Raw genomic sequence first — 60,948 nt, 5'->3', positions numbered from 1 at the left:
GGGAAAAGAAATTTCAAATATTACCCTTTTCCCCCCTATCAGTCCTGTCTGCTGACTCAATAGCAATAGGGTCCAGCTATCACCCCAGCCAGCAGATCCAGATCCCAGTGAGGGACTGGCCTGAGGGTGGGAGGCAGCCCTTCGCTGTCACTTGCAATCTTCTCACATCCAGAGGCATCTTAAGTCCTTTCTGAATATGTTGATACTGCCTGAAATTCACGGAAAGAAACCCAGCCTTGGTTTGTGTCAACAGGATGAGAAAGTGCAAGGCTTCCTGTTGTATGTGTGTGACAGCTCCAGATAAGCACAGACCTCTGGACAGGAAATCCGCCCAAGCTCTGCAGTCTGATTCGCCCCAAGCTGAGGAGCCCTTTTTAGATTGAAGCACCCAGAGAATGAAACAGTCAGTGCTGGCCAGAACATGGGGGACATGCTGGAGAAGAGCTTAGAGGAGCCCGAGAGCTCTGTGGACCATGAGTGTTCCATGAAAATGGGGGAGCTGGTGGAAGTGTCCAGCGGTGACAAGGTGAAGTTTGACGATACGGGTCTCTCCCTCCTGCTCCAGAATGGGCTGGAGAACCTGAGGCTTGAGAATTCCCTGACAGATGTCATCCTCTGTGTGGAGAGCAGGGAGTTCTCCTGTCACCGAGTGGTCCTTGCCGCAGCAAGCAATTATTTCAGGTAAGTCAGGGAAGAAACAAAGCCAACCAGAAGCCTGCTTCTTAGGCTTGAACTCAAGGAGTGTAAACTGGGGGCAAAACTCTGAAAATTTGCACTGAGTCTGTAATTCCTGGTACCTTTCAGTTTCTTTTTGAAGTTGGAGACTTAAATAAGGCAGTTTCAAGTTGTGGATTTGCTGGAGTTGCTGATACCAGAACTCAGCAAGTCTGCTGGAAGCATACAAAGAAATGGAGAATGGTTCGCAGACAAGTGCATGAGAAAATGGTCTTTTAACTCAGTACCTGTGGTCCCTTGTAGCTTCCCTTTGGGATTCAGGAAAAGAGCAATATTCATCCAGATCACAGGGTATTTTTATTGAGATAGGAGTGGGTTTGTGGAACTTGATAATTTTTCCCATTACCATTCTGTGGTAAAAACACATATTGCATAAAACAGTTGAAGAGGAGTAAGAGCTTCCCTGGGGTTACTGAAAATCAATTGCAATGGGGAATATTTCCTTGAAGGCAATTTTCCATACCAACCACACCCTCTGCTCCTGAATTGCTCATTCTTTCAGTACTAGAATAGATAGACTACTGGCCAGCAAGTACAAATTTTAAACATACAGAGGAACTTGGTATCAGTTTTAACACAGATTTTCCATTATCATTTAGACAAATTTGCATGGATGGGATTTTTTCTTCTTTTTTTAATGCCAAAGTAGTCAGATGACTGCACAGATACAGAGGAAACATGAGAAAAAAGAACCTGTGACCACTTGTGACATGAGCAGAAAGCTAATTTTAATGGAGCCCAGTAAGCTTTGCCAGTAGTGCCTGGAAGAACAGTTCTGCTTTTATCATTTCACCATGGAGATGAAGCTGGTGATAGGTATTATTTCTACAGACAGACTGTAGGGATTGCCTATGTGAAGATGCACAACTCAAAGCAGAGATGCCCAATTATTTCTTGCCAGCATTGTATGCAGGAAGGAGAGCAGTTGCCCAAATTAAACTCAGAATTACCATAGTGATTCTTTGAAAAACCACAATTCCCCTCCTGCTATGCAGAAAGGTGCTTCAGTCTGGAGAGACCTCAACTGAACTGTTTAGTCATGTTTGGCAGATGATGAAAACCTGAAGTTCCCACAAGTTTGTTGGGAATCAGTGTGGAGACAGAGGAGACAGCTTGGAGAGAGGGAGTCAGCTTGGCTCTGAGCACCACGGCCGCCTGGCCAGGGAAACACAGGTGGTGCCCAGAACCAGAGAAAGCACAGAGTGCTGAGTGTCCTGAGATGGACACTGGAATGTGTGTGCCAGAAATCATGAGAGACAATGGAGGCTTTGGGAAGGGAAGGAGGACGTATCTGTGAGGAGGGAAATGATTCTGCAGGGAGCTGAGCTTCACTAGTTCTGCTACTCACAAGGTGGCTTGCTTCATCTTGCTATAATTCACTAGAAGCTGCATGGGCCCAAAGAAAGAAGAAATTCTTAAATCCCTCCTATTTCTGTGAGTATTCCCACAGGAGCAAAGCAAAGGGACACTGTGAGTCACAGGCTACGTTCCCTTGCAAGAGTGTGTGATACAACCAACCCCTTACTCAACACTGAGTGCCATAATGCAAATAATTTAAACATAGTCAAACCAAGTTAACTATGTCTTGTTGTCTTGTTCCTCCTTCATCAGGACTTGAGATTAGACAGACTGCTGCTTCTGACTGCATGTCCAGACATAAAAGCATTAAGTCCCCATCTAGCCAGATGAAAGTAACAAAGCAGAAAAACACAAGTTTACCAAGGTGGGACAGTAGTTCTTCACTCCTGCACTGCCCCAGGTAGTGGGAGAATAGAGCTGGGAGAGGCTGAAGCAATGTTTTCCAAAGCATCTGCAAACTCTAGCACAGTTTGAAGTCAGGTTAATTCCAAGCACATGCAGTGTCAGTGGGTGCTATAAAAGTGCTTCACAAATGGCAACCCCTCGTTAATTTCATTGAAGTTTCTCCCTATTATTAATTAACCCATTTTTAGGTACTGAAATTTGGTCCTGACTTCAGCTTTGCATTTCTGAAAGTAAATGTTGGTTCAAAGGCTTAGTTGACAGTTACAGAGGAACAGGAACCAGGGAAACAGACAAAGAAATCAGTAGCCATATCCAAAGGATTTAGAGCCCCAGAGAAAATAATCATACACCTCTCTGGGTAAGTACAGAAAGCAGCAATTGAATCCCCAGGAGAGAAGTTCTGCCTGATCCATCCTGACTGGTGTCAGGATATTCCCCCAGGCAGCACAAGGGGTTGGCCTGAGCTCCACTCCATCAGAGGAGCAGGAAGGCTGCTACAGGAGGCAGCTCTCAGGGATACTGCTGCATGGATACAGCCCTCCCACCTTCTGGAGAGCTTGGGATGTGTGATTTCTGCTGGCTGCAGAATGTCGCCCTACAAGATGAGTAGTGGATGGCAGCCCTAGGGCAGTTTCCCAGCTGAAGAGAGATGGGTGGAAGCACTGTGACAAGATCCCTGTGCAAAGCCTCCAGCAGAAGCCCAAGGCTGGTTCTGAGCAGTGGTGTAATGCTGGGTATTCCTAACTAATATTTCCAACTAATCCAACTAATACCCACTAATCACTCCAGCTCTGTGGGAGGGAAGGGACAGCTCTCACCTCCCTGACAGGGACAATTAAATGTGAGACAGTTTAAGAAAGAAAAGGAATAAGAGCAGACAACACTTGCATGCTGCAGGGGCCTTTCTCCTTCAGATGAAGCATTTGGCAGCCACCAATCTCATGTGGTTGAATTGGCTGAATTGGTTGAATTCACACAAACTTCCCTGCCAGTGCTGAAACCCCATTCCCAGGGAGAAGTGGAGACTGGGGGCTGCTGCTTTCACATGGCCACCTGCTGCATGCCCCAGACTTGTACTTCTGCCAAAAGGGAGATCAGCAAAGGAGAATCTTGGGCTCACTGATGCTGAGGAGCATTTTGTCTTCATGTCCTTCAAATACTTTGATTTCAGTGGCAGCAGAAACTGGACCATGGAGCAGAGCAGTGAACTCAAAACCTCTAATGGGCTGAGATAAGTGAAGGGAAAATGAGAATTTTGGCTGAGTATCTTTTCAGACAAGTAACTTTTCTGCTCAAGGTCAAAAGTGAGGTCTCTTTATCCAGAAGGCAGTTTTATACACTGAGATAACTAATACCAGCTCACTCGAGAGCAAGATTTCACATAATCTGGAATCTGGCTCAACAGATTAGAAGTATGTGAGTCCACATGCAACTGCATTGGTGAAAAACCCATGCAGACCTAAAGTGTAATTAGTGCTAAAGTGCTCTTTACCCTGAATACCAAACTCTTCTTTATTAGTCATGTAAAGTGTTGACAGGAGGACAGTGCAGCCCAGGAAGCAGCCAGAGATCCAAAGTCTTGAGCCATGTTTCCCTCGTAAAAGTGGTGCTGGAATAAAGCTGTCTGATTGACACCTCTGGCTGGAACAGAGATGCAAACAGCTTTTACTGGAGAGCAATGGCATGGCAAATGGCAAATGGATGGAAGACACCAGATGCTCCCTGCTTAAGGACTTTAAGTACCTTGTCTCAGCAGAGAATTCAGTGAAATACACAGGACTAAGCAAACTTCTCAATAAATGCAGTAGCATTGGAAGAAATGCTTAAAACTATGAATTGAAAATGCAGATGAAGATGTGCGGGTTTGTGTTGCAGCTGTCACAATGCATAATGGATTTTAATAGTTCTTAGAGAAATCTCTGATGTCCCAAATGAAATATCTGACTAGTGCCAAAGGTGTGTGTGGTGGTCACATTTCAAATTCAATACTACCCACCAAAGAAGAGGTGGTATCAACAGGCATGAAACCCCTTCACTTGCCAGTTGACAGTAGTTCCAGTTCATGATTATTCAAGTTCTTACCTAGCCAACAGGTATCAACTCTACAGTTCTACCACAGGTTCCCAAAATTTAGCAGAAGAAAATTCAGCCTCTTAATTATTAGAAGAAAATCCCTAGGCCATTCTCTCCTGGCCCATCCCTGATACTAATGAGGGTTCAAAAACATGTTGGCTAGGAGGTGAGGCTCTCAGCCATGTGGATTTGCTCTGGCCCTCAGGGTTCAGCCTGAGCAGCTTGGAAGCAGAGGGCTCTTCACCTTCCCAAGTGCTGTAAAACACCACTGCTAACAAAGTATGGAGAATGCCAGGGGCTTGAAGGTTTGGGCTTAATGAAACAGAAAGAGTCAGAGTCTGTAAGAGTCCAGCAGGTGAGACATCACCACTGCTCTGCAGCATCAGCCCAGACCCTGAGAAGGTCCCAGCTGCCCTTTGCTGCCATGGAGCTCCAGGAGAGTCCAGCTGTGGGGTACCCATCATGTGTGCATGCCTTATCCAGCTCATGAGTAAAGTGGGATGAAAGAAAGAAAAGGATTTTCCTTGTTGCTTTTTGCATAATTTTCCTTGTTACTAATCGCATAAAATATGAAGCAATCTGAGTATTCTGTGTTGAAATCTATATAGCAAATGTTTTCAGAATGTCTCATCCAGGCTGGGATGCAGTAAAGGGTAAATGTTTTTCTTTTCAGGGCCATGTTCTGCAATGATTTAAGAGAGAAATATGAAGAGAAGATCATACTTAAAGGAGTTGATGCAGAAACCATGAATATACTCTTGGACTACACCTACACCAGCAAGATGCTCATCACAAAGCAAAATGTACAGAAAGTCTTGGAAGCTGCCAGCCTCTTTCAGGTACTGATAATTTAACTGCACTGAGCAAATCCTGTTGCTCTGGCAACACCATGTCTCACCCTGGTTAACACACTGCAAACGTCTCTGATTTCATGTGTTCTGGAAGCATTTTGCTTCCTATTACCTTACATTGGCGTAAAGAAGTGGCAATTGCAGCCATGTAATGGAAAGCTGCTGTGCTGGGAAAGTTGTGTTGCTGGGACACTGCTCCCCAAGGTTCAGGTGAAGCCCAAAAAGTCAGTGGGCAGTGGGTGGCACGGCTGGCCAGAGCAGGAAGATAACTGTCTGCCTCTCCACTGCCCTGTGATGGAGGCTCAGCAGCCCAAATTAGCATCCTCCTTTGTAGGCCTGATGATGTAAAGGGGTTTATTCATGACCTGGGACTGTGGGAATTCAGATTTGAGCAGCATTACTCAGCCCTTGGTCCATGGGTGCCCACGTGTGGTGTAAATCACCTGTGAGCTCTACCAAATTGCAGTCCTTGGGACCAAGCTGCACCTTTCTGACACGCTGCAAGCAGCATGACCTGCCAAGTGCCAAGGTATCTGTGTGTGCCCAGGCTTCTCATTCAGAAAGGCAAGAAACCCAACTCCATCATCATTTCATTGTGGTTCATTATGAACTTAAGATTCTTCAATCTTACATGGGAGGTTCTGCTCTGAAATGAACTTGTGGCCTTTGGGGTAACAGAAGCTGGAACTTGCTGTGGGGAGAGAAGGGAAAGTTATAAAGTTTTCCTCAAGGTAAGTCAGAAAAGGTGGTGTGGCTTCAATGTCACCTGGGGCTGAAGTGCAGGAACTTACTGACATCTGCAGCACACCAACACTGCCAACTGGCAGCACTCAAGGGCTACTTCTGGTTCAGTTTTAGGACATTTTTCTGTATTTTTTTTGTTTTCTTCTGAACTTTTTTTTTCATAGGTTTTGTTTTTGTTTTGTTTTCTGAGACCAGCAAAAGCAGGGTGGGTTTTTTCTCCTTTTTCTTCCCCTATTTTTCATTAAAACTAAGAATTAATTTGATCTAATTTGATTATCAAGGCTAGTGCTTTCAGAAAACTATCAAGCATTGTTAGGTACTACCAAACATTTGTAGGATACTCCATCTGGGTAGGAACAACCTCATGCACCTGGGGCTGGAAAGCAGCTCTGGGGACAAAGACCTGGGAGTCCTAGTGGACACCAGGCTCACCATGAGCCAAGAGGGCCAATGCCCTGCTGGGGTGCATGAAGAAGAGGGGGGTCAAGGGAGGTTTATCCACCCCCCCTCATCTGCTCTGCTGAGGCCTCACCTGGAGTCCTGTGTGCAGTTCTGGGCTCCCCAGTTCCAGAGGACAAAGACAGAGACCAGCACAGGGCCACCAAGATGACGAAGGGACTGCAGCATCTGCCCTGTGAGGAAAGGCTGAGAGAGCTGGGGTTGTTCAGCTGGAGAAAAGTAGGCTGATGGGGGATCTTACCAATGTTTATAAATATCTGGAGGGTGGTTGTCAGGAGGATGGGTCTAGATTCTTCTCCAATGGGTAATGGACAGAAACTGGCACATGAGAGATTTAAATGAAATAGAAGGAAATAGTTCTTTGCTCTGAGGGTAACGCAACACTGGAATAGATTACCCAGGGAGGTTGTGGAGTCTCCATCCCTGGATGTATTCCTCTCAAACCAGCTCTAAGGGATCCTGCTCTAGCAGGGGAGTTGGACTAGATGATCCTCAGAGGTCCCTTCCAGTCCCTGACCATTCTGGCATTGTTAGGATAATGATAAAACTGCAAGGTTACCAGGAGCACGAATAGTAATCTACAAAAACTTAGAAAATCAGGAGTGTTCAACTAAAGCAGTGATCCCAAGTCCTACTGCAACCACTTTTGATATTATAAAGATTTACAAGACCTTGAAGCCTCACATTATACACAGGTGAGGTTTTTGGCTGAGAATGTGTTTTGTGTAAAAAAGATTTAGGAACTACTAACATTCTGCTAGCTTGTCACTGCTATTTATGCCAAAGAACAAACAGAAACCACTGAAAGAGTCAAATGTTTCATTTCAATCCAGAAGATTGATTCTGCAATATATTGTAATGTTTTAGTTTGAGAAATTCTTTCCTTTTCAATTAAGAACACATGAAATTACCAAATTCTAAATAGAACTATTTTATCTGACTAGCAATAATCTTTGGCAGTCCCTCATCTCCATCTCTCAGACTTGACAAAGAATCAAAATAGAAACAACTTGCTCAGTTCTAGATATTCCTATATAGATACTCCATCCATTCTATCAAAAATAGAAACTATTTTTGAAAAAGTTTGATATAATTATACCTTCCATTCGTCCCTTCACTAAGTTTTGCTCAAATGAAGGCCAAGCTGATGGCAGGAAGGCCCTGCCTCACTGTGTGAATCAGAGGAAGGGTTTGGAGCAGGGAGCTGCTGAACAGCTCAGCCTCACCCTGAAGCAACCTAGACGATTTTTTTCCACCTAGCACAGAATTGCAACATGAGCTCGGCAGTCACCTCCCCTGTCTGGGCTCCTGGCTGCCCAGCTACTACACTTGCAAGGCTGGTGCCCACCCTGGGTCGAATCCAGCACCCTCTGTACCTACTCAGCCTTTCACCTCTTAGTGGGACTAAGCTGTCAGCTGCCTCTCAGGGCTGGGGCAGAGAACTCTGCTTCCCTCACAGTAACTCAAGAACAGCCTTCAGACCTGCCTGTATCCCTCCTGCCTTCCCTCCCCCCCAAGAAACCTCAGTATTACCCCACTTCCTCAGCACAGCTTAGGTGAGAGGCCACAGCAGGGCTTTGGTGGAAGCCAAGAGATGATGGGAGGAAAGGAAGGTCCTGAGCAGATGTCAGAGGAACAGGATTGTCACGAAGAGCTGGGACAGCCCCTGCTTTAGAACCACCAGCCTGTTGTCCTTCCTGACTCTCAGAGCACCTCTCATCTGCATCTTAACTCACATTTCATGAAAATTAACTTGCCAATTACCTTGAAACCACCCTGTAGCCACTTAGCAGTAAAGAGCCAGGGTGGCTGTGGCAGAACAGTGCTGGTGACACTACAGCCACTGCACTGTGCCAGCTGAGAGCTCCTGGGAGCCCCAGCTTGGAGATGGGCTCCTCTTCATTCATCTCACAGGCTCAGAAAGCTGTCAGCTCCCTGTTGATCTACAAATCCTTGCAGGGCCCCTCAGCACCCAGCTGATCCCTGCCATGGGGCTCTCTGGGGATGCAGGTGGAGTGGGTTCTGCACACAGGACTTGCCCCCAAGCTGTGCTCCATACAGAGGGGCTGGGAATAAGAGCCCTTCCAGGCAGTGTTCCCTTGCTGGGGTTACAGCAGGAGCCAGGGCTGCTGGCATTGCTTACACCAGCTGAATCAAAGCTGGGACAACCAAGGATTTAAAAGGGGAGAATAAATTCTATTACTGAAAGAGAAGTGGAGGCCAAGTAAGCATATGGGATGTCTCTAGCAAGTAAGAACCTGGATTCAAAGGGGTAATAGGAGAAGGACCAAGATATTGATTAACCTGTTCCCAGGGATCATGCCTGGGCTGGCATCAGGAGAGGTACTCACGGAAAGGAAAGAAGATTGAGAGCTCAGTGAGAATAATAAGAGCAGCTGAAGCAGAGGCTCAGAGGAGTGTTTCTCCTGAGCCACCTGATCTCATGAGACTGACTGCAGCATGCTCATCAAGTTTGGGGGATTTGGGGGGGGCAGTTTTGTTTCTAAATGAAGGGAGGGGTGGGGAGAAGGCACAGCATAGAGCCAAGGAGCAGCAGCAGCCAGGGAAAGTCCTGAGTGGTCCTGACTCTCAGGTTAAGCCCTGGGACTTTTTCTCACCCCAACACCTCACAGTTCTGTCTGCCCAAAAACCCAGCTCCCCAGTGTGGTTCCTGCTGCCTGCCTGGCTGTGCAGACAAGTGTGTACAGCCTGGAGGAAACCCTCTGGTGTCTGGAAACTCTCTCAGGAGCATCACTCTTAACAAGCCATGTATAAATAATCAGAGCGCTTTACAGTAGTTGGGCCACAGGCTGGGGAGAGGATTGTTTTGGGGTCTACTCCCAGACTTGTTGGTAACTTGGTGAGAGACCTTAGCAAATCACAGATATTTTTTTTTCCCAACTGTTTAAGGGCTAATCCCCATACTGCCTCAGGTCTGCTACAAAGCTCTTCCAGCTCCTCAGGGAAATGCACTGGTGATGGCAAATTTTATCCCTGTGCTAGCTCAGGGCACAGGCACCATGAGTGTGGCAGGCACTCAGGGGCCACTGAGCTCTGTGTGGTGTCACAGTGTGTTGCTGACACGTATCACATATCCTGAGACTTCACATACCCCTCTGCAGCAGTCAGTTGCATTTCTCTAAACTGGTGACCACATCTAAACGTAAAACAGGAACCAGGTAGTCTGCATGGCTCAGCCCTGGTAAACAGTCTAAATGTGTCAACGTGACACTGCTGGGTCTGGAAGGTTCTACCCTAATTACTGAAACTAATCTACATAATTCAAAAATGTTTTGCTCCCTCTCTGCCCCTAAATTACTGCTGTGCGACTTTCCCCAGAGGGACAGAATGAGTTAAAATTATTTGTTTGCTGAGGCTGGATGGAAAAAGGACTCAAAAAGCATGGATGGAAACACAGCATCAGTTCTGCTCCATCTTTTGTATGCTGCTGTTTGCACTGCTCACTGGCAAGGCCACACCAAATACTGATGTACTGATGCCCTGTCCATATCTGCAATCTCAGAGGAGACAGGAAGCCTGGGATGAAGCACTGCAACATAGCAGTTCTCCTCAAAACTGGTTCCCAGTTCCTAAATAATCACCATCAACCCAGCTCACATCACAGTCCATGGGGAATGCCCTGCAGACATCCATGCTCCAGGATCTGCACATTTGGGACCCTCTGGTGGGGCTGTTGTGCCAAGGAAATGAGAGCAGCTGTCATGCCCTACTGAACGCAAACATGGGAAGTTCTTTGATTAAGCAGACTGTGTGTAAAATGTACACTATTTTTTTTAACTAACGGTGATAACATAGAAAAAAAAAGGTCACTTAAACCTCCAAAGGCCTCCCCCCTAACAGACACTTAGCAGACAACCCTTGCTGAAAGGCAACTCAAAGATCTGGTGTGGGTCAGGCTCTTCCTCCCATGTACCCCAGTACAGGACAGCCCTTACATCTTGGAGGGGCTGCACTTTGGCCCAAAATTCCCAGACCTCAGCCCTCATTTTCCATCACCCTTAGTAAGGCCTCAGACATCATTTTGGGTGGTGGCAGCATAAATACAGGCAGTGGAGCCACCACCTGCTCTCAAAAACCATTCTCCCTTCTAGTTGACCTGAGCTGATGTGCAAGATGAAGCAGGGTGAGCACATCTGGAGCCTGGGGACCTTTTCTGTGCTTTGTAACTCAGTGGTTGCTGGTGCACGGAGGAAGTGGGGTGGCAGAAAATCTTCTACTTTTGTGAAACAAGTAACATTTGTGACTGTCACACAAGAGAGAAAAGGAGCAATATGGATGCAGAGGGAAAATTAACATTATGCTGCAGATTCTGGGAGGTAGCTGTCCTCATATGACTAATTTCTTGTCTCCCTTAACTCTTTGCTGTCCTGAGCATGGCTGGTGGGGACCCATGCCCAGAGCTCTCCTGTGATCCAGTCAGACCAGTAACTGTTCTCTGCTTCCCCATGCATTTTGTGCCCACAGTTCCTTCGCATGGTAGATGCTTGTGCCAGTTTCCTCAGTGAGGCCCTGCAGCCAGAGAACTGTGTTGGCATCCTCAGGCTGGCTGATGCCCACTCCCTGCACAGCCTGAAACTACAGGTGCAGAACTACATTATCCAGAACTTCACCCAGGTCCTGAGCCACGAGGAGTACCTGGAGCTGCCAGCTGACATCCTCTGCAGCACTCTGAAGAGTGATGACCTCTATGTGACAGAGGAAGCCCAGGTGTTTGAAACTGTGATGAGTTGGGTTCGTTACAAGGAGTCAGAAAGATTTCCTCTCCTGCCCTACGTGCTGGAGAATGTCCGACTGCCCCTCTTGGACCCCTGGTATTTTGTAGAGACTGTTGAAGCTGATCAACTCATTAGACAGTGTCCAGATGTCTTTCCTTTGCTCCAGGAAGCCAGAATGTACCATCTGTCAGGCAATGAGGTGAGTGAAAAAGGAAGGTATTTGCTGCTCGTTTAAAATGTCTCATGCTTCTGCTCAGAAGACCCACCTGAAGTCTGCCCATCAGGGAGAAAAAGGGATTTGCACTGAAGTTTGGCTAACAAGTGCTAGATAAAAGTCAAGGTAAGCCTTATCAGTTATCCTGCTCCTTTAAAGAGCTCAGAAGGTTCTGGTAGCTTCTTTTAAAACACAGAGTACAGCTTCCTGCATGTCAGCCCCTGAGCTTGACCATTCACACATACACCTGTGAGGCCAAACAAAGATCCCTGGTAAAAAGGCAAGGGGTGTCTGACACCTCACAGCAGACACCTCACCCTCCCCGCCAATATTTCAAGCCTATAAAAAAAGAGTATTTCTTTTCTCACTCAACTCTTCCACAGTCTGTAATGACTCTTTCAAATCTGAATATGTAACACCTCCATTCATTACCTGTGGGGGAAATCTTTCAGTAAGAGAGAACCTCCCCTGAAGAAGATGGTCTCTTCTCAGAAGAGAGCTCTGCCTCTCTTCCTCATTTGCATCCAGACAGGTTCATCCTGACCTCCAGTTGAGTCCTGTCCTGCCTGCTCAAGGTAGGCTGTGGCAGATCCCCAATTATTCAGCTGCCCATCTCTTTGCAAAGTTAGGTATCAGCCCTGTCTCCCAGCCCAAAATGTGGGGGAGAGGGAAGAGCCACCAGAGGTCAGATTTCACAAGAGGAGCAGAGGTATGTGAGGATGTGAGGAAATGTGTGCTTCCTCAGCCAGAGTCACAGGAAGGCAGGAGGCCCCAGGAGCATGTTGTAGATCCATCTCTGGATGTGTCACTGGCAGGGGGACAGAAGCCAGGTTGTGCTGGTGACTCATGTCAGACAGCAAACAATGACCTGGGGCACTGCCAGGCTGTGGGAACTCCTCAAGGAAGCCTTACCCCACTCAGCAGATAGATCAAGGGACTGTGTCAGGACTGAGCACTCATTATGTTAATCTTCAAAGAGGCAGCCCCGACAGCTGTCCTGCCTGGGGCTAATGCGTGGCAATGGTGACAGACAGGTTAAAAACAGAATTTGGAAAGCTGGCAAGCTCTGGGACAAAGCCTCAAGTTGTGCCAGGGAGGCTTAGACTGAATATTAGAAGAACATCTTCACTGAAAGGGTTATCAAACACTGGAAGAGGCTGCCCAGGGAGGTGGCTGAATCAATATCCCTGCAGGTGTTTAGAAGCTGTGTAGATGTGGTGCTTAGGGACATGGATCAGTACCATAATCAACAGGGTTAATGATCGGACTCAGTGATCTTAAAGGTCTTTTCCAGTCAAACTGATTCTATAATTCTAAGAATTTCACTAACAGTTTGTACAGAAAATACAGGATGTGTCTGTGTGTAAATAATATCTTAATGTAGGTATCATTATACCAATTTATGGAAACATATTAAAAGTAGTTTAGAAAGAGAAGTAAAAATGTAAGCAAGCTGCCTCTTGCCACAGAATTCAGCCTGTGGGTGCACAGACTGCTTCTCTGGGGCACACAGAAGGTAATAACTGCAGTCTGACCCTCACTAGATGTAAGATTGCTATAGAGGAGCAGAAGTTTTCAAGCACCCCCTACATTCTTTTTTCCTGGTGAACAATTACCCAGGAAGTGACCTTTTTTAGTGTCCCTGAGACTAAGACCTGGTCCATAAATTTAACCAACAGACAGTAAATTAGAGCTAAGCAGAGCGGGGTGCTGGCTTTTAGTCTTCTGTTTTGGCTTAAAATTAAGACTTATGAACAAAGAAACTGATTTTAAAAACCCAAAAAAAAACCCCACCACAACACACAGTAGAGAATTGCTGATGCTTTGAGGCTTCAATGTATCTCTTCAGAACAAAAGATGAGAGCACTTGTTTTCTGTTAGTACTAGCCCTGGTCTTGCTCTCTCCAAGTTCCCCTAGGCATGAAAAAACCTGAAGGCCTCCTACCTTGCTCTCACTCCATCAGGCCAAATAGAACCTGTCCTCACATGTCCTTGTCACTACTGCTCACCTTCATAGCTCTGGGTGCCACCTTGGGAACCTGCAGCAGGATCTGAAAGATCCTATCAAGTTGGCAAAAGCAACTAAGGCCAATGTGGGAGAAATCCTGCTCAGGGAAGGATACAGCAACCTTTACTGAGTGTTTCCAGGATGCTTTCCAGGGTTTGGTTATTGGTGCAGCTGATGAAACCCTGCAGTGATTCAGAATTCAGAAAAAAGGTCACCAGAGCTTCCCATAGCTGTAGGTGCCAGTGTCCTGTGTACTCACTCTGTGCTGCTTCCATTTAGATTATTACAGAAAGAACCAAGCCCAGGATGCACGAGTTCCAATCCGAGGTGTTTATGATCATAGGGGGCTGTACAAAAGATGAGAAGTTTGTGGCAGAAGTGACTTGCCTGGATCCTTTGAGGAGAAGCCGCCTGGAAGTAGCAAAATTACCCAGCACAGAGCAGGAGACGGAGAATGAGAATAAAAAATGGGTGGAGTTTGCATGCATTACACTAAAAAATGAAGTCTACATATCAGGTAAGGAACAAGACATTGGGAGTGGAAAAGGGGAGCCCAGGGTTCTCACAGTTATTGCCAGCTTTTCTCACAAGCATGCTGTGGTAGAATTAAGCACCACAAGTATTCCTAATGCTTTGGCTCTGAACAGGCTGCAGGGAGTTGCTGGATGTATGGGACATTGCCTGGCCCTGGCTAGAATTTTAGGATTCCTCTTCAAAGAATAACAATCCATATGCAATGGATACTTTTGTGTGCACACTCAGTGACTGTGGCCATGGAAGAGCCTCTGAGAGCCGTTCACCGAACATAAAATGAAGAATAATTGCTCCAGCACCTTCTTGCAATAAATCAAGTTGCAGATCCACAAATGTTATCAAAAATCTTCCAGAATCTGACTCATTCTGCGAAGGTCAGTCAAGAACCTGCAGGGAAACTCTCCTTTCAGGAGCACTTGACCAGCCATCAGACAGGACTCTGGAGGTGCCCACTTGCTAATGACAATATTCACCCTGTACGGAGATGCAGCCCAGTGACTCAGTCACACAGCATGGCTTTGGACATTTCATTGGCAGCTCATCATCCCCAGAGCTTCAGGGGGCATATTTAACTTCCCCCACACAAATACAGTTGAGCTTTGTGTAGGGATTTGATCCTGGAGGTACAGAGTTTTTCTCTGACAGTCAAAAAGGTCAAACTCAAGCTCATTTGTCAGTTTAACACCTGGTTTTGATGGCCTATCACCAAAATGTTCGATGGTGTCATTCTGCTTTCCAAAGGAAAAACAAGAGCAAGCTTGTAATCACTGGCAGGTTATAGAGCATGACACAAGCAGTGTCTCCACAGGCAGGACACCTTTTCCCACAAAATCATCCACTGCACTCTATGCTCACTTGAGACAAGAAAAGAAAGAAGGGAGGGCTGAAGTGTGAATACTTTGCTACAGTTCATGGTCCATCACATTTATTCAAGTATCTCCCATTGCATTCTGTCTTTTGGGAATTCACAGATTCTTATTACCTCATTCCAATTTGCAATTTATTAAATCTAGGATTTATATAAGATAAACCTGGGATAAGAATTACATTATTCCTTCCCTAGTTACAAATAAGGTGTTTTTTTTTCCTTTCAGCCCACTCTAGGGAATTTCTTTTTGGTCTGTCAGCAGACCCCTCTGTTAAGGGTCAAAGGAATATCCCTCACAACTCCTCACCTCTCCCCCATTTACTTTTAATCTCTTACCCTTTCCTCTTTTTCAAGGCCACAGGCTTTTGCTTCCTCTTATTCCTGACATCTGGTCCAGTGTTGTCTCAACCTTTCTTTTATGTTCTGTGCAGCCCTACCTCCAGCCCAGGCTGACACCTCCCTGCTCAGGTGAGTCTAACCTGGCCTTCCCCTTGCTGCTCTTCTCACAGGTTCTCTTTCTTCCCTCTCTGCTTCATTTCACATCTTTGTCTGTCTCCCTCCCTCCCTCCATTTCCTTTCTCCTATCTCCTATGCACCATTCCCACCTATATAAAGAGCTGGGTGGATCAAAGTTTTTCTCAGTTTATTTCCAGCTAAACCAAATTATTAATCTTTCATTACCAATTGAACATCTGCCCCCTCCTCTCTGTCATTCTACCTTTTTTCTTTTTTATTTCCTTTTTTCCTTTTTTTCCTCCTGAGACTTGGTTCTTTTTGAACTTCACTTGCACCTTTCCTAACTTGATTCCCTCCCTCCCCCATGCTCATTTCCCTCAGGATCTTGGTACACTTTGGAGTCCTCCCTGCTCTTTTAGCATCTGAACAGTAGGAAAGGCCTTTGCACTAGGTTATGACTACTTTTAGATCACCATTACCCCAAAAAGTTTAAATGCTCTGACTGGATGGGCTGAAACACCACATCTGTGGTGTAACTCCAGATGACAGGAATTATCACACACCATCCTGTTACTTTCATTTTATCATTTTCCTCTAAAATTGAAAAGAACTGGGATGTGGAGAAAGCACAGGAACAAAATCAACCTCCAGTTCTGTCAAAAATCTCTTCCTGCCCCCTAATGTGCAGCAAATTCGCCCTCCCTGTCCAGCTCAGGCTCTGGTTTTGTGCAGGCAAGAACCAAGTGATGAAGAAAAAAGGAGGGGAACACCTGCAGCCTCCCTGCCCCTGGAGCCAGGAATGCTGCATTCAGCCCCTTCAGCTGTAGGGAGAGCAAATAAAATTCAGCACATCCATATGAAAACTACTGAGACAAAAGCATTGCAAACGACTCTTTCTAGCATGCTAATTATCTCCTGTTCAATCTGCTCCTGGGCCCAGCCATGAGCTCCATCAGTTAGCAGTGACCTGGCTGCAGTACAGAATCCCAATGAAGGCAGACACTTTTGCAATGGAATATGAATTCTCTTTTCAGTATATGCACCAGTGAAGCAGATGTTTAATCTGGTTGCAGATGATGGCATAAGCTACTCAGTCTGTAAACGTGGCTTCAGGCTTAACTAGATCCATTTGCACTGCTGTTATACCAAAAATGCCCCACAAACAAAAGGCCTCGTTTAAAACACTGCTCTCCACTTTAGCATGAATAAAGATTGGCTTGCAAGTCAGCTCTGCAATTAATTTGTAGGGTCCAACCCTGATCTATCAGTATGGAACAAATCCAAGTCAGCAGAGAAAGAGACCAGCAGGAGAGGCACAAAAATGAGAGGCTTAATAGTGAAACTTCTGACAGGCCATGCAGGACAGCAGCTGATGGGAATTCAGTGTGGTCTTTTCTAAAACCAGACTGACTGCCTGGCTACTCTACACAAACTGGTAGTTTGTCTGTCTTTGATGGATTTGGCACCATCCTCCACAATCGTATTTAAATCATATTTGTTGTTTCCCAGTATCCTGCAAAGCCCTGCTAGTGCACAAAACTCTCCTGCAAAACCCCACGCTGTGTGGTGTTGGTCATTCTCTCATTATTAAAATGAGAACAGTTGGGGTCTGGTGAAATTTTACTGAATATTTGGGTTGTAGAAAAAGTTGCCTTCACTATTAAGTAAACTAAATACAGAAATGTTGTTCTGGTATAAGAGAAGCAGACCACTGGTGTAGTTGATCAAGAGGACCAATGATTGATTTTCTGCTGTGAGAAAACATTTTAAAATTTAAACATATTGGAGATTTGGAGTAAATACAAGCTATGCTGTTATATTTACATGTCCTGTACCCTGCAGGTGGCAAAGAAACAAAGCATGATGTCTGGAAATACAATGCCTCCATCAACAAATGGATACAAATTGAGTACCTAAATACAGGAAGATGGAGGCATAAAATGGCTGTGCTGGCTGGGAAAGTCTATGTCATTGGGGGCTTTGATGGCACCCAGAGAATCAACAGCATGGAAGCATATGATCCCTTTCATAACTGCTGGTCAGAGGTAAGATTTGCATCACATAAGATTTTACTCATTTGGAACATATGGATCAGAAAATGTTAGGGCTTTGATTCATAAAAATGACCAGGACAGAATGCAGTAATTTAATTATTTCTGTTTGTTTAATTATTTCTGGTTGGTAAAAAACCTTAATTACTTTTTTCTGTAGAAATTTGTATCCTTCAGAAAGAAAAAGCCACACTGCCCATCACTGCCTGTGAGATATCTAATGCCTGTTTTCCCTTTTCTTACCTGGCTTCTAAAGCTAGTACAGCATAAATCAGTAAGAACACAGCACACATGAACCAGAGACAGGCTGAAAACTACTGCTGTGATACATACTGTGTATGTGTGTATCAACCTGTGCATTATTACATACAGGATGGGTTATACACTTAAAGTTGAAAGTACAGGTTTCAAAGTAAACAAGATGGAAAAGAAAGAGTTCTAACTGTAACTCAAGAAGTGAGAGTATTAAGCAGCCAGTAAATCCATGAATAATGCTGTTAGGCCTCAGAATGGCAGATACCAACACAAATTCTGAGATTATACAAAGCCCTGCAGAGGAATCTGACAGTCACAGCTGTGAGTGTAAAGCATTATGAACAATTTTCTTGTGCTTTTTCAGTGTGCATAAAGACATAAAGGAGATGAGGGGCATTTATGTAATTTCCTAGCTTTTGAATTGTTGACAACATAATTTTAATAAGAGCTTCTGAACAAAGCATATTTTTATCAAGGGGTTTACTGTCTTAAGAAACAGCTGAAACCTACCTCTCCCTAGAAATGTCATCTTCTGAACCCAACTGACCATCTCAAAAGGGACACCTGACTTAAAATTCAGCAGGCTCCCACCCTGTATTGTTTTGATCTGAAACCAAAATGGTGACTGAGGCGTTTTTACACTTGCACAGGCTGCTCCCCTGATGGTAAATGTGAGCTCCTTTGCAGCAGCCAGCTACAAGAAGAAACTCTATGTGATTGGGGGAGGACCCAACGGGAAGCTGGCAACAGACAAGACTCAGTGCTATGACCCAGTGACCAACACCTGGAGCCTCAGAGCTGCCATGCCCGTGGAAGCCAAATGCATCAATGCTGCCAGCTTCCGAGAGCACATCTATGTTGTGGGTAGGGGAAACACCAATATTCCTGCTTGTCCAAACACACCAGGGCTTGTTTCTGTGTGAGTTTGTCAGGGTTTAACATTGGCCAAACAATTAAACAGAATAACAGAGTCTGCTAATCCCCCTCCCCTCCCGGCTGAAGAAAGGCGATAGAATAAGGGAGAGAGACTGATGGGTTGGGAACTGAACTACACAGCTTGAATGGAACAGTAATGATAAAAAGGAAAAATGACTCAATCTATACAAATACACAGGAAAATTGATCCCACGTTCCTGCCCCCTCTCCCCCAATAACTCTCACATCACCACCGAGGCTGCAGGGCAGCCCTGGGAAAGTCCAGGCTGGAATCCTGGAGTCAGCAGCAGTTGGGAGCTGGAGGCAGGAACACACAGATTCAGGCTGGGATGGATCAGGAGCAGAGGCAGAGGAAGGGATGGAATCCTCCCAGGATGCTGAAGCAAACAGGGAGAGGAGAAGAAGGGGAAGCAGGAAGGGGTTTGAGCCTGGTGATCCCTCCAATTTCTCCTGAGGATGAGGTGGATGGGATGGAATACTCTGGTTGGTCAGTTTTGGCATCTCTCTTGTCCCTTCCTGCCCACAGGAGGGTTCCAGGTGTGACCTCTTGACTCCTTTTCTCCTTCTGGAGGGCAAACTGTTCCTCAGAGCTGAGCAGTGTCCTTGGTTCTGCTGTAACTATAACCATGGAATGGGATCAGTCCCAGCAGCAGACACTGCCTGAGAAACTTGCTGTTCATTTCAGCAGTGCAGCTGCTTACAAGAGACTGAGCTGAAAGCAAAAGTACAAGACAGAAAATCCCCTTTATCCTGACCCAACCCAGGACATAGTTTTACCCACAAACTCTATGGAGTATAATCCAATGGTAAAATGCATCTTCCTGCTGCCAGGTGGGAATCCAGCACATTCACAAACAGTTGTGAAGAGTCTCCAAGTCAAACTCCCTGTTAGCCTGATAGGTATCTGGGAAAGCTGGAGCTAACCCAGACAGCTTAAAGCCCCCAAAGGGCTTTAACCTTCCTGGTTATGACCATGGTTACATGACCTCATGGTTACATCATGTCCCTCTCCTTCCCAGGGGCATTGCACATTGCCTAATGCACACAGGATTTATGGAAGGATGAGTACTAGGAGCAGCTCATGGGAGCAAAGCCACCCAAAGATCCAGACCTCTTCACTAGACTGTGCTTGGGGTTAATTCAATCAACTGCCAGAACTGGAAGCAGAAGAGTTTAATGGTGGGGAGTTGAATTAATGGAGGGAGGAGGGAGCCTGCAAACATCTCCAGGTGGTGCTGGAAAAAACAAAAGAGGAACATTTGTTTCCAGAAGAGGAGCTCTGAATAGCACCTCACCTCAGTGCTGGCTCAGAAAGTTTCTCACTGGCACTACAATCAATATGGTGCTGAGGGCTGGCATAAGCCAGGGCATCACCAAACAACAAAGAATGTTCTGAAAGATTTATCGTGTGTGTGTGTGTGCACATATACACATATGCATATATTCGTACATATGGATATATATGCTTCTCAGAACAAGGGTTGGCATCATCTTCATACAAGATGACAGGAAGAGATTTATGATTTTATGATTTATGAGCTGGCTGATACAATTCCCAGTAAATACTGACATGATACTCCAGTTACATTCACCCAGCATTTTTAACCAGTAAACCTGTTTCCCTCTCTGAGAAACAAATCTAGTTAAAATGGACAGCAGTCAGCACCCTCCAGCCATCCCTGGGGCTGAAAAAATAAAAGAACATTTGGTTACTGCATCCAAAGTAATCAACTTACCTACTGGTGAGCTACCAACCACAGATGAATCACTGTAGCTGACAACATGCATGTTTTCAGTCTGCTCCAACTGGTAAATAAGACTTGTTTAAGTCACCTCTCAGTGACTTCATCACCCTTGAAGTACTTGAAACCCCTCCCAATACTTATTAGAACTAGAGTAAGTAAATGGTCCCTGTGCCAGGGGGTGGGATCCCAGGAGCTGTTACAACTCATGGTCAGTAAGACAAGACCATGGCTTCCAGGTTTGCTCAGCCCTCCTCTTTACAGCTGATGACAGACCCAGTCCCTGCAAATTTCAAACAAGAACCATTCAGCTGTTGGTAGTTTCAGGGGGGAATCTATTTCCATGGTGTTTTGTAAGTACTGAGGTATCAACCAATTTTAAAAGAAAAAGACCTTGCAAAACTTGAAAATTGTGCAGGAAGTTTCAAGACTGACTGCAGATTTGGGAAACACAGAGAAGGTTATGAGTTCAGTCTGACAAACCCCTAAACAAGGAATGGGCTTCTGAAAACAGCCAGCTTCAGGCAGAGGAAGGTTTAATGGGCAGATGGACACTGGTGTTAGAGGAGCTAGTGAAAAAATCACATACTCATTTCTAATAGTGACAGCTTGTCACAGTGTAGCACTTTGTGACCCAAGCTCTTCAACAAAAGATTGCATTTTTCTAAAGCTGTGTCCTTGACTGGAGCAGCACGTATGAGGAAGGTCTGTTCCTATGGTCACTGTGGGCACACAACAGTTTGTTCTGGCTTTAAACTCCACAGTCTTATGAACAATAAGTGGCCTTCTGTGGATCTGGCTTTCAAAACAATGAAGTATCCTGTGACTTTGTTTTCTCTTAGCTTTGGGACACAAATCATTGCTACGAATGTCAGGAACCAAGCCTTTTTGAAGTGAGTGGTTTAATTCCAGTCCCTTAGAGGAATGGCCAGTGGAAACTGATCCCCATTTCTTCTCCAGGTGGGGCAATGAAAGCTCTGTATTCCTACAGCCCCCGGGAAGACACATGGAGCCTGGTGACTCAGTTCACCCACGAGAGAGCCAGCTGTGGGATTTCTCCCTGCAACAACAAGCTGTTTATCACCGGGGGCCGAGATGAAAAGAACGAAGTCATTGCAACAGTGCTGTGCTGGGACCCCGAAACTCAGAAGCTGACAGAAGAGTGTGTCCTGCCCCGGGGGGTGTCTCATCACGGGAGTGTTACCCTCAGGAAGTCTTACACTCACATCCGCAGGATTGTGCCTGGGGCAGTTTCTGTCTGACCCAGACAGTGGCAGAACCGCCATGAAACCCAACACCTCCTGGCACAGACTGACACGACTGGGTTTTTGAGCTGCAGCTAGCAATGGAAATACCAGCACGGGGGCCTTTGGGGAGTAGCTGTATATATGTTCAGCCCTTGCACTTCCTCTGTACAGCATATCCTTAAATTATCTCAGACAAACAAAGGGATCAGCTGGAGTTTACCCCTGCCAACACAATACCTCCCATCAGGCAAAGAAACGGGATGTGTGAGGTGGAGGTTGGAAATTAACTTCTCAGATATATCTGCTCTGAAACGTGCTTGAACTGGCTCAGCACAGTCCTGACGTTTGTTCAGCTATTTATTGTGTTAAACTGGATTTGAAGCACCTATTAGTAAAAGAAAGATGACGGCTTTTGGAATGAAAGATCTGTAACTTTGGTGAGACACAACAGTTTCCTCCAAAGCTCTGCTTTTTTCCAGTGGTTGGCACATTAAGTTAAAACTGTTTGGTGCTTGTTTGTTTGCTTGCTTGAAAACAGTTTGCTAGTTTTTCAGTGCTCTGAGACAAAAAAAATCCATCTCAGTTTGCAAACCTCGATGTCATTCCCAGGAAAGAGACTGCACAGGCTGCAAATCTAAATTAACGCTCATCTGGTTCCACTGAACATTTTTGAAGCTGTTTTCTAATAAAGCAGACCAAAACCTAGTTTCCCTTTTGTTCTGTTCCGGGATGGTTTTCTGTTGTGCCTGAAAGGCTTTTTCCCCGCTGCTGCTGTCCAGAGGGATTCCGGTGGTGGTGGCAGCCCTGGCTCCATCCCCACTGGGGGGCAGCGCTCTCCCAGGCTTCTCCTCACGGCTTTGCCTTTCCTGGAACGCGAAGGAACACAGAGAGTCTGCTGGAGAGAGAAAAACACTTCCAGGTCCTGTTTCCAGCCTGATTCTTGGACGATCACATGCGCAACCAGAAGGGGCAAATGTTCAACAGGCCGGGAGGGCCCGAGTCTCATGTCCCAGCCTCATCTGGGGCAGTTGTAGAGAAAGCAAAATAAACACTGAGAGGTCATCCCTGGGGCGCTCTGGGACACTCTTGGCTAAAGGCTGGGAACATATTCCCGTCCCTCCTCCCCTCCCTAATTGCTGGAGAGAGCCAACTCACTATTAAATCAAGCCAGAAAACACTGCAAAACAAATCTGTCCAAGCACAGAGAAGTAACTCCCTCCAGCCTCTCTCCCTCTGTGTAATGTCTCCTTTTGCCTTATACAGTATTAAAACTAATATTTCTCATGTTGGTCTGAGAAAAATAACTAGGGTTTTGAATTTCAGCACACTGGTGCCAGGCTGCTCAGTGGTCTGGCCATACTGGTGAGACTGGTCTGGCCATGCAGGCTGAGCAGGGCAGGCACAGGCTGGGGGACAGAGAAGTCCCCATGTGTCCTTCCCTGAGAAAGGTTGAGAGGATTCCTGTCTCTTCTGCAGATAACCTGAAACTGAGTTGAAACTCACTTTTATACTTCCAGCCACCCCTCCCCCCCAGTTTCTCATTCTAGTCCTCCCATTTTTTAACTTTAATTTGCCTTCTTGCTCCTTGACACTCCTGTCATTCTGCAGGGTGCAGCACCTCTCACATTTCCCTGCTGGCTCTACTTGCTCTATTTGGCAGAGGGCATGAAGAAATGCCCCCTAAAAAGAGTATTTAATTTCTTTCTAACTTCTTTCATGAAGAACTGTTATCAGTTTTCACTTGGCTAGCAGTACTGGATGTGTACAGGGAGAGAGAAGGTGGATAAATGGGGTGGTCTGCCTTTCACCACAAGGAGCTGCACTTCTCTATCTTTATCAGTTGCCAAAACTACTGATAGTGGCTACTGAGGCTGACCAGTTCTTCCTACTGACAATCATCCTAAAAACCAGGATCCCAGGGAGCCAGCAGCTGATTTCCTCCCTGTGATGTCAGTAACAAAACTTTTTTTTTTTTTTTCTTCTCTTGAGAAAACAACATACCAATAATGGCCTGAGTTAGAAAGACCTCGTTCAAATAAACTTCCAACTACAAATTTTTATCTTCACACAGCAGAGACAGAAAACAGGCTTCTTGTTTCTCCTGGGGCAGTTCTCCAGCCACACCTGCAGACCCTGGGGAAGCACCAGCCAGACCATCTCCCACTGGCAAAACACAAGATGGCAGAACCACAACTTGGCTCTTTTCCCTTTCCTAACTCATAGTAATCTCTTAACAAATCTGACATTTTAACAGGAGTTTACAAAGTGTTGTTTTCCTGTGCCTCCCTTCTCTTTGTATCTTTCAGAGCCATGGATTCCTGCTGCAATCAGAAGGGCTGCCTGCACATTGATAGACAAAACCATTCAGGATCAGTAGTTTTAAGACAATGCCAAAAATCATGAGGCTTGTGAAAAAATGGCAAAACCTAGCAGTGCTGTTGCCTTAGTTACCAACAGAAGGTGGGGAGTGTGACAGGAGACAACAGACATCAACTTCCTAGAAAAGCTGTGATTTCCTTTTCCTGTTCATGGGTTCTCTCCTCTGCCATACATACCCAGCTCCTACAGGGAATGGCCACAAGTCCAAAGGCCAGACCGTATCTCAGTGTACAGAAAACCAGCTGCTAGAGAGGCAAAGAGCAGGCAAGTCCCTGTGGGATCTGCCTCGGGGCAGCTGGTGCTGTCCCCAGCCCTGGGACACAGCCCCAGGTACTCAGGGCTGCCCTGAGTGCACCCCAGTGAATGCCAGTTTCCTTCTGACCTATTGCTATATTAAACTTCCCTTAGAAAATGAGACAGACAACTGATGGAGCAGGAGTAGACACTCCACTATTAATTACTAAAACTGCAGGAGGTTAATTAGGTTTACTGAATAATTATTCAAATCATTGCAAATGAACTAAACCCTAAAGCCAAAGCTGTGTGCTTGTTTACCTGCCTGGAGATTTCTCAGTATCTCATGACACTGAAACTTATCTCATTTGCAGCAGAGATTTAAATATTTCTCCAGTGGTGTATGCACAGCCCCAGCTCCTGGAATGAGGTCTGACTCCCTGCAGTCTGCAAGCTACAGACAGCAGTCAACTGCACTGGAAATCCAACTGAGCCAGGAAGAGATCAGTGTAAGCAAAGTGACCATGTTGGCATAAGAGGGGAAAAACTGACCAGGAATCTACTTAGGCTATAAATAAGGATACTTTCAGCGATTCATGTTATTACAATTTATTGAAGGATTACTTCCCCCAGCTGCCAAATCACATGTTAAAGTCAAGTGTTCTCCTTTACACTTTAATTTAAAATGCTGGGCAGGCACCCTGACATCCAAGAAGCTCACTTCTGTGACCTTGGAGAGGCTGCTAGCTGGGTTCCAGTAAACAGTCTCGGTTTGATTCTCCAGAGTTTCTCTGGAGACATCCTTACAAAGTTACCAATCACTAAAGCCATGAGATTCTGGCAAGTAAAGAAGTCTAACAATCTTTAAGACAAAGCTCAAGGCATTTATGGAAAGAAGTTTAGGAACCTAGTGCTTGTGACTCCTTTGGTACTATTCAAATAGACTGGGGAAATCCCCAAAGGCAAATAATTCAGGTGTGTGGTGTGTTTCTTCTACACATGCTGTAACTTACTGATTTTGTACCAAACAGTACAGTAATATTACAGGGTAAGAAGATGTCTACAAGCAGCCACTTAAGAAAATCCTACCTAGTATTACATCACCTTAAAGTGGATTAATAAAAAAGATCAACTCGCAATGCAGATGACCTGTTCAATTTAACTAATTTCAGTTCAACTAAAACCTTTTCTAGACAAACATCCATTTTAGGGAACAATTTCAAGGCCATCAATAAGATTATTTTATTCACCTTTCTTCAGTCATTTCCCCAAAGCAGTGCTTTGCTTGCTTAGTCCATATCATACAGATTTCATACACCCATAAGCTGGCTGTGATCACCAATTCACTTCCTCCTTCTTTATGTTACAAAACTTCCAGTTTCCTCTAAATATATCCAGGGAATGTGTGTGTAAGGAGAAGTTACAGAATCTTATTCAGTCTAAGTCTGTCCTGGCAATTAACTTCTGAACTGACAGAGGGCAGCAGGCAGATGAAGTTCTGTTGAGCTGCAGCTACGCAAAGTCACCTAGAGCTGAGTATCAAACTACCTTGCTTTATACTATTTACACAGTTATCTTTACTCCTTGGCATGAAAGTAATAACGCTTAAAAGAATCTTGCATGGACAAAAATAAACTGTAAGTTATCAGCACATTTTCTAACAGGAACTGGCACCAAGGTTTGTCCCAGAGTACAAGCAGCCTGAGGAGTCAGACTGTATGTTCAAGGGCTTTAGGAGAAAGCCCCTGATGTAGGACACAGACATTGCCCTCATCCTTACCCACACCATGGAAGAACCCCGTTATACCCTGCAACTGAAATATTTATACAAATGTAGCTCCTGTGAGAAAAATAAAAGCAGCCATTATAAAAAAGCCCTTAGGTGCTACTTGCTTTATTTATTTATTTATTTAAGAGTATTGAGAAGAAATGCAGGTGTTGGGGTTTTTTTTCCTGGCAAACAAAGCAGTTACTCAGGAATTTAATGCTCCTGTAGGTCAAAGCAGGGGAAGAACAGAATGGTAAAAGTAAATACACAATAATGCAGCTTATTCAACTGCAACAACTTTAACAATGTTTTTTTACAAGAATCATGCCTTGGCAGCAAAGCCTCCAAGATATCCCTGCTCAATCCCATCTCTAGATGGGAATTTGTTACCCCCTCTCAATTGTGCAGGCTCAGCTGTTTGCAGAATACACAATAAAGCCCATCACTGGGATAATCTCAGTTCAAATGAAAACATCAACCACTTCCCTCTGGAGGGTTATTTTTTAACCTGCAGTTGTATCAGCAAACAGGAGAGAGCAGATGCTGCAATACAGAGGAGCAAGCAGTTGGTGCATGAGGAGAGAAAAAGATAAGCAATAACTTCTCAAACACATTTCACTGCCAAAACCCATCTCACACAACCAGACACCAGTCTCGTCCTGGCTCACACAGTGGAATTCCTCAGATGAGTGTGAAAAGCTACATTCAGCACTTTCTGTTCATTGCTTTAAGCAAACAAAGCATAGAAAGACTGCACACAAGGAAAATAATTCACAGAGCAAAACCAAGGGCCATTTTCTAATGCTTTTTTATAAAGTCCAATGTATTTCTGGATGAAAAGTAACAAATTCTAAAAATACTATCTTTAGAAACACAAAAGCTCTTTTCTCATGTACAAGGAATGGCACTGCAATTTACATTTTTCAGACTGATGTTTATATTTAAAGGTATTTTGGTTTCTTTAAAGATCAGAAATATGTTGCACTCATCTGCTACAGGTAGGTGGAAAACTCCAAAGGCTCTCACAAGGTATCATTTTCTTCCTCCTGAGTATATCAGCAGGCTCTGCAGCATCTCCTGACCTTCCTAGGGCTTTGGGGGCAGGTTCCCAACACCAGCTGCGATATGGTGCAGCTCTGTTGCTAAGAAGATCTGTGTGAGGCAGGACTGGGACTGAGACGCAGCCTTTGTGCTTGGTCCCCATGCCCTGCACTGCCATCCCCTGCTCCTGGTGTGTTTTATCTCCCCTGGAGCAGCCCACCCAGCTCTGGTACTTCCTGACAGAGCCAGCTGCTGGGCTGCCCAACAGACACTGATCAAAGGTGACTTTTCATCAGACAGAGATTTTATAAAAATCCAGTGTTTTGCAGATGTCAGACAGAACCTGTAAGGCAGCTGCACAGCTGGCTCGCTACACCTGATGAAGAACAGCATTTCACTGACTGACAGCAGCTTCCTCAGGCACCTTCCAGTCTTTGCTTCAAGGAATGTGACAACCCTGCAAGAATACAACGTGAATGAAAGAAACAGCTGTTATGTTCACAGCATCTTTAGTTAAGGGCACTCTCTGCTGCAGGCAACATTGTCAACAGACCTGTGGTTACCCTCCTTTTGCTTTTTTCATTTTCCAGAGAAGCATCTGCCACAGGTGGGGCAAAAACGATCTTGATTCAACACCTTCTCCAAAAGACACTGCTCTCCCAAATTGAAACAGAGTTCAGGACTTCATCCAGGGTGGCATTTGCTGTATTCCCAGCTATGATGTGATGAAAGATCTGTGGCCTTCTGGCACCAAGGACACAGAGAAATCAACCCATGTCTTCTGTGATGGTTGATCACTGCTTCTCCAGAAGCAGAGTGCTTTCCATCAGGCTTGTATGCTAACAAGGTGAGGACAACTCCTCAGCTGTGGCTGGGACCCTGTGTTGGCTCAGGATGGGGATGGAGCAGGTGACCCTGGGCAAAGATGCTTCCTTCTGACAATGGATTTGAGAGATTCTGAAATCTCTCTGTATCGAAGCCCATACAGAAAAGGGAACAAAACTTTAGGCAGAATCATCAGGACATTGCAGACTGTCAGGGAGACCCAGATTCCTGTTCTCAGTCTGATGACAAAATTAACGCACAAGAATGATTCTATGAAAAGGGTCAAGAGTGGTAAGAAGTAAAAAAACAACACAGTGTTGTGCATTATGAATGTTACACTGGCTCTGGAGCAGAAGCTCTCCCATATGCCTGACTGTTTGGTTTTGAAATACAGAATAGCATAGCAACAAAATATTAGAGACAGGCAGAGAAAAATAACTGTGGTAGAAAGCCAGAAACAGAGCTTGAGAGCATCAGTCCCATTCAGAGTTAATATCAGGATTACTGGAACTGAGCATGTTTCCAGGACACAGGGCACAAAGCTGTGAGTGCTGGATAGCACCAAGAAGAAAATCCCAGGGAAAGCCCCAGAACACATCCATAGCATTAAAATAATTTTTTTAGTTCGTGAAGGAGGTAAAATAACAAGGTAACGCAAAGGACACAAAATAGCTATGTATGTGTCCAGGACTATTGCAGCAGCTGTGAACAGCCCTCCACAGTAAGCCACTGTCAGCAAAAATAATAGGAAGACACAAGCTTCCTTTGGGAGATGTACCTGAGCTTCAAAGAGAGCAGCTGACAGGGTGTAGGACAGAAGGTAGATCAGATCAGAGAGCAGAGCATTTCCCAGCAGCATGTACCTCGTTTCCTGACGGATGCTAAACCTAGAGAAGATCACAGACAGGATAGTAGGAATGATGAGGACACCTGTCACAAGGCTGACAACTGGAGGGATTAAAAACATCTTCGTGTGTGAGCCTGATGGGTTAAGAGCCCATTCCTCCAGGAAATAGTACAAAGAAGCGTCATCCAAATTTGAGGAAGTGTTGAACTCTTCCTTCCTGTGGTGGTAGGCACTTGCATTTGCTCTCTTTGCTGGAGTACAGGCAGAGAAGTCCATTTCCTTAGGAATCCAAGATGACTATATGACTTGGAGAAAGCAAGATCTTCTATACTGGGCACTTAGAAAGGCAAATGTAGCAGAGGAAGCCCGTGGTGGGAAGGTAATTGCTGCAGCCAGTTCTCCCAGCTCCTCTCAAAGACAAAGTTGAAACTCTGAAGTTAATGCTGTGGCACCAAAAGATGTTTTTCCTTCCAGTGAAGATTTTCTTTCCTTTCTGCAAAATCTAAAGCTCAGAAAAGAGAATGATTCTTCACATGCTTTAAAACAAGTCTAATTCTCTCAGCTAGCTCTTTGATCAGGAATGAAAACATTGATCATTTTCAGTAATTTGAGTTTGCTCTCATCACACTATCACTCCAACAGAGCAGATGAAATATTACCTTGATTGAACAGATCTGTAATGGCATAGAACAACATTCCATGGGTACTGATGTAGCAGAGTCATAAAAGCTATGGGGTGATGTTTTATGTCACTTTTACCCAACAACAGTCAGTTTGAAGTGATCAATAAAAATGGCTCTCAATCCTTTTGTAAAATTGTATGGCAATGGCTCTAGTGAATGACATCTGATTTATAGATGATAAATATGTTTGCTTCAGTGAGCGTATTCAGACTATTTACAGATTATAAGCTTCCCCCTGGCTGAATACTGGCTAATAATGCTTGTTTTAATCAAAAAGGTTGTGTTGATGCAGTTGGTCACCATTTTGTGTGCTGCAAAGCATGGTTTTATTTCATGCCCTACACCTCCTCCAGTTGCTTACACCTTTGTACAACACACAGGGCACTGCACTGCTGCTGTGACATCGTGTGACTTTGGGGTTTACACAGGGCATAAGAAGCAAAGACAAGAGGTCTGTAGAATATGCAGCTCAGCAACTCCCTGCTCCAGTAGCTTTCGTCACCAGTGGTGCAAGGGCAAAAATCTCCAACCCTGGAGATTTTTAATGATGAACAAAGGATTACTCTTAGTACATGAAAAAGATTGTGTGCACAAGCCAAATGTCTAATAAAATAGTTAAAATTAAGTAATTGATGAAATCTGATGGCTGCTCAGCTGTTTCGAAGTTACATTATTCATTTAGGTGTCAAAAAATAAAAATATCTAAGTTCAGACAACCCTCCATGTTCATCAACATGATCAAATTTCAACTACTGTATCAGTGTGATCTTCCTTCTCTCTAGTAAGGAGGATTCTGCTACTGAGCCTCCAAGAGCAGTGGGAACACAGCTCCATGGTGCTCCTGTATTCAGTATTTCCCCAGCACTGCCAGCACACAGCAGTACTGCAGGTTCCATCTGTGGGAGACAGTGCAGAGTCTCACTTCATGCTGGCTCAGGACATGCCAAGTAACAGAGCAGACAGCTTATGAAATCTTGTGTGCATTTCACTTCCTTCCACTCTGGTAGCTGGCAGCCATGGAGCTGTATGTTCAGACAGTCTGACAGCCTGCACCATGTGGAGCAAAGGAACAGGAAGAAAAATCAGTGATAATTTTAAGCACAGCATTTCAGTAGCTATGATGCCTGGGTAGGCAAAACAGAAGGTAATTATTTCTGCTCACACAATCCTGCATCCACTGGAAAGTGTGGGGAACAATATCCAGGTGATCATACATTTGGCTTCAGGATCATGCCCTGCATCCATCCATCAGTCACAACACAGCTCATACCTGAAGCAGACAATAGCACTCAAAACCCCAAATTGTTGATTTATACTGTTAATGCAAAATGGAATGAAGCAATGAAAACTCACAGCTATCATTTCAGAGCTCATGGCATTCCAGGAATGCCCTCTTAATGGGCAGACTCTCTCATTTTTATATAAAATCACAATTGTATTTTCCACCAGCTGGTTGCTGCACACTTCTGGCCGATAGAAAAATAAATGTACATGAATATACATCTATAGCAGTGCCTAATGCAGGCAAGTATTTCCCAGAGTGATGTTACACAGCACTGTAATTCTTCAAGTACCTATCTCAAGGGCTTGCTTTTGTATGCAGAGTTGTTCAATTAACAAATAGATCTTATTTTTTTCAGTTTAATTATTTTTCTCCTCTTGCCTAGAAGTAACATTCTTATAGCAGAGCTATTCTCTTATCCTGGATAAAAGAGATAATTATCATGAGCTTTAAGGCTCAGCTACACCTGGGTGGGTAACAAACACTGACATCCTGACTTCTGAAAAGCACAAAGCTGAAGTGGTAACTTTAGCAACTTGCAACTAAGCCACCTTTTAAAAATCCACTTCTGCAGGCATAAAAGTATAAATGCAAATAATTTGTTGTTATCTTGCCACACTGTTACACACCCAGAGCAGGTGGCTCTGGAAAACATGTGGTTGCTGTCTCCTTGAATTTCCTTGATTTTAGGAGACATTTCCCCATCTGGACCATTTGCAAGGCACTGGCAGCTCTGCAGACCACTGCTGAGGATGCTGAACTTAGGCAGCTCCCTGGTGTTGCATCTCAGTGTTCAATATTTTGTGGTGCCAACCTGAATGATTCTCCAGCAATTTCCTTAAACCAAGTTTTAATGGTTTAGTTATTGATTTTTTTTTAATGCTCTCTGGTAATTTTATTTAAGGTGGATGCACTTTTTACATATCTTACTGATTCAGACCTACACTATTTGCAGCTCTTACTCTGGCTCAATACAGTCTGTATTGATTTTCAAACTGAATCACACACTGTAAATTACTCCTTTCTGCTTCAATCATCATCCCACTGAAAGCTTAGTTATCTGTTGAGTTTGGAAGACTGGAGAAAGCCTCCATCCAGCCATACTGAACACTGCAAATCCAGCAAGAACTGTAGTGCCTGATATGCTGTTATCGACTACAAACAGGTGTTGTCAGATGGAACAGAAAATGTCAGAGATGCTACCATCTTACAGCAGCTGGTATGAGCTTAACTGTGTACACACACAGGGAAGCTTTCTGTTTCACAAAGAATTTAGTCTAAACAAATCCAACAAGCCAACCAGCACACTGCTGCCATGACAGGGAAGCCCATCAAAATAATGCCAAGATTTCCCATCCCTTCATCCCAAGGGATTCTATCAGGATGAGATACCCAGAGAAAGTGTGGACTGAACTGCATGTTTAGCTCTGAGGTTCCCTGAGTGCCATCACATCACTGTCTCACCAGGACATGGAGTCTCTGAGATGCCTGCCTGCTCCAGCATCACTCACATCACTCTCTGCCTGGCCTGGGAGAGCACTGCAGAAAGGCAACCCCTGAGTCCACCAAAGCTCCTCCAACAGAACTGGTTTAGATGAGGCAGTTGGGACCAACAAATCAACATTTTCACTGCTCTGATTCTTCATGCTGGTCTTTCCAGCCATGTTTAGTAACAGAAGGAAAAGCTGAGGAACCTTAATGTGCTATTGCAGTTTCTTCAGCTTCCTTCCAAGAATGAACCCTTTCTGGAGGGCATTCTTGGGAGGATGTAGACCCAGAAGGCACCTCCTGTGCTGGTGAAGCCTTCTCAGCCATGAGTAGCTCAGTGCCCATGAGCAGACCAGCTCCTCCCAGCAGGGCAGAGAACCAGATCTAATTATTTCCTGCCTATATCCATATTCTCACTCCAGGGAAATAAGGCTCTGTTAGTGAAAAAATCAGAACAGTTTAACTGTACTGTATTTCTGTCTGAGCTTTCCTTTTTTCTTCTTCTTTAAATAGAAAGTCAGTTAAAAGACAAATTTTTTCTAAAACTTTAAGATTCCTTCTAAACTTTTCTGCAAGCCTCCTGAGGATGTGCAGGGGAGAAGTACAGCTTGGCTGTCACAGTTTTACTGTCCTGGTCTCCATACCTCAGCTACCTGTCTCCCTTGGCTCCAAAATTTGTTCAGCACCTTGCTTGTTATTTGCTGTAGATAACAGACATACACACTGCTCCTTTAACTGTACAAAGCTCACAAGTCAGGTGTGGTATGTACTGAAGTTAAGGAAATAAAGAAACAGATGTGAAAAACTAAGATCAGATTACAATTATTTTAAAGGTCAAATGAAACCTAAAACAAAGGAAAAAAGGATTGGAAAGTGCTGGTTTGAAGACACTTTGATGAGGCTTCCAAACAAAAGCAGACACAGAAAGAACCTGTGGGACAGCTCAGCATTAAATCCCTGAATCACTATTCTTAATTCCAAGCAGCATCAGGCCATGGTAGTCACAAAACCACAGTAAATTTTGTAGCAAATCTGTCTTGCAGGTTCAACACTGAGAATTAAACTGGATGTCACAAGAGCAGAATTTTCAAATATTTCAACAAAAGGTTAGAGAATTAACACAACCTTAAAAAAAAGTAGTGTCTGCATGTCCCAGGCATCACCTACTTTCTTGCAGGTCACTGTTTGGCCACTGTTGCTGCAAGCAGCAGCTGGCAGAACTCATTTTAATTTCCTGAGTGTGGCTATGCAAAGCAAGATGTGTTCTCCTCCTCTTCCAGTGACTCTTCTGTGCTGAGAGGGCCTACCTTTTACCAACATGATTCACTTACCAACATGTTTCCACGTGACAAGCTGCAGATGCAGCCAGGGATTCATGGGACACCAAAAGAGGCCATCCTACACTGGGTATTAGATGTTACGATCTCTCCTGCTGTCACACCCCCCTTTGTGAGGGTGGGTGCAGCACTGTCACCTCTCACAAAGTCACCACAGCTCCCCAGAGGTGGGGGACAACAAAATATCACAGCTCAGGGAGTGGGCACAGGGAGGGCTACCCAGAGTGGGGGTTGACCCAGGGAGGTTGGGACTGGAGCCCCTTGCCTTCTGAACTCCTCAGAGAGGAGCCTGGGTGCAGCTGGGCCCAATCCTCCTCCTCTAATTAATCTCTTTTAACAACCCATCCATTGAGACTGAGTTCAGGAATTCTCTGTGTGGTGCTCAGGAGTAAGGTTCTTACCCAGGGGGGTTGTATAAAACACAATTTTTCAGTAAAGTGAGTAAGATTATAAAGCATGTGAGATTACAGCTGGCAGAATTATAAAGGATGGTAGTTTCTAAGGAGTGGATTACAATTTAGCAAAATTTAAGTGGTCAAAGAAGAGTTACAACTAACAAAGGGAGTAAAACTTCAAGTTAGAAACTGTTACCCTCATGTGCCCAGGTAAGGTCAGAAACAGAGACACAGGGAGAGAGCTAAAGACAAAGAAGAGACAGAGAAGATCTCACCAACCTTGGATCCAGTGATGATCTGGGTAGGAAGTTCAGGTCCTTGGATGCTGGGGTCACATCCAGCATTTCCAGTCTGCCTCTTTGATGCCCCCTGACCCCACCATTTCAGGGGGGTTTTGACATATCTTGCACAGCCAGGTGTTCCCTTGGGCCCCTCCAGGTGGGAGGACACAGCAGTAACCCTGATTTCTGTGCCTCTGGCCTCTCCAGTGGCTTTCCCCAGGGCACACACAGTGTGTCCCTCTGCCTCTGCAGGGTGCAGCTCTCCTGCCCCTGTCCCTTATGGAACAAGGACAGTGTCCTGCCTGCCAGGGTGGCATCAGACAGAGCTCCCCTTGCCATGGCCCTGTCTATCAGGGGGGTCACCCAAATGAGGGTCTCTCCTGGGGAAAACAGAGTCCAGATGGCTCCTGGATGAGGCCTCCACCCCAGCACAGTGTCCACTTTGTCAGGGAGGCTGTTTTGAGACAAACATTCTTTGGGGGATTCTACACCTGCCTACCTACTTTTCATAAAAATGCATTTGTCAAACAGGAGATACAACTTCCTGCATAAGGCTTATTTGTAAAATATCAGCCTTCTTTCCTAAAGCTGTTTAATTAGTAAGGAGGAACCTTTCTAAAATTTTAAACACTGTTCAAATTTGACACTAGCAGGAGTTACCTGCAGGAGGTCTTTAGGTAAAGAACAACCACATATCACTCTTACCTGAGGATTTACCAGCTACCAGAAGAGATTAAACCCATACTCACTGTCACAGAGTCATGAGCAGAACTGGAAATACCCATTTGAATTCATGACTCCTTGATTTCTCCTTTAAGTCAGGGAGAAAGCTCTTCCTCCTGAGAGGTGGTTTCTCAAGTGGAGGAACTATATACATCCACAAACCTCCTAAGAGCATCCTCTCATCTCAGGCTTTCTGGTTGTGGCTGGCACTGAAACTTTTCTTTGTCCTATCTTATCAGCAACAAGCTCCAGCATTGCCTGGGAAGGACTGCTGGAGGCAGGCAAAAGCAGAAGTTGTCTGGCTTTGTCTCTGTTCTAACAAGATTTGTCTCAGGCAGTACAGGAGAGGTTTAGCATGGTATTTCCCTACGGCATCATTTGATGAGAAGGGAGACAAATGGCTGGAGAGTGCAAAATGCAAGATAAAATGAAATGCCAAAAGAGAGATGGAAGGGGAAAAGGGTAGAAAAGCCAGGTTGGTATATACAGGCAGACAGACAGGCAAGGGCTTTACTGGTGATGGAGTCTCACTTCCTGGCAGCTGCCCAGCTCCCTCCTGCTCTGCACAACCTGGGAGCAAAGACAAGATAGAATCAAGATGGAAGGAGACAAACTAGGAAGTGGATTAAAAGCAGGGAAAAGGCAAGAAAAAAGCAGCATGAGAGAAAAGACATCATCTGAAGAGATGCTGCCTCTTGATGACAGACTGCATGAACAGGTACAATCCTAGCCCAAGGGCCAGCACCATCCTGTGTAGGAAGGAGTCTGATTGCCAACATTCAGGTGCTCCCTCCCAGCTCCCAGCACTGCACCTTGGAACACCAGTGGTTCCCAGGTGGCAAATACACTGAAGCAACATTGATTCTCTGAAATACCTCAGACCACAGGGAGAAGCTGACCTTATCTCACACCCATGAAGCAAGTGCCAGGCACAGCTACCATATGGCAGAGAGATGAACTGCCAGCATGTGCTGAATGAGAGTCACAATCTCCTATTAGCCAGGCAGGGGATGTGCTGTGGGTTGCACACAGGCTCTGCTGTCCCTTCCCAGCAGCTCCTTTGTTAGTTTTTCCAGCACAGGTGCTTAAAAATTAGATGTTCTCCATATGAGGCTTCACACTGCCTTGTCCTTGACACAGGGGCATTGTACTGTTCCCACTCATTTCCATAGCAATACCCTGTCCTCTCACAGGGGAGATTCAGACTTCACAGCAGACAAGCAATGTTAGGGAGGGAGGATGAACACAAATGTTGGAACATAAACGCTCTGAATTTGTAAAGATTTTTTTTTTTGTAGGCAAGATTACCAGTGTTTGAGTATGTAAGGTCACAGTCTCACTCTCCTGGTGACCTCTGAAGCCCTGATATGCCCCAAACTTATGCCCTAAACTCACCACACGGGAATAGTTACAGCTCATGACAGAGACCGAGGTAAGGGAAGTACCTTGCTGAAGGCAGCCAGCAAGCCAAGATCTTTACTAAGCACTGCCAATTTTATTTCTAGTTTAATTACTTGTTCTGTTCTACTTCAATCCAAGTTCCATCTCATTAAAGGATGTGCATGAAGAGTGCCAGAGAAAATGTGTCCTCTTGTTTGCTTTGCTACTGTGCTCAGCTGCACCTAGAGCCGACAAAAGGCCTGTAAACAAAAGTAAAATGGTACTTGATGAAGAACTGAGGCCAGGCGTATTTTCAGACCTTCTCTGCCTGGCAGCTTTCCAGCCACTCTTTCCCAAGCCTGTGGCATTCCATGGGATTGCTGTGCCTGAAGTGTAGGACCTGACACTTGGCCTTGTTGAACCTCATACAAGTGACTTTAGCCCATCAATCAAGCCAGTCCAGGTCCTGCTGTAGAGCTGTCCTACCCTCAGGTAAATCAACACTCCTGACCAACTCAAAATCATCTGCAGACTTCCTGAGGGTGTCCTCAATCCCCTCATTCAGATCATTGATGAAGATATTAAACAAGACAGGTCCCAAACCTGAGCCCTGGGGAACAGCCCCTGTGACAGCTGCCAACTCCATTTAACTCCGTTCACCACAACTCTCTGGGCTTGGCCAGCCAGCCAGCTTTTAACCCTCTGAACACACCTCTCTCTGCCAGGAATGGACAGGAAGAAAAGTGAAATGAATTAGCAACCCATTTTACTGAGCCATTTTAACAAACTCTGAGTTAAACCAGTTCAGAACTGCTGTTGCAGCCAGGTCTCTGCTCACTCACCCCCTACCTGAGGGACAGGGAGGAGAAAATCCACCCAAAGGCCCCTTAGACAAGACAGGGAGATTTGCACTCAATTACAGTAATTGGGCAAAACCAGACAGATTAAACTTGGGAAAAAAAAAATCTATCAGGAAAAAGAGAACACAGAACCGAATCTTAACACCTCCCCCCTCTCCCGGGTCCCTTCCCTGCTGCCTCCCCTCAGGGCATAGGGGACAAAGAGGGTTCAGGCTCATTTCCCCCCCCCCCCCCGCCTCCCCCCCCGGGGTTTCTGACCCTTTTCCTCTTCAGGGGAGGACTCCTCACCTTCTTCCCCCGGGAGAGTCCTTCAGGAAGCCCTGGGACATGAGTGCCTCCCAGAGGGGCAGTCCCTGAGGAGCTGCACACAGAGCCATGGCTGCTGTGGGAATCTCTGCCCGGGCACCTCTTCCCTCTCCTTGCTCAGCCAAGGCTGGGTGCCTCGTCAAGACTTCGCTGCTCTGATTTCTCATTTCTTGGGATCTCTCTCTAGCATTGCTCTCACCTCCTCCTCTCCTTAGCCATGGGCCCTTTTTCCAACTTTGGTTTTCCTTTCTTGAATACATTACTTGCAGAGGCACCTCCAGCTCGGCAGGGCTGGAACTAGATCCAGAACCTTCTCACAGGAGTCCCTGAGGCTCTCCCTGTTCCAAAACCCCTGCCCCGACCCAAGACACCAGCTCTGGAACCCTCCTGCCCCCTGAAGTCCCTGAGCCATGCTCTGAGCCCCTATTCCTGGACACACCACCTCCTCCCGATGTCACCATGGTCACCCCAACACCAGCTGCCCCCTAACTCCTGCAAAAGCAGCTCTCAACTACTAAATAATTTACTGTTTTTGTTTTCAGTTAATATAGCAGCCTTAGGAAGAAACAGCCTGAGCTCTTTGTTTAGGCACAAGGCATCTAACCTGACAGAGACAACCAGAGGTCAGGCAGCACCTACTCTGATGAAGAGTTGGAAGAAACCTCTTCCTACCCTCATGCACCTCATTTATTTCTCTAAGGACACCTCTTACTCTGGACATTTTTCTCCATTTTCATCTCTCTGGAATTTCCTTCTGCCTCCAGACAATCCCTTTCCTGTTCTCAGGGGAGTATCACACCTGCCCTGAGGTTCTCCTTGCCTGGGGGTGAGATTTTGAGAGGTTGGAGGGATGTGTGGATGGAAGGGCTCTTCTGGATCATCCTGCCCAAGAGCTGCTGAGCCCAGGCCTCCTGCACATCCACACTGTCCCAGTGAACACAGCAACAAACACAATAAACCCATGTCCCATGCTTCCAAAGCAGTGCAGGAATGAAGCCTAAGTGAAGGGGATGTGCAGTGGCAGAGAGATTATGGCTAATTCAGTGTGTTCTGGGCTCCTGGGCCAAACAGAGCACAGGAGACACTGCCATCTGATCTACTTGTATTTCTGCACTAGGATCTTTTTTGGGGGGGACTGGATATTAGATTATGTCTATTGTCAGTAGTACAGAAAAGCCACTAATGCCCCATGCAACTATCCCCCTCCAGGCCTAAGCAGACAGGTTCTTGTTTTCAGATCCCTACAGGACTGTTCCCAGCACCTCCAGGACTCACTGGGCATGTTGAGGTGAACTTTGAACAAATCTTCCTGGTAACATTAAACAGGGTGTGCCAGCCTGGCTTAAACTGGGAACATTTGGGTTCAGGATAACTTTTGGCTGGGCCTGGGCTTGGTTCTGTTACAGTATGAGCATAATTACATTTGTTATGACAAGTCATGACTGTGTACAGGCACCAACCTTCCCAGACTCCAATCACACGTTTACACAAGGGTTAACCTAAAAGCTAGCCTTTTCCTTCACAAACTCACACTCTTAAAATTGTCTTATCTGCAGTCCACTCGCCCACATCTCTTTTCAGCCTCTGGTTCCAGCACTGAGGTTGTCCAGATTGGTCCTTTGTCCTTTCAAGACCTCTGCACTTCCCAGACTAATCCTCAGTAAGCAATCGCATGTCTCCATCTGTGCTTTTACTGTTTCCCTTGGAACCATGGTACGACTTCTCTGTTGTAATTAACTTGAGCTGGATGCCTTGTCAAGACTTAGCTGCTCTGATTTCTCATTATGTTATCATAATACCATTTAGCAACACCACCCTTCTCAGCAAGGAAAGCTGATTCCAGGCCCCTGAAGGCAGCACAGTGAAACAAAGAGCACTCACCAGGGCCCATAGCAATATTCATTCACATTCTTATTAACCTGCTGCACTTCCTTCCCAGTCAATGTACTAGTTCTTGCCTACCCACAGAAGCACACTTCCTAATATTTCTTTTTATTGATCAAGATCAATTATTTTCAGCATTTTAACCCCTCTGTGCATTGCTTGATGAACATCCCCTAAATGTACCTTATTGTTTTAATTGACTTATTACCAGCATCTGTTGTTAGCACCTGGCACCAATCGTTGCTTTTTTCACAGAATCACAGAACTCATTACTTCAAATTTTCCTGAGCAGCAGTTTAGGACCCAAAGCCCACAGGTCACTTCACAAAATGAGAAGGAAGACTTCTGCTTTTATTTAAAGCACAGACATTTCCAAACCTGATTAGCAGCAGTGAGTGAGAGGAGAGGAGCAGCACCCAGCTCTGCAGTGGGCTGTATCAGCTGCACTGAGGCAGGACACAGAATTCTTCCACCTCATCCTTTTATTCCAGTCCTCAACCCTTTCCTGTCCCCAGCCTAAAATACAGTCTCAACACCACCTTACCTGTGTTCTCAGTCTCTTTCTCAGGCCTGTATCCTTCTCCTAAAATGTTTGGTGGTTCCTGCAGGTGCCACGAGTTGTCATTTGTGCACCAGGGGCCTGTATCACTCCTGGTCAACTCCTTGGTGAAACTCCCTTTGAAAGCACCTGCACATTGGCAGAATTAGACACAGTTTCTGCTACACATCCAGCAGGCTCATTTGTGAAGCTCTGGAGTGGCTGTGTACCACCAGTGGCACGAGAGTTGTGTTCTGGCAAGAGTGTTGTGTGAAAGAAGCTGAGTGCAAGAAGATGAGACTTCTGTCAGGCATCCTGCAATTTAACACTGGGCAACACCAGCAAAACATAAGAACCACAGCAAGGTGCAATTTGGACAAAGAGCAGTGAACAAACACCAGGAAGTATTCCCTGCCATACACCAAGGAAGGAGCCTCCAAAAAGAGCCTCAGATGGGCTTGTCCTGGGCAGAATAATCAGCTGGGACCTCACTCAATGTTCCTTGACCAAAGTCAAATCTGAGGATGATTAATTCAAGTCTTTGAATTTTAATAGTGTAATGTCAGTTCACATCCTCTGAAAGTTTAGTTCTGTGATTTTTTTTTCCCCTTAGGAAACCTTGTCAGATGTAAAAAAACCTAAACAAAACAGGTGCATCATGACAAGTGAGCAGGCTGTTATATCACTGCTTTTTCTGAGCATGCAACCGTGCTACCTTGACACCCAGGTCTCAATACATCATAGATGTGGATAAAAAGAACATTTAACAGCCACTTATATAGTTCCCACATACAAGAAGGCAGGATTTTAGGCATACATATTCTGAGTACAGCTTGACAGTAAAATACAGTAGGAAAAAAAAAGTTTTTTTAATGTAGGTATTGGGTTACAGAAATAGGGCTGCCAAGTTGCAGGACTGGAGGAGGATTGAGTTTGGCCCGCAGACCATGGACAGAAAGTTTGTTGACAAAGCTCAAAGTGACATTTAAAGCCAAGGAACTGTTGCCATGTTTACATGGAAACATTTCCAATATTTGATGGGGAGGGCCATCTAGTGGAAAGTCTGTCTTTGCAACCATAGCCCCAACACAGGCAGTACTTGCAAGGCTGAACAAAGGCATCTTTGCCTCTCAGGACCTCAGAAATGGATTTTCCAAGCTCTTCTTCTCAGGCGGAAGGAAAAAACCAAACCAAACCAACAAACAAGCAAAAAAACCCAAACAAACCCCATAAAGAAACAAATCCTCACCTCGGAACAACAACAAAACAATTTCCATTTTCGTTCTCATTCATACAACTTCCAAAAAGTCTCAGTGCCCCAGTAAGGCAGCAGCATACTGACAGATCATGTAGAAAGCCATCAGTATTTATGTGAGACCACATTGCATCTGGGATTTGACTGAATTCATCAGCTAGCTGTGCTGGCTGATAGACATATTATCCATAGAGTACTCCAACTGAGATTTTCCAGTCAAGTGACTGCGACAATTCAAAAAAAGGCTGCAGTGACTTCAGAGAGGTTCCACAGAACACTCAGCTCCCCACCCCAGGCAGTGAGGGTGGGAAGTGAGTTTTACAGTAGTTCTTGACCTCGAAGTCCCACTGCTAATCTGGAGAAGAGCTAGGATTATGAAAAGCAAGGAAAAATCTCCCATATTTAGGTTTCCACCGTTATTTCATATTTTATTTACTACTAGTGGATTAAAGCTTATAAACAGCTGCTGCTTGACAGAGTTTTTCCCCCCTCTGATTTACATAAAAGTAAAGAGTTCAAGCACTGCAACAAAGCCTGCTTTTTGGGTTATCTGTTGTTAATTAACTGCTTTTGGTATCTTAGATGTTTACCTGCCTGATATTTTCATTTCTAGTAGAAGCAGAGCTTCTTTTCCCAGCCTTTTTTCCTCAGTGGAGGTACTTAGATGGCCCCTCCCTGCTAGGTTTGATAAAACCTTTTTAAAAAGGCAGTATTTCCTGAGACCTCTTTATCCCAAGATAAACCTGGCTAATATGTGTATAAATTATTCAAAGGCAGGGACAAGTAGGTGGGTATAAATCACAAGATTTCATAACTTCTGGTTAGCTTAATGCTAAAAAGAAGTTACCACATTGCAATAATTTTTCCTGTTAAAAAGGCTTTAAGAATGTGAAACCACTTCATTCCATGAAAGCTGACTTTGGATATTTATTTGTTCTTTATTATGAAGCAAATTAAAAAACACAGTTATGTTAAATATAATAAATGAGAATACGCAGTCCCTGTGAGCATAAACTGAAACAATCAGCATCTCTCTTATAAGCACAATAATTAATAAAGTAAGCCTATTTCAACTAGCAAAAGTAAAAGGCCCAAAGAATTAGTGGGAACAATAAATCCACACAATTTCCTGAACATTTTTTTCTGTATAGAAAGTACTTCAAATGCTTACTAAACAAGAGCTGTTCTTCCAGGCTCCTCCTGACTCCACCTTCCTTCTTTTAATGCTCAAGTGCACTGCCCAGAAACTGGGAAGAAGACAAAGGAGCCCCCTGAGCTGTGGATTTGTGCAGCCTGCACCCCAGGGAGGCCCCAGCCTGAGATGCAGTAGCTGTGCTCCCCTGCCTCCTCCCCAGCTCACTCCCCAGTCCAGCTGTCACCAGCTGGGTGCGAAAGGCAGGGTCAGGACGCCTCTTGGCTTCACCAGGGAATCAAACCTCCCTCTCCTCCCAGAAAGGGCTGATGATTGCCATAGTCATAACACCTCCACCAAGGGCCTTTGTCCTCTTACAGAGAGCCCAAGAGGAGAACTCTGAATTCAAACACACGTTGCTGATCTGCTCATGTCACCCTTGAAAGCTGAAGGGATGTGAGAGCACATTCAGAATCAGAAATATGTCAGATGTTTCAGGTGGAAACAGCAGCACACTTCAGGTAGCTCAGGCAAGAAAAGTCACAACTTAAAACACCTGCTAGATGTTAAAGAAAGATCTCTGTAGGCCAGGGAAAATAGTACCAGGCAATGTAGGAGCCCTGCTCAGCACAGCCCCGGGGCACGGTGCCAGGCACTGGGCACACACACACTGTCCTGGGAAAGCCTGCCCAGCCTTCTCCTCACCTCCCCTCTGAGGCATTTGGGGGAAGAGGACCACAGCAGTTTGGAGAGAGCATCATCCCTGACTCATATTTCTGCATATTACCCAGGCTCTCCCACTACCTAGGTATTGCAGCACCTGGTTATTTTGGGTAACTTCTAATTAGTGGGACAATGCTTCTCAAGCAGGAGTAGACTAACCTGGGTTTGATCCATGCTGACATTAGGGAAAACATCTGTAACATCAAGGAGCCAAAGGCAGAGGAATCTGCTTCCTCCATTTCCAACCAGCTGTACCTGCACTCCCGTGACTGATCTGTGGGCTGCCAGACACCCCCCACACACACAATATGGGGGGATCCACCAACATTTCTTGTGCAGAAAATTTTAAGCTAAAGCAACAAATGAGGAAATCAAGGTCCCCATCCCCCTGTCATTCTCATACCATTTCTATGACAACACCTGTACCTATATGTGAATACAGACTTCATTCTTGACTGGGCAACTCATTAATGAGCTGAGGAAGAATTTAACTAATTCATGGCTGGCTTCTGTCTATTTTGGGATACCATTCTGGATTAGCTCTAAGTGGCTCTGAAACACTGCCAAGCTCCAAATGCTGGCATGGCCACATACCCCATGTGGCTGTGACCAGCAGTACACCCCACGCCATACCCCTTCCTCACCTTCCACTCAAGACTCTGCAAACTCAGTTTCCTGATGCCTTTTCCCCCCCACAGTGGAATCTCTACATATCATTGTCTTTTAAGACTATAAGGTGTCTTATTTTCAAGAAGAGTTGTACTCCCTGCAAGGTGTGTCAAACCAGGTGCCAAGGAACAGAGGTATGAAAAAAACACCCTGGTGCTTTCGAGTAGGACTGGTCCAGGGAGGTGGGAGTAGTGCTTCTGCCAGGCAAGAAATTGCCATCTCTGCATTAAAGCTCAAGGAGAATTTCTGAATCATTTCTCCCAAATCAGAAAGTGTCCTGTTTTGAGGGCTTCCCTCAACAGACAGCAACAAAGAACAGAGCATCATCCACACTACCACAGCACAGCAGCACTTCCACAGCCCCAGTTGAGCTCAGCTCCCAGCTCCCAGCTCTTCCCCTGTCTCCCAGCTACCAGACACCCTGGCACTTGGCTACTGGTTGGAAAATGGCTACTTCACATTTGTAAGAGAACTATGTACTGGTTTAATATGCTTGAGTACTGCCCAGGCATGTCAGCTGGCTTTGAAATGTTAATAACGCCTCTGTGGAAAATCAAACCGCTGGCAGAAATTTTTGTGTCAGCCATACTCTGAAGGGATGAAGCCCAACATGCAGTACTCCACAAATCACCTCTCTCCAAGCAGCCTGCCATCCACAAGATCCATACAATACTGTGTTCTAAAAATTAGTGTAGCTGAAAACTAAATTATGTGTGGTGCTGTCAATACTCATGATACATTAATGGAGCACTTTGTCAGCAGATGAGTTCTTTCAGTTTTACTGATTTACTGTAACTATAACTACACTGTAACTAAAAATATTGTAATGGTTGTATTTCACTTCCTACCACAAACATCACCTAATGACTCCAAGGAACATGGTCAGAGGGTTCACTTCCCAGCTGGGCTGGCAGTAAGATTCTGGAGTTATCCACCACCACCCAGCACACCGGAGGTGGGAAAACAAGGAACAATCACCACTAAACATTTCCAAGTCTGCTAGCAAACTGCTGCATTTAAACATTAAATATTTTACTATCTTCTAAGATAAAGAAATTGCTGTTCTAAACCAAGTTTTAGCTGTCACATTATGACCAGCAACATAAATCCAACACACAGACCTGTTTCTGTGTTTGAGTAAACCAACCACAACCATTTCTAACTGCAATTGCTATGAACTCCACTGCTGATGATTTCAAAGGCTAAGTTTTTCATTCATCTTACAACTGTTACTTTTTTGCCTGGTTTTAAATACCAACTGGGAGATTTTATGTACAGCATGCTGCTACTTGTTGCAGTTAGCAAACTGGCTGTAGTGCTTTTTCCCCAAGGCCTCACCAGCTATGATCAGCCAAGAGGTTTTTACCCTCAGAACAGGATTTTATTTGGTTCCTGGTCCCCATACCACCCATGAGGATTCCTTAGCAAGTTCCTGTGACAAGTGTAGTATCTACTGTGTGACCATGTCAGCACCTCTGTGCAACACACATTTTTTTTCACTGAGATACAAAATAAAAGCATACAAATAATAGAAGGCAGAAGCAGGAACAGAAGACTCCAAGTATCCTCCTTGGCTCTGCACGTAGATGTCAACATACTGTGCTTTTGCACTCACCTTCACCAAATGGATCTAATCACTCACTCCTCTCTTATCTAGGTCCTTTGGGGTTTAGCCCACCTTTGATCCCAGCTCTAGCATCTAAAAGAGTATCCTTATTACTGCCACTGAAATAATTTCTTCCTCACTGATAGTCTCAGTTATTTGAAGCTGTGTATCTATGGCTACCTTCCATCTCTATCTCTGTTTTTAATTTCCTGACTGAGTTTTTCCTAAACCTTCAGGGCACTTAAATGGATGTAATCAGGCAGGGAACAATACAAAATTAAGCAGGGATATCAAGTCAGGCAAACCAATCATTAAAAATTTCCTATAACCTTCCCTGAAGTCATCACACCAGCATCTTCAGCAGAAGCTGAGAACATTTTGCTTATGGGTTATACTGGGGTAGCTGTGGAACAGTGCATTTCACCACCCCCCATTGTTTTGTGCTGAAATATTATTTTGCCTTTGAGATAGGGAGTGTCTCTTCCTGATGGTAGCACTTCCATGCACTGGGGATATTCTTGCCCCATCTAGCCAGGTGTCTACATTACACAGGTGTAACTGGAATGGAAAAGCTGCTGAGTACATGCCTTGGATATGTACTCAGGTACATATCATGTAGTCCATGTAGTCAGGTCCCTGTGATGTCGTGTCTCTCTTTTCTAGAGCCTTGGAGACCTTCATGATTTGGTGAGACAATAGTTCTTCATAGCATCTAACGCAGCTCACTTTTCCCACTCTGATATTACCAGCAAACATTAGTACCCGGAAGCTTGGTGTTTAAAGCAGAAAATTTAAGGGCAACCACTGTTTTAACATGAGCAGGTAGAAAAATGTCCTGACCTTTTTTTTTTTTCCTCAAAATCCATTTTTGTTTTCCTTTGAGGCAACAGGCACTTTACGGTCAGTCAACCACCCCTATTTTCTAGAACAGCAACTCTGAGAATGTGCTCAGTGCCATCCTGGAGGCACTGAGCATCCCTCCTGGCCTCTGGAGCATCACTGCTGGTGCTGAGCAGGCTGATGGCAGGCAGGGCAGTCAGGTTTCTGTGCAGCCCTACCTGCTCCACTTCACCCCCTTGGCAGTAAACCTGGCAACAAAAGGGAAGCTGACACCCAGGAAAGACAGGCAGATGATGCTGAGATGGAATCCAGTTGCAGAAGTATGTGGATAAAAATCCTGATTCCTTTGCTAAGTATTGATGTTATTTATAACAATTCACTATTCTCAAGTTTGCAGCAGATGCCATGAAACTGAGATTGGAATTAACTTAATATAAGCCCTGGGAAACAGCCAGATCTCTAGCAAAGATTGTTCCCTCCAACCTAGGGCAGCCTCCTGCTAGCAGTCCAGAGAGAGAAAACTCCATATCCCATTACTAATTCTCTATGACCTGCAAAACCAGGAAATACTGGTAAAAATCCATGAATATTTAATATTAAGATGCTGTTAGTTCAACAGAAAGTTTCAAGCAGAAAGTTCAACTGGATTGGGGATGTTAGAGTCTTCACTAGTTTGCAGGTAGGAAATAGACAGGGTCAAAGTCACTCTGTAAGTAATTCCCTAGAAACAAATAGAGATATCTCAGCAAACACTTTTGTTCAAAGCCTCAGTGATGAAGAATCTGTTATATTTTCCCATGACAGAAAAAAACCTAAAAAAGCAAACCAGTATAATTTGCTTTTGGTAAGCTGCTCATGCTACCGGTTGTCTTCAATTACTTGATGTAAATATTTGTTCCCCAAACTAGAGAGATGCAGTGTTCCAAGTTCCAGCAGCCTGGGCTTGCTTCATCTAAAACCTCTGTTTCCCTGCTATGCCTCTTGGGGATTTTCCCCCTCCTTTCTTCAGCCTTCCTCACTGGATAACCAGGATCCCTGCTGCCATACTCTTGCCACATCAGGGACTGTCCCTTCCTTAGTGCCTCTTTTCTCAAGGGCCCTCTTCCTGCTCCTTACATCAAGGGCTCTGTGCTTCTGCTAAACAGATGGCAGCTGTTCCACATGCCTCTCATTTACAGGTTTCTGGTTTCCCTTCCCTTTTATGTCTACAGAACAATGTGAGACATACTGAATTAATCAGAAAGGATTATTAAATTCTCTAAGAAACAACCTTTTGAACAGCCACAGTGAAATACCCTATAATGAAGTAAGAGCAGAAAGAGGTAGTCCAGGAAACTACAAGTTGGGAACTGTATAGGAAGAGAAAAAGCTCCATTGCTATGCATAAAGGCTACTGGAGTTTAGCTGCTGTTCAACAGACTGAGCTCTTACCTGTGCATGCAGTGAGACTGGGATTCAGGCCAATGCAAGCCATGGGTAGTTACGGATAGTGATGGCTATGGATGTCCAGTGGACTTAGGCCACTTCCCTTAATGAGGGAAATAAAAGGCCCTAGAGATTAATGTTTTTCCATATGGACATGCTAAAGTAAACATCCTAAAATCTGGAGTTGTCTCATTGCAGGAGCTGCTTTACCTGACTCACCATGAACACATCTGGGAACCTCTCCTCTAACTCTTCCAGCAAAGGCACCACAGGTTGCAATTTCTAGAAACAGAAATATAAGAGCTTTCCCAGTTCCTCAGGAGCAGACACAGACTGTCCTTGAGACAGCAGGTATGGGAACTCTCTGGAACTAACTGGAACTAACTATGCTGGAACTAACAGCTTCTCCCTAGCCAGATTCTCTTCTCTAAATCTTAGAGGATGGCTTGTGTTATGGTAATTGTGTTATTGTGGCTGGACACAAAGTAGGTTTTAACTGCAACTTGAATTGCTCTCTGCTTTTGTCTACAAATGGTATATTTAAGTTTATATTTTCTGATGCACCTTTACTGCTAATGCACTCCAGAGTTCAGAAACTCAGCTCAGAAATTGTCTCTAAATAATTTTCAAGTCAAAAATCAAAGCCCCTGGTTTTGCTCAGTTTGGTCAGATAATACCAACAGCAGCCATCCACCTTGCATCAGCCCAAGAAGTGACCTCTGATTGACTCTCCTGTCTGCTAGTATTTCTAACAAGCCTTGCTGTTACTTGGAACAAAGAAAGACTTCAGGAGGACTTCTTTTCAAAACTGAGCACACCAAGTGCACTCCTGAAGTGACATCACTGCAGAGCAAGAAGCCCCTGAAAACTTGGGGGCTTCATATGCCCATCAAGAAAAAAGGCCTTGTCCTGTATTAATACAAGTATTTCCTGCAGAATAAAAACTATGACATATTTCTAATTAACATATTTGTATTTTTTATGATTGGTCTTACTCTAATTGCCGGAGCTACTAGGACACACCCACAGCTTGCTGTGTCCTCCTAACAGTTTTTTGGTGAAGTCATAAAGGTTTTCAACCTGCTGCAAGTTGTGAATTTCCAGTCTCTATCACTGAGGCCCCCAAGCGTCTTACTGGCTGGCCCTCAGAGCAGGAACATTCTGTTTTGCCTCCTTATTTGGCTGATTCGTCACCTTTATAAGCTTAGGCAGTACAAAAATTTAAGCTCCTTCCCTCCCATCTCCAAGCACCCTGTGAAAAAGAAGATGAAAAGAGGGAGAAGGTTGAGGCTTCTGTTACCTTTCTGCTGTCATGTCAGGATAGAAGAGCTCTCCAGGGGTGATGGAATGCTCATCTTCAGTTCATACAGAGCTGGAGGATTTCCTAAATAGCTGCACCGATTGGACCTGTCTCAACTTGCTGTCTCAGTCACCTGAGAGATGCATAAAGAGCAACTGTGATGTCAGCATCTCTGTATCTATAAACTGCCCACAGATCTGCCAGGCTGTACCCAAACTACTGCATTATCCCAGAGAATATCTCTGAACTGCAGCTTCCAAGAGAGCTACTGAAGTGGATTAAGCGACTTTGGCTTTTAAGAGGCTCCTATCCTGCCCCCAGCAGGGATGTTTTACCAAGCAGGAAGGAGAAGGCAGGGGCTTTGAGACTGACATGAAGGACTCAGAAGAGAGTTAATGGGAAAGGACAATCCAGGTGTGACTGGGGTTGGAAGCCATTCACAGGAGGGCTGGGGCAGGGATGCCACTTTGACACCTGTGCAAGATTAAAGCTGTAGTGTTTGTGATGACTAAAGTTCCTCTATATCACAAACAGTGTCCTAACATCAGATGTTGAATCTGCACGCTGAAGCAGAAGTTAGACTTAGTGTGAGGAAAATCTGATGTGTGATGCAGGCAGTCTGAGGCTGACACAAGGCACTCCAGCTCTGAGCAGCAGAAATACTCTATCCCCTCATGTTACTTCACTCCCCCATAAAATCCACCTAAAATGCTGGCTCAGGACTCCCAAGCTTACTCTCAGGGCTTTTATTCATTAGCAAGGAAGGAATTTCCATGGCATCACACAGATGGCTGAAATAGGCATCTTTCCTAAATTAAAATACACGTGGGAACCTAGAATCTATGTAAGATAAGAGGGAGCTACAAGCAGGAGGAATCAGGGGGTGTGGATGAAGGAAGAAGGAGGAGGAAAGACGGGGGGTGGAGATTAACGCTGGAGAGCAGCAGTGGTCCAGCCCTTCCCAGTCTGAAAAGCATCACAGGAGCCTCTGGATAAAGAGCAGCCTCAGCAGCAGGGCTGGGAGAGAGGATTTCTGCTCAGGGATAAGCCATGGTGAGTAGGCTTTTTGGGAACTGCCTTATTGTGTTCCTGCAATGGCATTTCTTCTGCTCCAACACAGGAACTCCAAAGGTCTATTATTTGGGGATGATTGCAATGTTTCTGACGCATTTTAAAAAAAATCTGACGTGTGTGCCTGTCTTTATGTAAATGCATAAAACTCATCTCTTTTTTAAAGCAATAACTTATTGAAAACAGCCCAAGCTGACAGTTTTAATGCTTTGCTCTCTGGTACAACAGGCTGCTGGCAGGACAACTAACAACTGCCTCCTTTCCTTCTCAGGTACACAGCAGAAATCTCTGCTCCCCTGCCTTTTTCCTAGCAGGAGAGGGATGAGGCAATAGCTCCCTGTGCAGGAGTTCATGCTGCCCTTTCTTTACATTTCTTTCTCCGTCAGGTACAGAGGAAAACTGCATAAGGGTGCAGAGGTGTTGTCAGAGGAGCAGTCTCCTTTTGTCATGGTCTCAGCATCCTTCCATCCTGCTGCACACCCACACAGCAGGATACAGGGGGTGCTGCAGTTCCCCACGGGATCTTCCTGTTGACACACAGCAGGACAGTATGCCAGGAGTAGAAATGTGGTTAATTTTACTATGAAAAATCCTCAGCTCCATGGAACAGTTGGCAGGGCTTAAAGGAAGGTTCAGGCTTCCCTATAGCATATTGCTAATAAGATTAAGCTTTTAACTATGCATCCTCCTAGTATTCTGCTGGGGAGAATAAGATTTTACTTTGTGCTCAGTGGAATTAAGGTTGAAGAAAAACACAGTGTGCTTTTTTGCTGGTTCTTCATGAGGAAGGCCTGACCTAAATATACATGCAAATAATTAGGCATCCTGTGTTAGCCCAGAGAGACAAATGATTAAGGGGGATGATGAGACACATCCCTAACAATGAGGAGAGGAGTACTCCTAAAAGATGCATGATCTCAATGCAGGTTTGTGTGTCACACATGCGTCCTGAAAAATAAACATTCCTCTGTTTTCTGAGTCATGACTGCCCCCAGTTACATCCTCCATCATTTCCACCTTCTTGTTATTTGTTTCCTAATGGAGAGGAGATACTAGCAAAGTAATGAGTTTAAGTGAAAAGATGAGCCCTGCTTTAGAACCCTCTTTTATTTTCTTCATAAGAACTGTTATTATTTCCTTACCAGGAATGCCATTCCAATAGCTGCAGACAGGGTAGCACCACTCTTCAGCAAAGCAGCATTTTGTTGCTTGGTAATGAAAAATCAAATTAAGAGAATGGAATATATGCTCATGGTTATTTCTCAGTATTTCCATTATTAACTTTTACTTTCCAAGATAGTTAAGGTTTTTCATCCTAAGTAGCCTTCTTTCAAAAATACCCCCCTCTCCTCTACTAGGACCACCAGCTGTTCTTTATGCATTCCTAATTGATTAGATCCTGAGCATTAAAAATTAGTATCATCCACTGACTTCAAAAGCAGCTGTGCTCTCACCACCTCATGCTTGCTGGGTTTGCATTTTAGGACTTCCAACTGGTGCCCAGTAAAAATCTTTGTGGCATAGAAACGGAAACCTTCCTGGAGCACTCTGTTCTTATTACCTTTCCCATCATTCAATTACTCAAAAAGTATTTCAAAGAAATACTTCATCTTAAAGTGCACCCATTTTAAGGATAATACACGTCCAAATGCCCAAACCAGATAGATTTATTTTTTTTTCCAGAAACTTAATTATGCTACCATTTTTGTATGGAAAACAGGAGTAACATTTTCATATCTAACTCCGGTACTCAGGATCTGAAATCTCACTGATAGGAAGCCACATGTGGAAAAGGGAATTTGGACTCACCCCAAACTTGTATCTTAAAATGTAAAAGCAGTCCAAATAGAGGGGTTTTTCCTTCTTTTTAGACTAAAAAAAAAAAGAGAACACAATGCTTATTAACTCTGCTTTAATACCAACTTCCATTTAATAATGGGAAAATTCTTGCAGGGGGTGAAATGAAGGCTCCAAGTGGCATGCAGAGTTCTGCTTAGCAAGAAACAGCAAGGTTTCATCTCTACGAGTTCACAATTTTAAGAATAAACAAAATGCAAAGAAGCAGAAAGTACACTCCTCCTATCTCCCCTGAAAAACAATGACTGTATTCTGAATTTTACTTATTTCTATCTCCAAAACAGACAATTATATTTAAATTAAACAAGAGAGTCCAAAACAGACAGCTGGTGAGATTTTGGAATAAATGAACCTTAATTACATTTTTTCCTACTTATAAATAAGGAATTTTTAGCAAAATTTTCCAAAGCCACAGAGTTCATCTAAATTTTCTCATTTTAATATTACTATTTCTATGCATGCAACTAAACTGGATCAGATACTTCTACTTTCCCACTAGGATGATCTTCCCAGAGTTATATCCAAGAGCACTGCTGGTTTAGCTCCAGGACACATTGCAGCACACTCTATTAGGAAGAAATTCTTTTGTGTACAGCAGTGAGACACTGGCATGGGTTGCCCTGAGGAGCTGTGGCTGCCCCATCCCTGGAAGTGTTCAAGGCCAGGCTGGATGTGGCTTCAAGCAACCTGGTGGGAGATGTCCCTGTCCCTTAAGGTACTTTGCAACCCAAATTTGGAATCCAAACCCTATCACTTTACGACTCCATTTGAAACCAGCACAAACCTCAAAGCAGGTCTTCACTCTTCCTCTAGAGAGGGAAACCCGCAGACAGCTCAGCCTAGCAGGAAGCTTTTGGGGGGCCATGAGCAGAGGCAACAATCATGCCTCTCTTCTCTGACCCCATCTCAGAGGCAATGTTTGGACAGTATGAGTTCTGCTTCCTAATGGATATCTGGTCCAGATCCACTGCACACATTACTTTAGTCTCCTTGCCTGTTGACCTGGACTTGGGTAGAATTCAGGCATCAGAACATGGTCTTGTTAACCAGACAGTTCCTTGACTCAGTTTTGTTCAGGTCCTCATAAACCAGGACTATAAGCAAATTGCTTTAACTTTCCTAGCACCAAATCTCTCAGCCCACAGGAATGTATTCACCTTCCCATTCTAAACCTTTATTTACTTCTATAGATGAATCACACGCACAGTAAAACCTTCTGTTACTATGAAAAGGCTTTCAGACACCTTGCACAGATGGCATATGTTTGAGTATGAAGTATCTCTGATTTTTATAAGCAAATCCAAATTTAAACCCTAATTTTATTTCCATTATAAGGTAAGTCCAGATCTGGATCTATTTGCTGCTTAGACACCTGTGAAATCCTAAGTGAGCAGCTGGTATGCTCAGGAGAGATGAAAGTACCATTTACTGTAGATATGAAGCCTTTAGTGCTGCTGCACCTAAGATCATTGCAAGCTATCAAGGATGTCCTCTTTTAAACATATTTTCCATAAGTGATATCACAAACACTCAAAAAAAGAGGTCAAGTAACATTAATGAAGAAAACACCCAGAGCCTGTTGAAAACAACAACCAAATCTTAGTTAACTGACTGCTGCTTTCCACAGGTTTTCTGATCTTTAGAGTGATTTTTAACTGAAAAATACATTTGCTTTGCAAAGGTGGAAAACAGTTTCTCCTATAAACTTCATCCTTGTGAAGAAGAGATATGCTCCAAGTCAAGAGGAAAACAATTTAAAAGGTTCAGAGACAGGCACTGAGTCCCTCAGAATGAGCACAAGCAGCAGGGACACAGTCATACATAACACCAGTAAAATGCATTTGTCATTTCACAGACCTCAAGAAACTTTTTAGCAGCAGGACTTCCCATGGGGACACAGAACTATTTCTACAATTGCAAGGACTGGGGGATCAGACACTTTATTTTTGGGATATTTCATTAATGTGTTGTCAGCTGTTTCTGACTCTTTCTCCACTGGAGTTCTGTGTACTGAATTTCTTCTCAGCACACCTCGCTTTCTCAGAGACAGTGTAATCCATGTCCCAGTGACCTATTTCTAAATATGCAAAACAAGTTTCCTGCAGCACCAGTGAACTCCAGATACTCTGACAGCATGTAGATGTTTATGGCTTTCATTAACAAAGCTCTGCAGTACTCACATGCAGCTCAAATGAAAAGGAATCTGCCAGGAGCTCAGTCATACTGATCTTTCCCCACCCACCACGTTCTCCATAGCACCCACACTCTTTTTGTCAAATATTCATCTTTACCCTGTGATTTTAGCATTTGTCACTGACCTACATTATAAATTCTCTAGAGTTCAATAGCTCTAAGTGGTTTTTACTTATGTCTAACCAATTCAAAACAAGATAAAGCATTAACTGAGGTCTCATTAAGGACACCTCCAAGCACATGTTTTCAAGAATAGGACTTGGAGTTTTCCTCCTGCTTCCTATCCAGTAAAAATCTGGTTTCCCCAACAGCTTTCAGGAGGTGCTTGCTTCCTCCCTGACCTAGTCATATGGAATACCTGACTTACTTCATTTTCTGGTTGATATAAGGCAGGGAAGGATCAGGTGTGTCCATGAAGTAACTGCTGGCAAACTGAACGAGTCATGGCTAAAATAAAGACTAATTCAGATGTATGAAAACATGAAATAGGTTCAATACTAAAATGCATAGGCAGAAACCAAAATTGGCATTGATACAACTAACAGAATATATTTAGAAAGAACTAATCAATGCCCAATGCAGATTCAATGTGGCAGCACCTCATGCTGGCCTTTGTAAATTAGAAACAGCTTCTGACATAATATACAGTGATTTTCTATGAGTACTTTTTGACTTCTTACAATGAAAGTAGTACTGTAGAAAACTGCACAGGAGGCAAAAAAAACAGCAATTCAGTTTTGACATGCTTGCCATGGTAGCACCAAGGTTTATGGTTTTCTATTCACAGGTATTTTAATATACAGTAAGCAACATTGTGTCAAATATTTGACCCGTTTTATCAGAAGCTTTCCCCCCGCTGAGCTCTTCAGCCCTCTCAAAGGTACAGGACAAATGAACTGCTGCCTCCCTGAAGCACACTCATGCCTTCATTACTTTCAGAACAGGACCTCTATCTTGCTGAAAGCCATTATGATATAAAAATCCAAACACCCCCTCATTTTTAAACAGCCAAGAGGTTCTCTGAGTCTCTGAAACCAACTCAGAATTTTTACTGTCTTCTCCCTGCTGGATCTTCCAGCAGGTGCTAACACACCTTCAGTTTCACTTCATCTCTTTCTCATCCAATGCCATGACTCAGTAATGGAAATTTCTGGTGTCCAAAACAAAACCAACTGTAAAAGGCTAGATATTGTTCCCTTCATCAATCCCTTCACAGCAGTTTTCAATGTTTACAAGTGCTAGCCACCAACCTCTCCATAGCTTTTACCCTGCTCTTTCTTTACAGAAACTGATGTGAGGAAGCAGGATGGAGCTCAAAAGAGGAAAGACCTTCATAAAATCCAGTGTGCAGCATGAAAAAAGTTCTTATCAGCAAAGATGATAGAGGGAAAGACAAGAAGGCAGCTCTGGAGGGAACTCAAGTGTAGGTGAAGTCCAGCTGGCATGTGTAGCCACACACAAGAACTACAGATTTTCCACCAGACCAGGGAGAAACGGTGACAACTGCTTGGAAAAATCATCAGGGTCCTACTACAATTGGTAAGGAAGAGTAAAACCCATGACTGTGTCCCAGAGGCAGAAAAAGCAGAGCAGTGCAGCCCCCAGCAGCAGAGCTTCTGAGGAAGGTTTTTTCTGGAAAGGGTAAGGGAGACTTGTCAACAGCATCAGCTTCTCAGGGATGTCCAGCTCCAGCAGTAAGAAGGAGTGTGTGGGTCAGCCCCAGCCAGTCTGCATGCAGCACTCAAATGATTGACTACAGGAACTTTGTGCCCCAGATGCCTTTTGTGCCAGCTGTTGCCAAAACCATCCCCAGGAAGAGGATTTCCCTCAAGAGGTCTAAGAAAGGGCTCAGAGATATATTCCATATTAAAAAAATAAACCAGAAGTCCTCACGTTCCTGGTTTGAGAAGGACAAGAACCTGACCTCTGCAGGCTGCAAGAATGAGCTGTCTGGGCGTCTTGCAAAGTTCTTTTCAAAACTGGAGAAAACATTTGCTGCTGACTGCTTGTCACAGGACTGCTCAGACAGTGAGCTGCAGTCTGACCTCTTCCGCATGACTGCTGCAACCCCCTGGGTGAAGATGTTGCCTCGCTGAAGAGCTTTGATTCCCTCACTGGCTGTGGGGAGATCTTTGCTGATGAGAGCTCTGCTCACATGGAGCTGGAGAACAGCAAAGAAGTTCTGCTGAGACGAAGCAAGCACAAAGACAGCCCAGTCCTGGGCTCTTTTCAGGGAGGTGTGGAGCAGCTGGCCTCTCCTGGGCAGAACGAGACAGTGGAATTTGCAAAATTTTGGGACAACATCAACAAGTCTGTGAGGCTACATCAGAGTGCTCTGTTTGATCAGAAGTTACTGAAGATACCTGGTTCTGAGATGGAAAAGGTCAGAAGCCAGGCTTCAACTTCTGTGAGAGATCCAGAAGTGCCAATGATAAAGGTGGTGACAATTCCAGAGAGAGCTCCATGGAAACAGGAACGCCAAAAAGCGACAACCAGGAGTCCACATCCACCAGTGATGAAGGATACTATGATTCCTTCTCCCCTGGACAAGATGATGAGGTGAAGGAAGCCCAAACCCCTGGGGTCCCAAGTAGATTTCCAAGAGACAGCTACAGTGGAGATGCTCTTTATGAGCTCTTCTATGACCCAAACGAAGTCAAAATAAACCCAGTCCTAGATGATGATCTGTGCACATCTGAAACCATTTCAGAACAAGCTATTGAAATCCCTTTGTCCATTTACAGCTTTCATGTTGGAGCTGAAGAGAACATGGCTTCCCAGCCAGCTCTAGACATTATCAGCCAAGGGTTTTTCACAGCACTTGGAAAGGCAAAGAATGTTTGCTGAAACTCTGTGATACTGAACTCTCCTTGACAATGGGGATAATAAATTGGCTGCGAAAACATGCAGGGCTTGTCTCCTCCCCTGACTCCCTCCAGAAGTCCTCAGTCACAGCCAGAAAAATCCCAGTGATTCATTGGTCCTGCCCAGCCCCAGCTCAGAGCAAAAGCTGAGCACCCAGTTCAGCAAGAGCAAACCAAGCAAGGAAGAATCTAACACATTTAACCTGTGTGTGGCTTTGGATGAAAACAAATACACAACCCAGGCCTCTTCAGTAAACATTGCTGAAAGAGACCACAGCCTGGACTCTTGCCAGAAGACATATAATTTGGGTTTCCAAGGAAAGGAAGGGAGTCAACACAAGGATTCACCTACAGTGCCCTGGGACTGTGGAAACGGAACCACTCCAGCATGGAGCTGGGTACCAGGATCCCAGGCCAATAGTGACCATCTGCAGACATCTTCACTGGAGAAGGGGCAGGAGACAATTCCAGCAGGATGCCAGACATCCAGAGATAAAAACTCACTCCAGAAAGCTGAACAGAGAAAGTGGCTCCCAGAGCTCTGAAAACCCTTCGTTAGATGATAGTTATGAAGTAGAATCATGTTACTCCTACAAGACTGCTGCAACCTCACTCCTGGATCCCCCTGGAGAGGGAGGACAGAAATAAACCAATGCATCACTCAATTTCCTGGGATAAACCACCACAGCCTCTTGCTCTCAGGACAGTTCCAGGGCTACATTAGCCCCACACCAGTGGAGAGCAGCACTACACAGTGCAGCTCCTAGAGCACTGTGTTACACAAGTGGCATCATTAAAAATCAGCTATGAAAACAAGCACGTGGAAGACAAATGCATTGGGAATGAAATGAACAATATAATTTCTAAGATGTCTCAGTACAAACCAAGTTACTGTTGCAAATGAATGCAACTGCATTGCCCAAAATCCAGAATACAGGAGTATTCCAGGCACAAACCAATACAACTATGAGTCAAAGCTTCCAGTCCAGCAGCCTGTACCATATGAAACAAAACTGGGAGCAACTTGCTCTGAAGATCAGAAGAGTAGAGCAATCTTCTGGATGAGTTCACAAGTAGCAAGATAAACTTTGAATATGCCCAACTAAATAATCAAGCCCTCGCCTACTTAAAAGACTTCACATTTGATCTCAGTCCAAGGGGACTCTGCCCTTGATACAGCTCTTAGCAGACCAACATTTTACCTCTCTTGAATTCTGTCTGCTCAGACACCCCTGTGACTTTTTCTCAAGCTTCCTACAGCAGCACCAGCTCTCTGGCTGACTCCCTGCAGCTTCAGGAGGCCAAGGGCCAAGGGCTGTGGAGTTATGCAGAGATGCCCTCCAGGGGCTTGACTGGTGGGACCACACTGTCCCCTCACCCAGAGACAGCCACCCCAGACATGGCAGTGGCAGAGAGGAGCACCAGTAACACACCTGCTTTGAAAAGGTGAGTGATTCTGGAAGTCTGAAATAAAATATGTCTTATTTAGAGGGCAAAGACATGGCAGCACAGTCTGATGTATACTGACACTTTCTCAGTTTTCCAGTTTCATAGTTAACCTGCACTTCAGTGTGGTAGTTGAGAGTAATCAGAATTTTAATTATGCAGTTCCTCAAACAGGGGGCATGTTTAACAGGTAATCACAGCCACTAATCATAGAAGTGCCATGCAATGGATGAAGCCCCATATTCCACTCAGGTAGCACTTTCCACACCAGCTGAAGCAGGCAAAAAACTTTCCTTCTTCCACTCCAGGATCTGCCACATTTGGTATTAGACAGAGCTCCTACTGCAGTCCTGATATGTGAGCTGAAACACTGGGGTCAGAGCAGAAAGCCAAAGATCTGCAATGGGAAGTCCCAGGGCAGTCAGCCATACACCCCTCCAGATGTATACACAGGGTGGGATCTCAAGCCCAAGGGAAAGCCCCAAGTTCTGTGCTGCTGCTGCTGCTGCAAAGTGTACAAAAGGATGTTTTTCCCAACAGGGCTGCAGTCTCTAAGCTCTGTCAGGCAGGTGTAGGTCTCTGCCCAAAGAGCACTGTACAGAGCAAGAGCTAAAGCCAAGGCATGCTCTGTGGGCAAGGCTTGACAGGCTGTCTGACAGGGATTACAGGGGTTCTGCTGCACCTTGAGCCACACTTACTATAGGGGGAGATCCAGAATTGAGCTTCTGATGTGAGGCAAGACATAGGTCCGCAGTACAACAGGAAATGCTGTTCAGGAGCACAGACATGGTGCTGGTTCAGATCTGCCTGTCACACAAAGCTTCAGGCCAGAGCACACCCTCTGTGCACATGCTGCCCTTTTTGCCAGCTGAGAAATCCTCTGCCCTCCAGGTGCTGAAAGGAATCTGCCACACAAGTACAGAACTGTATGTGGACACTCTCTGTCATGTGCCCTGCCAAAGCTGACAGATTAGCTGGAATCTACCCAGACCTTGCACTCTGAGGAACAGACTTGGAAGGTGGAAGATGGAGAGGAAGGCTGCAGCCAGGGCCAGGAGAGAGAACTAAGGAACAGCTCATTATTGAATGGAGGGGACCAGGGGAAAAAAAAAACCAAACAAAAAACCACTTCTCTGGCTCTTTGGTGCTCACAGCACTGTGATGAGAGGGTCCTCTCTGAAGGCTTCCCAAGCAGCATGAACTAAAGAGGACAGTGCTTGTCCTCTTTGCCTGCAGGAGGCAAAGGCACTCACACATTTTCAAATCTTGGGAGATTTGAGCAAGCCTCTTTGCTATTTACATCTTGGTAAAAGGGCTCTTCCCCACTAAACAAGTATTCCATTGCAGGGAGGGAGGTTTCTCAGGGTTCTGCATGAAATTAAGGGCCAGAGACTCTCAGCCTTCAATACCCTTTACTAGCAGATCATCCAGTTAGAACTTATTCAGCAGTCAGCTAGGTCTTCCTCTAAGGAAAGAGGCAATTGTTTTTTTTCATTTTTGTTGCAATTAATGCTGCAAACCATGATGATAAGCCAGCCACCTTCTTGTATCACCAGATATTTGAGCAGAGCTTGCCATAAGAGGACACACCACAGTCCTTGGAACTACTTGTCTCTATTAAATTGTTTCTGAAATTAAAATTTAAGTAGAGGCAAGGAAAGGTTTGAGGTCACAGGTAGCATATGTAAGAAACCAGTGTGAGGCACAACTTTTTAGGGTTTGAGCAGCCTACCAGTGAAGGCATTGGACAGATACTTTTAGTTTCCTGTGAATATTAATACACAAGGTGCTAGGAACATCCTTGCCTTCACAGGATAGGAACACACAATCAGGCTTTAATTTTGAGGAGTCACTTGCTTTCTGGCAGTAGCAAAGAAAGAAATCATAGCTGTTGGGACTGCCAGAAGTGGTAACAGAGTGTGTCTTTGTACTGTACAGGACATATTGCAGACAATTCAAGTTTTTACCAAGAGCAATCTACTGATTTTTGGTAAATGCTCCTCTAACTGCAAACGGAATTAAATTTAAAAATATAGATGGGGTTTGCGTATTCATAAAGGGACTATGAGGAATGGTCTTAATTTCAAGGAATCATTGCAATACAGGCTTGCTATGTGTTAAAATTCTAACAGAAAAGTAATTTAGACAATAATAAATGTCATATACAAGGCTAAAAGGAATGGCTATGGTAACAGATACAAGCATTGCCTTGTGACTGAGACTTCCTAGCCAGTGCCTTCTTGCCTGCCACATTAACAGATGGCCTAGAGGTTTGCCAGAGATTTGCATTTTTTTTGAAGGTTACTCAGATCTTTGCCTTAATCAAGGGGTGGTAAGTAAAGGAGGCAACAGACAAGTACAGTGTCACCTCTGAATCCATGGAGATAGACAGCAAGAAACACTCCTACACCAGACAGGCTGTGCAAGCCCCAAAAATTCTTATATATTAAGATTGCTCCAAGGTTCACTGTTTTAAAAATGCCACACTCAGGAGCTTTGAGAGAAGTGATAGATCAGAGATAGCTCTGCTTGTTCCTCAAAACAAACGCTGCACAAGCAGCTGCAGTGCAGCCCCTGTTCATCCCATGGACTCCCAGACCTGGCCTAGAAGTGCTGGGAGGAGAATGTAAACTTTCTTGGCAT

At 44.7% G+C, this 60,948-nt stretch overlaps 3 protein-coding genes across 3 annotated transcripts; 2 read left to right on the top strand and 1 right to left on the bottom strand.

The window, feature by feature from the left end:
• The first annotated feature begins 377 nt into the window (after positions 1 to 377).
• On the top strand, positions 378 to 22,069 carry KLHL6 (kelch like family member 6). Its single transcript, XM_008500865.2, has 7 exons — positions 378 to 681; positions 5,246 to 5,411; positions 11,112 to 11,561; positions 13,864 to 14,101; positions 17,285 to 17,487; positions 18,399 to 18,612; positions 21,387 to 22,069. Exons 1-7 carry the CDS (start codon positions 422 to 424, stop codon positions 21,686 to 21,688), a joined length of 1,833 nt encoding a protein of 610 aa, XP_008499087.2. The 5' UTR covers positions 378 to 421; the 3' UTR covers positions 21,689 to 22,069.
• Positions 22,070 to 27,984: 5,915 nt separating this feature from the next.
• On the bottom strand, positions 27,985 to 29,043 carry GPR148 (G protein-coupled receptor 148). Its single transcript, XM_008500896.1, has one exon. The coding sequence runs from the start codon at positions 29,041 to 29,043 to the stop codon at positions 27,985 to 27,987; it is 1,059 nt and encodes a 352-aa protein (XP_008499118.1).
• Positions 29,044 to 55,301: 26,258 nt separating this feature from the next.
• On the top strand, positions 55,302 to 58,033 carry AMER3 (APC membrane recruitment protein 3). Its single transcript, XM_008500894.2, is given in 16 exon segments — positions 55,302 to 55,354; positions 55,356 to 55,402; positions 55,405 to 55,527; positions 55,530 to 55,594; positions 55,596 to 55,706; positions 55,708 to 56,040; positions 56,043 to 56,421; positions 56,424 to 56,801; positions 56,804 to 56,940; positions 56,943 to 57,364; positions 57,366 to 57,480; positions 57,482 to 57,738; positions 57,740 to 57,827; positions 57,829 to 57,880; positions 57,883 to 57,909; positions 57,912 to 58,033. Coding segments are annotated over 16 exon segments (2,709 nt in total).
• Positions 58,034 to 60,948: the final 2,915 nt, after the last annotated feature.

This window comes from Calypte anna, chromosome 9 (genome assembly GCF_003957555.1).
Source record: "Calypte anna isolate BGI_N300 chromosome 9, bCalAnn1_v1.p, whole genome shotgun sequence".
Taxonomy (NCBI): domain Eukaryota; kingdom Metazoa; phylum Chordata; class Aves; order Apodiformes; family Trochilidae; genus Calypte; species Calypte anna.
This window is presented reverse-complemented; position numbering and strand designations above follow the sequence as displayed.

Coding starts and splice junctions, on each gene's coding strand:
- GPR148 (XM_008500896.1), bottom strand. CDS start 29,043: ATGGACTTCTCTGCCTGTACTCCAGCAAAGAGAGCAAATGCAAGTGCC.
- KLHL6 (XM_008500865.2), top strand. CDS start 422: ATGGGGGACATGCTGGAGAAGAGCTTAGAGGAGCCCGAGAGCTCTGTG. Junction 11,562..13,863: donor ACCATCTGTCAGGCAATGAG/GTGAGTGAAAAA, acceptor GCTTCCATTTAG/ATTATTACAGAAAGAACCAA. Junction 17,488..18,398: donor TTCATAACTGCTGGTCAGAG/GTAAGATTTGCA, acceptor ACACTTGCACAG/GCTGCTCCCCTGATGGTAAA.